Genomic DNA, 60,948 nt, shown 5'->3' on the forward strand with positions numbered 1-60,948 from the left:
TGCCCCAGGGTCCCCTCCATCTGCAAATCAGCAACAGCACAGCACTTTTCTCCTGCCTCCAAACTCTGACATCTGTGTCTGGCTTACACCTGGATTTAAGAGACTCATGGTTATGTAAGGCCCACCCATGTGGTCTCCCTTTGTTAAGGGACTTTAAGTATATGTACAGAAAACCTTTGACATAGAAGGGGTAGCATAATTGTGGGTGTGATGTTTCCTCAGCGGCACGGGGCCATGCACACGTGGGAAGGGGCCATTGGGGGTCATCTTAGAATTGTGCCTACTCGAAGCCTCAACATTGAATTCTAACAGTGATTCCTCAGATCTGCTCTAATTCCTTTTCCATTGTTATTCTGCTGAAATCTCTTTTCCCTCCAATGTCTTCATTTCTTTCCTGCTCCCTTAGGCTCCCTCGAACATCTCTCCCTTGGTTCTGCCAACATCACCCCAGTTTAGGACACTGTTAATCATGCCTGTTACTGCGCATTTACTGACCTCCTGAGCACCCTCCTCCACCCACCCCACCCCCACGCTGCTTCTGTCCAGCACAGATGTGTGGAGAGGCTCATGAAATGCCACAGCAATCTCGTAAGGGTGATTTTTGAGGGAAACACATCTATCTCTGAATTTTTTAGGCCTAGCTTCTAAAAGAACTCTAGTATTTTTTATTAGCCTCTGGTTTCCATGAACCAAGGCAATCTGGGAATCTCTGCCATGTGACCCTCAACTAGTCACTTCGCTCAGAGTCCCAAGTTCCTACATGTATGAGAGAGGTGGTTGGAGATTATCCCTTCTTTTTATGCACGTGTATATACACAGGGTCAGACTCTGGCCTCCACCTCCACGCAAGGCTGACCCGGCCTATGGCCTGTTTTTCCCTGTCTCTCTCAGATCACACCACCTCCAGCCTCTGTCCATGTCCTCCCCTTGGTTAGCTATCCTGTTCCCTCCATGGAACCATTCCTTACCACACAACACATGCTGAACGCTTGTCCTTGCCATTCATATGGTACTTGTTCACTTGTAAAAGATGTGTCTGTCTAGACAAGAGGAGTTACAGTTTGCTGGGTACCTGCTGTGTGGGAGGCTGCGTGCAGAGGGACCATGTCTTTGCTGTTTTAGAGGTGACAGTCTTACCTGGGATCTACCTGCGGACTAACCTACTTCCCAAGTCAAGCCCACAAGGGAGTTCCTTCTCTGCTGGAGGAGGTCCCAGGCCTCGGGCAGGAGGAGCCCCCCTTCACTCTTGTGCTGGGATTGCCTTCCACAGCACTGTAACGGCGTTGACTGGCGTCAGAAGCTGGACTCTCAGCGAGGGGCTGTCATTGCCACTGAGCTGAAAAACAACAGCTACAAGTTGGCCCGATGGACCTGCTGTGCTCTGCTGGCCGGATCTGAGTATCTCAAGCTTGGGTGAGTTTTGTGTCCAGGGGTCATGAATGCATCTGCCACAAGGAGGGGTCTGTGGGCAGGGAGAGCAGGGCTTGCCTCTCCCCTCTCCTTTGGGAAGAACTGATTATTTGGCCTTGGGTGTTGCTGTGGCTCTGTGCGGGCCTGCCCCCACCACCAACACCCCTTTCTTCCCGCTAGTTATGTGTCCCGGTACCATGTGAAAGATTCCTCACGCCATGTCATCCTGGGCACCCAGCAGTTCAAGCCCAATGAGTTTGCCAGCCAGATCAACCTGAGTGTGGAGAACGCCTGGGGCATCCTGCGCTGTGTCATTGACATCTGCATGAAACTCGAGGAGGGCAAGTACCTCATCCTCAAGGACCCCAACAAGCAGGTCATCCGTGTCTACAGCCTGCCTGATGGCACATTCAGCTCCGATGAGGATGACGAGGATGAAGAGGAGGAGGAGGAAGAGGAGGAAGGTGTGTGTAGCAGGCCTCTTTCTGAGGTCCAGGGTGGCTATAGGCTAACTAGGGACTGAGCTCTGTAGCCCTGGTATAGAACTGCCGGAGAGCTCCCTGAGACTAGACTTTGGAGAAGCCTTCACTCTATAGAGCCAGAAGCTGTTTTAAGAGCCTTTAGATCACCTGAGGGGCTCAGGGGGAGAGTGGCCTTTGAGAGGCTAGAGTGAGGAAGAAGCATCTAGAGAAAGGCAGTGGAATGGTTAGCCAGTGGTCTGAAGGAGAAAAGATGCTCTGTGCTAGTTACACAGGCTCAAAGCTGCCTCGTGCCTGCTATTCCAGCTGGTGACTGAAGGAAATTCCCCTTAGCCCCACAACAGTCCAAAAGGCTTAACTTCCAAGTGGAGGTGGTAAAAAAAAAAAAAAAAAAAAAAATCATAAGCAGGGCACCAGTAGGACATGGCTCATTTCTCTGACATTTTGTGTCTTTCAGAGGAAGAAACTTAAACCAGATGGTGACGTGGAGCTGGAGTTTGTGATTCCACTGAGCTTAGAAGGCTTTGGATGCCCAGTGGAATGCTTGTCTGATTATTGTTGAGGTTTGAAGGTGGAATAAAGTCTAACCATTTAGTCTCCTACCTTCGTCACATGCTTACATCGTGATTGACAGCCCTTGTGCCTTCCCCCAGGAGCTCTTGGGAGAGGGAGGGTTTGCAACAGCAGTTTACTATCTGGAGTTCATAATCAGAGCTCCTTAGTTTGTTCCTGAGCATCATTCATCGTATAGTCCTGTTAGAGGGTGAATGTCCTTGATATTTTTGTTCTTAGAACCACTTGACATGATCCTCTCCTGGGGGTTTTGTCCTGGGGATGTGTCAGCGCGTGATGGAGGTCCCAATAAGATGTCCATTTGTACAGGCATGGGTGCCTGCTGGCTGTGTGCCAGACCCAGCTGTTGCCCTTAGAGACACAAATCCCTCATAAAAGGCAGAGCAGGGGCATGGTCTTTGAAGGCCAGAGTGGGTTTGCTATTCATGAGGGCCATGCCCCAGGAGATTCTGACAGATATTCCACTGGGTGGTGATTGCTGTTTGTAAATTGTTTTGGTTTGGGCGATGACAGTCCCAAGCTGGCGTCCTCATAGAATGTGTCATAAATCAATTATACATCTTCAGTTATATAAACTTTTTATAAGTGAATAATGTTCTAATCTTGATGGTCTGAAGTAATTACCTTGCCAGGTATTATACTAAGTTTTCCATAAATATCTCATGAGCCTGACCCAGAACTGGAATATTGGTCGAAATGATGCCACTGTACTGATGAGGAAACAGGCTCAGCTTTTGAGTAACATTCTTGAAGTTACTATTTTAATCAAAATAATTGAGCCTCAGGGGCGCTCAAGTGGCTCAGTTGGTTAAGTGTCTGCCTTCGGCATGGATCATGATCCTGGGGTCCTGGGATTGAGCCCCACACTGGGCTCCCTGCTCAGTGGGGAGTCTCTCAGTCTCCCTCTGCTCCTCCCCCTGCTTAAGTGCGTGTACGCACTCTCTCAAATAAGTAAAAATCTTTAAAATAACTGAGCCTAAGAAAGCAACCAAACATTTACTGGTTTTGCTAAACAACTAGGACATGAAACATGCTGCTGCTTTTTTTTTTTTTTTTAAGATTTTATCTATTCATGAGAGAGACAGAGAGAGGCTGAGACACGGCCAGAGGGAGAAACAGGCTCCCCCCATGGGAACCTGATGTGGGACTTGACCCCAGGACCATGACCTGAGCCAAAGGCAGACACTCAACCACTGAGCCGCCAAGGTGCCCCTGAAACATGCTTATTGTAGAGCCTTTGAGATAGGTAGATTGTTAAAAAGTACACATTAAAGTGATGTAACAAGTGCCATGAGGTTTCAGAACTGGGCCTGGTCGTCACCAGACTGCCTCTCGCAGACCCATGATGCAGTCCAGCAGGATTAGCTGGGATGAGTGGGCAGGTGGAAGTCAGTTTCAGCCCTGGGCCCTAAAAACTTTGCACCAGCTTCCACATGCTTCATTTATTCAGTTTATCCCCAACTTGTATGTGTCCTGCTTGGGGCCATCAAGCTGATGCTTCAGTGTTGACTCAAACTGCCCACTGTATTCCTGCTGCTTTTCAGCCCAGTTTTCAGACGCTGCCATATTTTATCAGTCCTGCCTTCCCTTTACTCACAAGATGAGCATCTAGTTTCAGGTACTTGATTATTTGCCAGCACCCAATCTCACATCTTCACAACCACCAAGAAGTAGGCCTTCCTACCTTATTTTTGGTATTTTGCATAGCCTGTCTGGTTTCAGTGTTGATTGAACAGATGCTTACTGGTGGCCTGTAAGCCAGGTGCTGGAGGAAGTACTGAGGTCATGAGAGAATACAATAATTTCTGCTCTATGGGCCTTTTCTCTGATATGGATACAGGCTATAAACAGATGAAGTGGCACTCCTTAATGGGTATTTTGTTCTGAGAGGTCAGAGAAGACTTCTTCCCTAGGGAAAATTTTTAATAAGAAGCTCCAGCCATGCAAAGCTAGACCATCACGTTCTTTCCACAGCAGGCATGGCTGCTTTCCCGTGAGAACCCTCAGCCCCATCTCACTGGACTATTTAATGACCCTTGAAGGTTTCTGTACTCCTCTCAAAACAGCCTAGGTTCTGCCCCTGTAACTCCAGCCAGGGTCCACATTCCACCCGTGCAAAGCCAGCCTTGATCACCCAGTTTACCTCAATGGCTCAGGATCATCTTCCTGCTGTTCACATTCCCTCCATTTCAGCTCCACTCGTACCTGTGTATGAGCAGTGGATTGGTGTCTACACTGGCCTATCGTAGGCCACTTTGTTTACATTACCGAGAATGCAAAGCATGATTCATGAATAAAAAACTTAGGAAAGAGCTCGTAATTTGGAGTAAAGCGGGGGTTGGGGAATTAATTCCAGGTTCCGCTGAACTGGTTGGTCTCTTCTGCAAATCGCCGCTAAACCTCCATTTGGCCGGTGACCACAGAATGCGGGAAACAATCGCCTACCTCTCCTGGCTGGTGGGACACCCCGCCAGTCACGCCTGTTAGTCAGCAAGCACCTGCTAGTTGCTTTTCTCTGTGCCAACCTCGGCCTGGCCTCCGGACCCCCAGAGGTGGGTAGCCAGCAGGTGTTTGGCTACGTTAACGGTGGGTGGAAGCACTGCATTGATCTCCAAAAGCCATCTGCCCCCGCGCTTCCCCCGCACGTGGAGAGGCTGAGCCTGAACGCCCGCGCCCGCCCGCAGCCCCCCGCGGCCAGCACGTGCGCGCCCGTCCCGCGCCGCCGGGAGCCCGCGCCCGCCCCGCCCCGCCCCGCCCCTCCCGGCGTGCCGCGCGCCGCGCACGTGACCCCCGCCCCTGCGATTGGCCGCGCGGGAGGGGAGGGGAGGGGAGGGGAGGGGCGGCCGCGGCGCCTGCGGGGAGCGCGGCCTCAGTCCTCCGCGGGCTGTGTCCCGCGGGCTCGGTCCGCGCTCCGTGCGGCGAGGCGGGCGCTGCGGGCGCTGCGGGCGAGGACGGCGCGCACGCGCGGAGAGCAGCCCCGGAGAGCGCGCGCGGCGGCAGGTGTGCCGGGCCGTCCCCGTCACGTGGTCAGCGGTCGGGCGCGCCGGCCACCTGCAGGGGGCGGGTCCCTGCGGGCCACACCTCCTTCGGGCTGGAGCCCGGCCGAAGAGACTTGCCCCTCGAGAGTGAGCCGCGAGGACCCGGGAAAGGTGTTGGGCACCCCTCAAATTAGGGGGAGGATGGCGGAGCACCTACCCTCGTGCCACCGTGGCGATGAGTAGGGGCATGGCTCCCCTGGCAACCGAGGCCCCGGAGGCGATGGAGGCGTTCGGATTCCCTGGGGGGAGCCCCAGTTTCGAGCTTGAAAGGAAGGAGGCAGGCAGATGAGCTCGGAGGCCCCTGGGTTGTGGTCCCGGCTCGACCGCGCCTGGCGCTGAGCGCCCAGGCCAGCCCCTGCCCCCCCCCCCCCGCCCCGGGCCTCGAGGGGCCACCCCGCGAGCGAGGCCTCACGTCCCGGGCTGCTGCAGGATGCGCCTCGCGGCCGCGGCCCGGCTGTGGGGCCCGCCGGGGCTGCTCCTGACCTTCGCCCTGCACCCGGCGCTGTGCCTGCGGCCGGCCCGGACCGCGGCGCCCCCGCACCGGGACTACTGCGTGCTGGGCGCCGGGCCCGCGGGGCTGCAGATGGCCTACTTCTTGCAGCGGGCCGGGAGGGACTACGCGGTGTTCGAGCGCGCCCCGCGGCCCGGCAGCTTCTTCGCGCGCTACCCGCGCCACCGCAGGCTCATCAGCATCAACAAGCGGCACACGGGCAAGGCCAACGCCGAGTTCAACCTGCGCCACGACTGGAACTCTCTGCTCAGCCACGACCCGCAGCTGCTCTTCAGACACTACTCCCGCGCCTACTTCCCCGACGCGGGCGACATGGTGCGCTACCTGGGCGACTTCGCAGACCGGCTGCGGCTGCGCGTGCTCTACAACACCACCATTGCCCACGTCACTCTGGACAAGGACCGGCAGGCCTGGAATGGCCACTACTTCATCCTGACCGACCAGACGGGCCAGGCACACCGGTGCAGGTAAGGAACCGGCCCCAGAGCCCACCTGCTGGCACCCCTTGATCAGCCGGTAGGTGTGGAAAAAAATGAGAGAACAAGGCCATTCCTTGGGTTTTGGGGGTTTTTTAGAATTGTATTCATTTAGAGAGAGCACGGGCACGCTAGCGTGCAGGCGGGGGGAGGGCAGAGGAGAGAGACTCTCAAGCAGACTCTGGGCTGAGTGCGAGCCAGACTCCAGGCTCCATCTCATGACCCTGAGATCATGACCTGAGCCGAAATGAAGAGTCCACCGCCCAACCGACTGAGCCACCCAGGCGCTCCAAGGGAATGTCATTTCTGCTATTCTTTGCTCCCACTGAAATCCAGTGCTGAGAGGATTCAGCTCAGCCATCATTGCCCAAATGCGTCCTAAAGAAAATTGTGATCAAATGTGCTTGGAAAATACGACCCAGCTCCTCCTCCAGGATTTGTCAGCGTTTAATAACACGTTCACTGTGACATCAACATTGGATGTTCCACATCATGTGGCTTATGTACGCACAAAGCCCTTTCTGAAGAGCATCTCCTAGACCTAGTGTTCCTCAAAAGACATTCTGGGAAAAATGTCCTGCAAGTGTTAGATGGGCTCGGTGGGATTTCAGAATTGGGCTAGAGTGGGAGGCCCCACAGGCAGTGATGCCAGCCAGCATTCGGCTTTAGCTTGATTCGGCTTGGGAGAAAGCTTAACGTTGTATAGACAATCCAAACTCAGAGCCACACATTCTACTGCCCTGATTCAGGCCTCACAAGGACCCTGGGGAAAGGTCACTAATCCTCGTTTTACAGATGAACAGCTGAGACCCAGAGAAGTTGAGTCACTGATGCTATGTCAACAGTTAGTAAGTGGCACTGGCGCTATCCGAGCTCATGTGTTCCTGACCCCAAAGCCTCTGTTCTTTCTGTTACACACGACTGCCTCTCCCTTCCTAGCCATTAGTTAGGCACCTGGCTCCAAGCAGGTGCCCAGAGTTCATCTTCTCATGCCCTTCGTGGGAGGCCCAGCCTTGCTCCCAGCTCATGACAGCCGAGGGAAAGAAGGACTGTGCCGGCTTGGGACTTGCAAGCATTTTAGAGAGCCCGGCGACAACGTAGGGGAGTCAGATCTGAGCTGGGTGGATGAGGGTCCAAAAACAAGGACCCACGGGGGCTTCATATGTCTTCTACAGGCCACACAGTTCTGTTTTCAAAACCACCCGTAATCAGACCATTCTGCAGGCAGCAGGGTCTGGCTCCCAGCTGCCCCCGTACAGGACTGTAATGCCCACTAGTTGAAGTGCAAGAGTCGGGAGTCAGGCTGATCCGCTTTCGGGTTCCGGCTCTGCTGTCGCAGGAGCTTTGGAGGCAGTGGGCCTGCAGGGCCTGTGTCTCCTCACCCATAAAGCAGGCCAAGTAACACCAACTCAGGGCTGCTTTAGGCAGTGAGATGATGCTCGAAACACCTGGTAGGGAGCCTGGGGCAGAATTTCTACTGGGCAGTCCTCTGCATCAGCCCGGCCATCAGAAAAGGCAAAATGGACCACCAAGTTTCATTTTCCCCACTGACGGCGATACTTGGCCTCGCTGTTATGTGTCAAAATTAGGTGAATTATTTGATTTTGTCATGTGTCACCTTCCTCGGTCAGAGAACTGGAATAGTTCTCGTGTTTGACATCATCCCACTAAGGCGAAAGGGAAACTGTCCCCTGGAGCAAGTTCAGTCAGGGGCAGGGGTGCAGTGTCTCAGGTGCTGTGGGAGAAGTCAGTAAACAGGTGAATGAATGGACCTTCCTCTGTGGGTTTTTTTAGGAACCGGCAGTCTGGGTGAGGTGAGTGAGCCAGGCAGCAGGTCCAGGGAGTGATTTTCATGTCACAGTCTTACAGCTACGAAACTAAGCCGTCTTCCCTCTGTCCCCTCCCCGCAGTGTGCTTCTGGTAGCCACTGGTTTGTGGGTCCCCAACCAGGTTGACTTTCCTGGCTCTGAACATGTGGAGGGTTATGAGTCTGTGTCCGTGGACCCCAAGGACTTCGAGGGTCAAAATGTGCTGATCCTGGGGCGTGGGAACTCTGCCTTTGAGACGGCAGAGAACATCTTGGGTGTCACCAACTTCATCCACATGCTGAGCCGCTCCCGGGTCCGGCTATCCTGGGCCACCCACTACGTTGGAGACCTCAGGTATGCCAGGGGCTGCTCGGGGATTCTCTCCTGCCAGCCCCCTCCAAAGCCATTACTGACCCCACTGGCACAACCACCCCTTCTTCGGAGTCTCCCTGGTACCCTGTTCAGACTTCTCTCTCTCTCTTTCTCTTTCTCCTTCTCTTTCTCTTCTCTCTCTCTCCTGGCATTTCCCTTGGGCCCCAGGGCCATCAACAATGGCCTGCTGGACACCTACCAGCTGAAGTCCTTGGATGGGTTGCTTGAGTCCGACCTGACGGATCTGGCCGTCGTGAAAGATCACGAGGGCAAGTTCCGCATCACCCTGAAGTTCTTCCTGGAGAAAGCAACCAGAGTGCCGATGCCATCACCCTCCCCCAGGATGACAACGACAACTTTGCCATGCGTGTGGCTTATGACCGGGTCATCCGCTGCCTGGGCTGGAAGTTCGACTTCTCCATTTTCAACAAGTGAGTCCAAACTGGGGTGGAGCTGAGATCACTTTGCAAACCCCTCCTAATACCTCTCTGGGGGTGGGGAGGGGAGAGTCACCGTCCAGTGGGCCCACGGCAGGGCTTTCAGGACTCCACTGTCAGAGTCCCGCCTGGGACCTGAGCTCTCTGTCTTCACGAGGACAGGTGGCCCTGAGCCCCTCCGTCCTGGAGCAGCAGCAGGACCTGGACAGTGGACTTCACTTGCGTTGTGATCTTCCACTCAAGGAAGGGCAGAGTGAGCTCAGTCAGAATGAGGAGGTGAACTTGCCAAAAGACAGTGTAGCCTAGTGGCAAAGGGGACAGGCACTGGGGTGAGTCTAAGATTCTCAACTGACCATGTCTGCAGGCTCTGGGAAAGCCACTTAACCATGCTGTGCCCCCTTTGTCCATCACTAAAATGAGGATCATAGTTTCTCTTTCCTACAGTTATCATGAGGATTAACATAGGAAAGCAGTCAGCATGTATCTTACACTTAATAAAACGGTTGCTGCCAACATCGCTTATAATTGTTTTCAACTGCTTTGCTGTGGATGTTGCTGCCACAGTCCCTTGGCAAGGCTTGGTATCAAAAAATCCATCCAGTGCCTCACTCTCCTCTGGCCAGGACACAGGCAGACAAGGAGAAACTGAGAGCCTGAGGCAAACCCATGTCCCAGCAGGTCACACGGGACCCAGTTGGAGCCCAGAGCCCAGCCTCACGTGTGGCTCAAATCCTAGTTCTGTCCCTGACCCACCACATCTTCAGCCTGAGCCTCAGCTATTCCATCTGTGAAACAGAGATCACAGCTCCTATGGTCCCAGTGTGGTTTCGGTACAATAAGCAATATAAAGCACGTTTACTTAGCTCAGTGCTGAGCGTGTAAGTTAGTGATTTGTACACAGCAGTGATTTGTATTTTTTTTATTTTTATTTATTCATGAGAGACATAGAGAGAGAGGCAGAGAAACAGGCAGAGGGAGAAGCAGGCTTCCTACGGGGAGCCAGATGCAGGACTCAATCCCAGGACCCTGGGATCACACCCTGAGCTGAAGGCAGACACCACTGAGCCACCCAGGTGCCCCCAGCAGTTTTTATTAACCACCCTTTCCACCCAATAGGTCCCTCAGATTGTCCTCCAGTGGTGAGTTCAGCAAGAAGTACCCACTGGTCAGAGCTAGCTATGAATCCAAAGGAAGCCGGGGTCTCTTTGTCCTGGGCACCGCCAGCCACTCTGTGGATTACCGGAAATCTGCCGGGGGCTTCATCCATGGATTCCGATACACAGGTGAGCCTGACAGAGAGAAACATCCCCAGATTTTGTAACCATACTCCTGATTTGCAGCAGTCTTAATGGGAGGGTTCGTTGGGTCGTCGATTGCCTTAAATTCCCCGTCTGGGACAGATGGCCACAGGTTTTCGTGGTCTGAGGCTAGATCTAGAAAAGTGTCAGGTAAGGCATGAAAGTAAGTACATCTGGGGGTGGCCAGTTACATGCTTCAGCCATGTGCCAGTGAAGCACCAGGTATTGGCAAGAAGACAGAGCTTGAGGAGTGCTCGTGGGGGTTCCTCCCTAGCTGGGTGGTCTGAGAGGTGAGGCTTCGTGACCTCTGTAAGCCTCCCTTGGACAGCCTGATGTCAGAGATGTAAATAAGATGAACTCTCCGACCTCGAGGAGCTGTTGTACGAACTAAGGCAACAACCAGGGACCCTGCAGCTACAAGACATCATGCACAGATTCTCTGGGTATCAACAAATTCCAATAAAAACTACAGTTGGATCACCTGAGTCCTGAGGGTATAAGTGTTCTGTGCTCCAGGCAGGCTGCAGGGTGGATGCTCTGGTGCGTAGCGAGTGTTCCACGGGCCTGTTAATTTTGTCACAAACACCACAAGGGTCCTGCGTCCTGCATCTTGGCTTTTCTGTGTTTAATTTGAGGACTTCTGTGAGCTTTGCCTTTTACCATCCTTCCAGTTTAACAGGAAAAAATAACCGTGTTTGGTTTCCAGACGATATATTTTACGTCCCATGCATATTAGAGAAGGAAACCAGAGAGTGTTAGCTGTCTGTAAGCCAAAATACTTGCAGATTACACCCAACCCCACAACCCGAAGTGGAAGAGTCTGTCCCTTGAGCACAGAGAACCTAAGTAACTTCCCCAAAGTCACCCAGCCAGGGGACGGCAGAAGGGTCATTTAAATCCACCGGTGGCTGATCTTTAGGCTCACAGCCGTCCACTGTGCTCCAGGCACATAGGAAACCACCCCACGTGTCCAGCGAGCCACTACTGTGTGGCCACTACTACCTGCGAGGACCCTGCGGTGGGAGGGCTGATGTGGCTGTGCACATCCTGCTCAAACCTGAGAAACCAGTCCCAGGGGAGACCAGGAGCCTTCAGTAAGGCAGAGGAAAGCCAACAGAAGATAAAATATGGACAGCACGGACCATAACCGTGTGGAAGGACACGCCAGACACCCAGCCTGTCTGTCCTCCTGCTATATCTCTGTCAGCCCTCCCACCCCCATCTGACACGTATCCCCTTTGTCTCTCCTGACTGGTATTCCTGTGTCTTCAGGGTCTCTCTGGCTTCCATCCAGCTGCATGGTCCCCGCCATGACACCCTTTTAAAAAAAATCTTACCTTTCCTCTACTTAGGCCTTAAGCCTCTCTCAGCAGCTCCCCACCTCCCGCTTCCCCACCAGCTGTGTTGTGTTGTTCCTCGACCCCTGTGCAGAATTCAGCTTAGCTATTGTTTCCTCCAGAGCCAGATGTCTGGTGGGGCCGAACGGCTCTCCTGGGACCGTTGGCCTGCGGAGTCTCCCGTCATGTGCACTGTCTGTGTCCTTGCCTCTCTTGGACTGGGGCCTTGTGTTGATCTGCTTGGGAAGAGCAGGCCCGATTTCCAATTGTGTACGGCAGCACCAGACATGCAGCAGTACATGTCTCCGTCATTTCAGACAGCTGTTGCTCTTCTGGCCTTACACCAGTAGGATTTAGTGATGGTTTGGATATAGATGTGAAAGGGAGGGGGCACTGAAAGGGTCTCCAGCAGGAGAAACGGGAGCCGTGGAAGGGGAGCAGGGTGAGAGGAAGGTGCAGGGTCCAGTGCTGGCAGACCCAGGAAGGCTTGTGCGGGGACTTCATGGGGCCCTGGAGCCTGCACCAGCCACGCCCATCCCTGCAGCTCCTGTCCAGGGCCGCCTTCACACTGGAAGCAAAGCCCGGACCATGGCCCGTCCAGCCTTGGTAGGAAGCCTGTGCTGACCTTGCTCCAAAGGCATCCTCTTGGAGCCATGCTTACAAGCGTGTCTTGAGCTCTAAGGAGGCGATGGGGACCGTGCATCCCTCCACGTGGTGAAAGATCAAATCTCAAGTGCGGTGTGCTGTTCCTCCCTCCGGCCTTTCCAGTGCGTGCTGTTCACCGCCTGCTGGAGCACCGCCACCACCGCGTCCCCTGGCCTTCCACCGAGCACCCCATCTCACAGCTGACCAACTCCATCGTCCGGCGTGTGAACGAGGCTTCTGGGCTCTACCAGATGTTCAGCGTGCTGGCCGACGTCATCCTGTTGAAGGAGTAAGTAGCCCAGCCTCATTGTTCACCCTGTCCTAGCTCTTCTCTGCCTGCTCCATGTGTGGAGTGGCCCCGGGCTCCCCTCCTAAGGTGAAGCCTGTGGAGGGCAGGGGAGATCTGCTCTGCAGGAAAACATCCCATGACATCAATGCCACGAGCTCTGCAGGCAGACAGACAGACCTGGGTGTGCATCTGAGCTCTGCCTGTGTGACCTGGGGCAAGTCAGTCTGCCTCTCTGAGCCTTCCTCTCATCTGCAAAATGGGGATAATATCACCTCGCAGGCAGGAGGAAAGGGAATTGATAGAGCATTTGGCACCGAGCAGGTGAGCAGTAAACCGCAATGATGCGTAGCACCAGGGTGGCCCAAAGGGACTCCCTCGGGCCAGGACCATGTTGGCTTCTTATCAGTTAAGTGATGGTAGCAGATCACAGATGACCCCCGGCAGAGCTGGGAGGGAGAAGGGCTGCAGGTGAGGGCACTCAGAGGACAGGTGGCAGGTGAGAAGTGGGGGAGGGAGTCCCACAGTAAGAGGGGAGCAGCCTGACCCAGCACCTAGTGCAGGGACCGCAAGGAAGTCCCAGTGCACAGCGCAGGACCTCCCGTCACCCTGACTCCTCCTGCCATGCCCGACCTCCACGTTCAGGCTCTCCACAAACCCCGTAAGCTCTCCCTTCAAATTGTGTCACGAATCTGACTGCCTCTCCCCAGCCCCAGCATCTCACCTGAACTAACCATCCTTCCACCTCTGCCCCATGGCTGGCTCAACACAGCGGCCTGGTGGGCCTCTAAGACACAAGTCACACACACTCGTCTCTGTTCAGTACTCTCCAGGGGCCGGGGTTTCCCTTCTCAGGCCACATGAATCCCAAAGTTCCTGCCGCTGCACACATGAGCTCTCCTCTACCTGTTTCTCCACCAGACCACTCTGGCCTTGCTGGCCGCCTTCCTGCCCCTCAGAGACACCAAGGCACTCACCCCCTCCCAGGGCTTTTCTGTGAGAGTTCTCTCAGCCTGGGTCCTCCTTCCCCCAGGTACATCTCGGGTTACTCAGAGTTTTCTGGAGTCTGTCCCAGGTGTAAGCCAGGGCTTGGCTGCTACAGTAATTGTAAAATGAGATGCGTGGGGATGACCAGAGCTTGTATGCTGTTGGATTGTACAGGAGACACACACGCACACGCATGTGCACGCAGGCCCCTCTCTCCTCTGCTGCAGCACTGAGGCTCTGGCCCTCCCGCACTGCTCTTATCACCAGGAACGCCACAGCCTTTGAGTACCTGGAGGAGTTTCCCATGCAGATGCTGGCACAGCTGGAGACCATCACAGGAAGGAAGGCCCAGCACGGGCTCTTCGTCATCAACATGGAGTATGGCAGAAACTTCTCTGGGCCCGACAAGGACGTCTTCTTTTATGACCGGTCTGTGGGGCACACAGAAGACGCCTGGCAGTCTAACTTCCTCCATCCCGTCATCTACTACTACCGGCACCTCCCCACCGGTGAGCCAGGCCTCTGCTGTCCCCCAAGCACGGGCTTTTAGGACCAGGCACTGCTCGGACCCCACGGTCTATCACCTGCCATCACTAAGCCCTCACACAACTCTCCCAGCTGACAGAGGACACTGGGGGACACCACCCAGAAACCAAATGGGGCAGAAGGCCTAGGAATAAGACACGGTGTCCCCAGATTCTGGCGCATACCGTGTGACTTAGGCAGGCCACACAGTGCTGTGACCTCCTCCAGGCGCCACATAGTAAGAGGAACACTGTCTTGGGGCATGGAGGCTGGGCATGGAGCAGGAGGGGACCTGGAGACTGACTCCCAGAGAGAACAGGGATAGAAGCTGGGGGTGGTTAACAGGAGTATGCAGCCTAAAAGCACACGAGCTGGGCAGTGTCCTCAGGATGTGCTTTCTCAGGTGTCCTCAGGTTGTGCTGTGTGGCCTTGGACCATTACTTAATCTCTCTGAGCCTCCGCTTCCTCACTTGCAAAATGGGAATAACCATAGGATTGTGTGAGGATAAATGAGATGAAAAATGCAGAATGCAGGGCATCTAGGTGGCTCAGTCAGTGGGGCATGCGACTCTTATCTCAAGGTTGTGAGTTCAAGCCCCACAGGGAGTATAGAGCTTACTTTAAAAAAAAAAAAAAAAAAAGGTGTGTTTTTTTTTTTTTTTTAAAGAAGCACAGCATACAAGCCCAGCCCCTGGCCCAGAGTAGCTAGCAGCAGGTGAACCCCCCCTACAGAACACACCCCCTGCTTCAGAAACTGAGGAGCTATCACTTGGAAGATGATGCTCTACAAACAGCCAGAGATAGTATCAGCTGGAAGAAGTGACAGGAACACAGGCTTAGTAGTCAAAGCTGTCCGACATGGAATGGGTTGCCCCTAAAGCCAAGTTTCCCGATACAAGGGTGGTCGAGTCATGGCTTAGTGGCCGTGTGCCTGGGACACCACAGGAGTGAGGCCCCACCAGATCGGGAGCTGGACTAGGTGAGCTCTCAGACCCCTTCTGATGCAGGGCTTTTGAGTCTCCTTGCAGAAAGTGCAGTTCTGAGACAGGCTCAGTGCACCTGAGTCTGCATGCATCTTAGAAAAATACTAAGTGCAAGTGATTACTCTTGGTTCTGCTTTCTGATACCACAAAGAACAAATGTAGCCTCTTCCTCATGCCGAGCTTATAGACACAAGAGATGACCCTTGAAGAGGCTGGCCACTACCCGCAGGGAGTGTGTCAGGAAAGCCGAGCACAAGGGGGCAAGGGAAGTGCCTGGAATGTGTGGGGATCCCATGGTCAGCTCCAGGATGGGAAGCCCAGCCTCAGGGCTCTGACACTCTGACAGGGCTCCCCATCTCCTCCCCACAGAGCAGGAGGTAAGGTTCCGCCCTGCTGACTGGGCCCTGCCTCGGCCCACGGCCATCCACCACATTGTGGAAGATTTCCTGACCGACTGGACCGCCCCAGTGGGGCACATCCTACCTCTGAGGCGCTTCCTGGAGAACTGTCTGGACACTGATTTGCGAAGCTTCTATGCAGGTAACCTAAGTTCCTAGAGGGGCCAAGGAACTGTGCAGGGGGATTGATAAAAGACCAAATAGACCAATGCCCTGTGGAGTTTCAGGATTCATATCTAGAAACCCAAAACCAAGAATTCTGTTATCCACAAGGTAGATCAGATATTCACAGAAACCCTTCCTGGTGCCGCACACTTGACGTCGCTGAATAGGATGTCATTTTTAAAGAATTGGCAGGAGAAAAGGGGAACTCTTAGGAAAAGCATAAAGCTACCACTAGATGTGGCATATCTGCCAAAAATCAGTAGCCTAGAGTCTGGGTAACTGACCAGCGCTTGGGGGTGGGAAGGTGAGGCTGGAACAGGATAGGAGGTCTGTTTAGAGACCTTCTCTTAAGCTTGGATCTCAGTGGATCAACTAGAAAACACAAAACACTCTCAAGAGGAAGATGGTGGAGACTCATCCTTTTGGCCCTGGGTAGATAAAGGGAAAATCTCCCCTGAGAATTTTTTTTTTTTAAGATTTTATTTATTCATGAGAGACCAAGGCAGAGACATAGGCAGAGGGAGAAGCAGGCCCCTGCAGAGAACCTGATGTGTGGGCCTCAATCCCAGGACCCTGGGATCATGACCTGAGCCAAAGGCAGACACTCAACCAGTGAGCCACCCAGGTATCCCTCCCCTGAGAATTTCTAACTGCCTCACTCATGTGAGTTTGGGGCCAAACCTCATACTATCATCATGGTGCAAAAACCACAGAAGTAAATGCAAGTCTTCTGTGAAGAAACCAACTTTAAAACTAAAGAAATACATATGTACATACATACAAAACAGGGGTCAAAAAATTCCCACAGATAAAGTTCCAAGTAAGTTGAACCTATACCACCACCCACCCCCCCAAGGAAAAAGCACATAACACATAAGGATACAAACTGCCATGAGGGAGGGTCAGTAGAAACAACAAATTTCTCTATTAAACCTAAAAGACTACAGGAATTGGAATAGTAACAAACAAAGGATACAAAGTCTAAAATATGTAAAGGAATGAAAAAAGTTATCAGAAACATGGAAGGGGCAGCATTCAGAAAGATCCAAATAAAACTTCTGGAAAATGAAAAAAAAAATGTAATAACTCAGCCTAGGGGCACCGGGGTAGCTCAGTCAGTTAAACATCCGACTCGTAATTTCAGCTCAGGTCGTGATCTTGGGGTCCTTGGGATCAAGCCCCATTGGGGCCCCACACTCAGCGGGGAGTCTGTTTGGGATTCTCCCTCTCCTTCTGCCCCTTCCCCCTGCTCACGTGCTCACTCGCTCTCTCTCTCTCAAATAAATCTTTAAAAAGGCGGGGGGGGGAGGAATAAATAAAATTAAATTAAAATAAAATAAAATAAAATAAAAATGTGGACGGGGAACCTCAAAGATAAAGTAGCACATTAGACAGAGATGGAGAGAGAATTGGTGAACTAGAAAGTAGCTGACAGAGAAATCTGATGATCCAGAGGGAGAACCAACTAAAACAAGCCAAATTTTTGCCTTTTATTTTTTTTTACACCCTGAATGCCTAGGTTACCTACTCTTCTCTATCATACAACACTAGCTGTGTATCAGGCACTACTCAAATCAGACCAGCGTACAGATGGTCAGTCTCTGGCCTGCAGGTCAGAGAGCAAGTGTCTTTGTTTCAGATCCAGTCAACTTTGAAATAAAAAAATGTGTACATGAAGAGAGATGACATAAAACAGTAGTGCAGGCCCATAGTCTAAATACACCTAGAGGTGATTCATAGCACAGGGCTAAGCAGCTCTGAAGTGCTGGCTTTCTGCAGACTGTCAGCTGTGACCACACGCTCACCCAGGGTGGTACATGACGCAGCTCTAGAGATCTCCGTACAAAACCTCCCCCTGTAAACAAACAAACAAAAAAACCTCTGCCTGTTTCTCAAGGTGTCAGGAGCACACAAAGCAGTGCTGGTCAGGGGCGTATCCTGCCCTGGGTTCTGGCTGCATCATCCAGGCCCTTGAGCCTCCTGGCTCCCGCTCCCTAGATATTGCTCAACACTACAAACCTCTGAGCATCACTGTGTCCAGCTTGGAAGAATTCTCCTGACTTGGGGCCAGCTGGCAGAGAGTGGGCTTTTCTCTACCCCCTTAGCTGACATGCAGCAGCTAGCTCTGGCCCTGGATTCTGCAGGGCTCCTCTGCCCCCGGCCCCTGCAAAAGGGGCAACATAGGTCATCAGAAGGTGGTACTTGCCCTCCCATCTTCCCCCTGCATCTGCAGTCCTCCCTGCTCAGAGAGGACTGGCCTTGCCTGTTCTGCCGGGGGCCGTCGGTGCCAGAGGTCAGAAAGTCGGAAGTACCATTTGTGTGGCTTTCTGCAGCCTGTTCACCCATGTGAGCCTCACAACATCCTTTGTAAGGTGCCCATTTCTTTTGAAACAAACGAGTCAGAATAATTTTTGGACGTTCGCTCCTTCCCATCCTGTCTCTAAATCCCCAAGAAGACTGTTTCATCTTTTCTGTTGTTGAAGTCAAAAGTTATATAAGCAAGCACTCAGCTAAAAGACTGTTTCTCACTTCCGCCCTCAGTCCCAGAAGGAACTACTTCTAGCTTCTCTGGTGGTTTCTTCATGTGTCTGAATGATAAACATCCACAGCTGTTTCCCAGTAGAGCTGCCTGGACCCCTGGACCAGCTTCCCACCATGGCACAGACCAGGGCTCACACGTTTTCTCTTTCCATGCCCCACCATGCTCACAACAACACTTTACACGCAGTATTTGCAACCCAGAGATTGCTGAGGGAATAATTCCTTGCAGGCAGCTCTGAGCTCAGAATACCACTGAGCCCCAAGCTCCCGGCCGAGCCAGGCCAGCTTCCAGAAGAAGAGGCTGAGGGTTTGCTCCTGAGTGGCTGAGCTCCCAGCCGGTGCCCGTTCCCTGCAGAGCAGCCTGTTGGGCCCTGATCTCTGGAAGCTGAGTAATTTTTGTGATTTGCTTTCCATTTGGAGCCTCGTCCTTCCAGAATGTCAGGGCAGCCTCCTATTCTTGGGACTTTGGGGAGAGTCGGGATCCGTGGCTGATCAGGTCAGAGATGAGATACCTACAGAAGTCAGCTCCCCAGCTCAAGGGGTGGAGGGCACTGGGTGAGGCCCCGGGGCACCAGCACCCACACCTCCTGCACCTCTCCCCATATCTCTTTATCTTACTCTTTCATCTCCTTTTGCTTTTGTGTAGAATCCTGCTTCCTGTTTGCCCTAACACACCAGAAGCTGCCACCCTTCTGCCAGCAAGGGTACCTGAGAATGCAGGGGCTCATGGGTACCGAGAGCCTCCGGCGGCATGGAGTAGAGAGCGGGCTCCTGCAGGACTATGCCACCATGGGCAGGCCCCGGGAGGATGGGGGCCAGCGGCCAGTGGGTAGCTCCCCAGCCCCAGGGCTTCCGGTCCAGCCCCTCGACGGCAACAAGGAGGAGCTCTGACAGCCATGCTACTCCCACCCAGGCCCACAGCCAGCCCCTCTGTCTCACCGACACGTGGTTGCCAAAGACCACTCAGGTCTTCACAGTGACCAGACCACACGGAGAGCGTGTCGAGGTGGAGGGGTGGCCATGCAGCAGTCTCCCCTCTGGTCCGGTCCTTCAGTGCCTAGGAGGCGGGGTCCAGGGAAGGGCATCACCTGCCAGGTAGAGCCGCCTTCCACAAGCCAGGCTTGTCTGCAAGTAAACTGTCACTGAGCACCCGGCTCTCACTCTGGCTCGGTTCTGTCCCCATCATGTGCCCAGCAGTCCCATTTCCTTCTGGTCCACTCGTCAGATGAACCAGGATCCCGCCTGCCCGTGGGCCATGGCACAGGTGGAGCTGTCCTCATCTTCATAAGGGTTTGTGGCAGGCACTTCAAACAGAAGTTCTAATACCCTCCACCACCTGGGGTGGTTGGGACTGTCACCCCTGATGAAGACATCAGCTCAGAGAAGTTAGGCAACTCCCGGGGTCCGGCCAGGCGTCCCTAGCCCCATCCCATAGCCCCGAGGCCTGTGCCACTCTGCTCACCTGACCAGTCTGCCTTTCCCCGCCCCCACTTCTGTTTCCAGAAGTCATGAAGGTGGGGGCAGCCCCACTTATCATCACAGGCCTGGCTGCTGTCACCAGACAGAAATAGGACCGCTCCCGCAAGGCTGCCTTATCTAAGGTTTCTGCCTCAGCAGCAGCACCGAGGGGCGCCCGCCCCACAACTGCACTCCCTGGCTTCGATCTTCAACATCTGCATTTTCTCTCTCCTACTGGGCACCTTGCCCTGCCCCTGCCCTCCGGCTTCCTGCACAACGCCGTGCCCCTGGTCTGCCCAAGCAAGTTTTGTAAGACTGTCACCATGCCGTCCTTTCGGAATCCTTTCCGAGGTGGTTCGCTGGCTGTTTGTACAGAGCCCGGCTCAGCGTGGGCAAGGAGACGTTTCTAACTGCATTTCCTGGTTACTCCAGCCCTTCTCGCTCTCTCCCTTGCCAGGACTCTGCTGCCTTCCTACACACTCCCATCAGGCACTCTTGACCCATTTAGGAGTAGGCTGCGGAAAGCATTCATACATGAAATAACTGATGATCGCTTTCTCACCGGTTCTGTGGGGCCCTGTATCCACTCAGAATTCAAGGGATGTAGCTCTCTGGATCCACGTTTCTGGAAACGTCCTCTTCCTCCTGGCCTCAACCACCGGGCCCCATGACCTATGTGCAAGCACCTCTCCCTCCAACCACGTGCAGTTGTAGCAGTGACGCTCGGCAGCCTGAGCCTGTCCAGAGGTGCTTACCCTGTAACAGTACTTGGCATAGTTTCCTGAGGGCCGAAACATGTAAAGATGTCTCCCTAAATCCAGAAAGCTGGATTCACCATATTCATAAAGATGATACATAAACCAGATTCGGGCCCCTTCAGCCCCCCACCCTTCCTTTCCCAAGACCTTTTTCAAAACAAATCTCTTCACTAGGACTGTTCCCATAATGTCAAGCCCTGTGCTACGCACATCACACCTCCCAACCACTGAAGGCAGCTGAGCGCCCTGTGCCAATCAAAGTTGGAGGTCCTGCAACAAATAATTCACGAATGCCCAACTGTGACATCTGCTGCTTCTCCCATCATCTGCCATGTGGTTAATTGTACCTACATTTCAGCCAGCCTTCTTTGTGTTTCCTTAGACATGGTTCCATGGTTCAGCTGATCAGAGATGCCTTCCCTGGTTCTCCTTGTACAACCAGGCAGCAATTTGGAAAAGAAAATAAACCTCATTTTGCATCCCTATTTCATACTGCACTTCAAAATTAATTCCAGAGCAGTTTTTAAAAGCCATTTAGAAACTGGAAGTGACAGGGTGTTATAATAAAGGACTGTCCAACTTCAGAAGCAATGGGATAATTCACCAAAGGAGAAGGCTTAACAGTTCCAGCCCGTACTTAATTTTTTTCATTTTTATTTAAATTCCAGTTAACATACAGTGCAGTATTAGTTTCAGGTGAAATATCTTTCTTTTTAAGTACTCTTTACACCCAATGTGGGCCTCGAACTCCCAACCACAAGATCAAGTGTCATGCTCTCCACTGACCAAGCCAGGCATGTGCCCTTGCACCACCCCCTATACTTAAGTGATGTGACTAATGTGACCATTTAAAGAAAAAGATAAAAATTAAAAGGCAAATAGCATGGGTAAAAATAGTGACAGCATAATAACACATAAAAATAAATATCTTTAATACATAACTGAATGGGGTTAGTGAGAAAAAAAAAAAAGAATGAGCAAATTATGGGACAGTCACCTAAGAAAATACAACACAGCTCTCAAAAACTCAGAGATGGTGAAAGACCATGCCACAAAGCTACATGTGTGACAAAGTCAAGTAAAAAGCAAGCTATGAGATTATAGTTGTGAGCTACTTATTACTATAAAACTAGAAAGCCACAGGCGGGGGAGACTCTGGAAAGGACATACCAGAAGATGTCAACAGTAGTTGTATTAGATTTATGGAGGCATTTTTCTTTTTCTTCTTTTGTCAAAATTTGTGGTTACACTCTATAGTGAAATAAATATTTTTTTAAAAAATCATCTCCTTTTGGGATTTTAAATTGCTAGGGGCAAGAGGAGCAGGGAGCTCCAAGAAATATGCTTTGCCCCAGTCCTGGTCATGCCCATGGTTTTGTCCTTCTCCCAGGCTGGGAAGACACACCCAGTGTTGAGGGGGAAGATATACGCCCTCTAGAGAAGGGAATTTTTTTATAAAGATCTTATTTATTCATGAGAGACACAGAGAAAGAGACATAGCAGAGGGAGAAGCAGGCTCCCCATGGGGAGCCAAATGCGGGACTCGATCCCAGGACCCCGGGATGACGACCTGAGCCAGAGGCAGATACTCAACCACTGAGCCACCCAGGTGTCCCCCAAAATTAGGTCATAAAAAAACTAGCATTCACTCACCAAGAGACTGTCTCCCCCCACCCTCCCCCCCCCCCCATCACTTGCTTGGGTCATGTTGCAAAGGCATCCAGGCATCCAAGTATTGTTAGGTCCATGTGGCAAAGAGCTAAGGCCTGCCAAGAGCCGTGTGCATAAGCCTAGAAACAGATCCTACTCCCACCCAGCCTGTAGATGACCAGAGTGCTGGCCACCACCTTGAACACAGCCTCATGAGAGACCCCGAGCCAGGACCACCCAGCTCAGCCTCTCCCTGATTCCTGCCGCACAGAACTTTGAAATAATGTGTGTTGTTCTAAGCTGCTAAGTTTTGGGGTGCAGAGTAGGGGGTGTTTCATTACACAGCAATAGACAACTAATATATGCACTGAAGAGCCACCTGCATTAATTTGTCACCACAACCCTAAAAGATAGATAATCCTATCCCCTATTCCTACCCTATTCCCCATTCTTATGCTGAGCACAATTACACAGCAGGTCAGTGGCCAGGTGCTTCCAGAATCCACTTCCTTCCAGCCATTATCTAAATATTAAATCATTAAAGCAGCCATGTCACCTATGAGTTTCCTTCTCTTGAACACTGGCTAACAAGAAATTAAGGGACTAAGCAATTCTCAAACCTAAGAAACAGTAAATAAAGTGTGTGTGGTCCCACAGGGTGGCAGGGAAGTATTGAAAAGCTGATTACGCCAAAAGTTACCCTCAAAGAGTGTTCATCCACAACGCCAACCAGATCTCCTGTGATTCAGGTGGGGCAGGATGACTCAGATGGGATGAGGAAAGCTCTGGAGTCTGAAGCAACCACCTCCTCCAGGCTCCAGCCTCATTTAGGATCCTCAGTTCTCTGACCAATTACAACATCATCCCCCAAAAGCTAAATTGGATTCTTCCCTAGAAAAGAAACTGTAGGCTGCATCATTTCCCTGCAGATGCTAATTTTTTTAATACAGTAAAAATGCTGACTGGGGAAAGGTTTTTGTCAGGCTGCAGGCTTTAAAGAAGCATTTAATTCAATCTGGCATCCAGACGGAATGTAAATCTGCCACCAAGTGAAGCTGATGGGCAAATATACGAGAGGCTTAGCCCAAGTATTTAATCCAAGTACATCATGCGACGAATCCATCAATCCTGAAATAAAAAATAGCAGATGTATTTAAGCACGGAAAAAAAGACCAGCAGAATATCCTGTCTCGCTCCTTTCTCAATTCTGCAGAAGTAAAACCGATTTGCCGGCACTTCTGGAGAGCCCCAAGTTTCCTGCTCATTGCAAAATGTTTCAAAAGTCTGTCACCTGTTTGGGGTTTTTTTATTCTTTTTGAGATATTACTGTCTCAGCCCAATCTCTCAAGTCATTCCAAATCATTGTAAATCAATTAGATGCAGAAAAGTCTCACCACCAGGAAAAAAAAAAAAAAGACAATACAACAATCTATCATAAAATGTTCACAGTGTATTATAATCCGTCATTGTAGTTTAGAAATAAAGCAACTACGAAAATGTATGCGATGAGCCCTCTTAACACCAGCTATGTCTAAGTTTTATTTTTTTTTAAGCTTTATTTATTTGTGAGAGACACAGAGAGAGAGACAGAGACACAGGCCAAGGGAGAAGCAGGCTCCTCCCAGTAAGCCTGATGCGGAACTCAGTCCCAGGCCCCCGGGATCATGACCTGAGCCAAAGGCAGAGACTCAACCACTGAGCCACCCAGGTGCCCCTATGTTTAAGTTTTGGGTTTTTTTTTTTTAAGATTTTATTTATTTATTCATGAGAGACACAGAGAGAGAGGCAGAAGCAGGCTCCATGCAGGAAGCCTGATGTGGGACTTGATCCCGGGTCTCCAGGATCATGCCCTGTGCCAAAGGCAGGCGCTAAACTGTTGAGCCACCCAGGGATCCCCCTGTTTAAGTATTAAATAAGTCTACCAGGAAAAGAAGAAGAGTCCAGAAGCCTGCACTATGAAGCACTGTGGTACATTAAAGATGGTCAAAAATGTTGACAATTCCTGTCAAGATGTGAGATCTATGTCCCCTCCTCTTTATTTTTTTTTAACTTTTTTTTTATTTATTTATGATAGTCACAGAGAGAGAAAGAGAGAGAGGCAGAGACATAGGCAAAGGGAGAAGCAGGCTCCATGCACCGGGAGCCCGATGTGGGATTCGATCCTGGGTCTCCAGGATCGCGCCCTGGGCCAAAGGCAGGCGCCAAACCGCTGTACCACCCAGGGACCCCATATGTCCCCTCCTCTTGAACTAAGGTGTCTCCTGGGACTATGCCGCACCAGCCTCTGGGCACAGGCCCTAGAAGACTGGCAACTTCCACTACTTCTCTGGGAACCCAGCCACCACATTGAGAAAGGCCCATATAGAGAGGAAGTGAGGCACCTGGCTGAGCTTCCAGCTAATAGCCCAGACCAACTTGTAGCCACGTGGATGTGCCATCTTAGAAAGAGCTCCGCCAGTCCCAGCTGAGTCCCCATGTGGAGCAGAGATGAGCTATCCCTGCCACGCCATGCCCACATTTCATATTCGTAAAGAAAATGATTATTGTCCTAAGCCACTAAGTTTTGGGGTGGCTTGTTACACAGCAGTAGATAACCCGGACAGACACCATGGAGAGGCTAGAAGGTGGCTGCAGTGAAGGTACACCTGTAAAAGCAGGTCCACTATCTGCATTAGCATTGTTTCTTGTTTCTGTTTTTGCTTTTTTAGAGAGGGTAGGAGCAAAGGGAGAGGTAGAATTTTAAACAGGCTCCACACCCAGCACAAAAATCATGACCTGAGCCGAAATCAAGAGTCCGACATTTAACTGACTGAGCCACTCTGGTGCCCCTGTGCTGACAATTGCTAATAAGTGTATCACAAAGGTAATTGCAAAGCACACTCATGGAAAAACTCTTGGTAAAATATAGCTGTGGTATTGCGCCATTTAGTGTACATACACTGAGGGATCAGTTATAAAGAAAAGTGAGGGGCGCCTGACTGGCTCAGTCGGAAAAGCGAGCGACTGTTGATCTCGGGGTTGAGTTTAAGCCCCACGTTGTATATAGAGAGTACTCCAATTGATCCATCAATTAATCAATACTTTCTAAAAATTTAAGGAAAAAAAGAAAAATGAAGGAAAGAGAAGCATGAGCAAGTTAAAAGAAGGGAGCACACGGAGACTCAGCAGTTGTTAGGAAGTTGCCTGAAATAAAGTGGAAAACTCTGGAGTCTGATGTCCACCTTTGCCTCAAGACAACCACAAGTAGCCTGCCGAGTCCTGTACACGTGTGTGCATGTCAACAAGACAAACCAGTATTTCACTGAGATCAAACACTCTACCCTTGAAAGGGATTTTCACCTCAACTGGCCCAACACAACTGGTTTTGATCAAGGGGCCGTCCTCCAGCATCAAAGACTCCCCAACTTTGTCAGACACAAACAGATCAAGGAGTCATATGGCAAATGGAAGGATTGTTATTGGACCTGAAGCAAAAGCTCCTTAGTACAAGTATGTTTGTGATCTGCACGCCTTCCCCGGGAGAACCCACTTGGCATCCACCCAGTGCTCTGGGACCACCCATCCTGGGGTAGACCCCATCATGCAGACTGGCCAATCAGAGCCAATCAGAATGAGCCACGGCTGGACAAGGGACCCACACAGGGCCAATCAGAGCCTTGCCTGGGACTTGACACTGGGAGGGAGAGTTACTTTCCTGTTCTCAGACTGTGCACCCAGAGTCAGACTTCTTGTGACTGATGATGACCATCTTTCCCACCACATAGAGAATGAAACCAACATGCTGAGAAAACCAAAACATGTGAAGAAAAGCCCTCGGAGCCCTGCAGCTCCTGTTACTGGGGCCCTGATCCTCCTGTGCCCAAGCCAGCTGGCTGCATCCTGAGCATGCCAGTTGTATGAGCTAACAAGACCCTTTCCATGAGCAGGTTTGAGTTGCTTCTCAAAGGAGTCACCAAAGGATCTCTGTCTTGTCTTGAGAAGAATCAAGGACAAACACTCAGGGCAGCGGACCAGCAACACAAGCAGAAAAGTTCATTACAGGGAAAGCACACTAGTGAGATGTGTGCATGGGCAGGTTCAAGACAGAGAGCTGTGTTCCCCATGAATAAATAAAAAAAATCTTTTTTCTTTTTTTTTAATTTTTATTTATTTATGATAGTCACACAGAGAGAGAGGCAGAGACACAGGCAGAGGGAGAAGCAGGCTCCATGCACCGGAAGCCCGATGTGGGATTCGATCCCGGGTCTCCAGGATCGCGCCCTGGGCCAAAGGCAGGCGCCAAACCACTGCGCCACCCAGGGATCCCTAAATAAAAAAAATCTTAAAAAAAAAAAAAGATTGCCTTTAAAAAAAGAAAAGAAAGTTCTATCAAAACTCTTGAACAGGGACACCTGGGTGGCTCAGTCAGTTAAGCATCTTCCTCCACTTCAGGTGATAGTCCTGGAGGTCCTGGAATGTAGCCCCCACCTCACATCGGGCTCCTTGCTCAGCAGAGAGTCTGCTTCTCCCTCTCCTACTGCCCCCCCCACACCCCACCCCACCGGTTGCATTCTCTATCTCAAATAAATAAATAAAATCTTAAATTAAAACACACACACACACACCTCTTGAACAAAGAGATGCAATGAGTTTCCTGGTTGGTGAACACATGGAGAGATATGGGAAGAGTGGCAATCCAGAGAGCATGGAAACTCTGTGCCTTTTCCCATATACTTCACCCTATGTCCCTCTTCATCTAGTCGTTCATCTGTATCCTTTACAAAATCCTTTATAATGAACTGGTAAATGTAAGGAAATGTTTCCCTGAGTTGAGTGAGCTACTCTAGCAAATTAACTGAAACCAAGGATGGGAGTTATGGGAACTTCCAATTTATAGCCAGTTGTCAGAAGCACAGATGATAACCTGGATTTGTGATTGGTGTCTGAAGGGGTGGGGGCTGGGATTATAGGACTAAGTCGTTCACCTGTGGGGTCCCACACTACCTTCAGGTAGATAATGTCAGATTTAATTGTTTGAAGTTGGAAAAAAACACATGAGACCACCCATGTTACTGCAGTTCTTGGACTGTAAAATATGCCTTTTTCACACTAGATTCAACTCTCAAACTAGGAATGGGTTTTACAATTATGGCCAATGAGGTGGCAATGATGATGTAGTTGTTATTGCTAGAGGAAGACTGAACAGCCTCAGCCCTCATTCAATTAATGTATTTGGTCAATACACCATTTAGGGTCTATTTAATGCTAGAACACAAATTCTGGTTATTGCTAAAAACCTGCTATTGACACTTCGGTAAGATGAAAATGCTAACATCAAAACTTTTAGAAGTAATATCAATAACTGGGAAAAACTCTGGAGTCAATAATGGAACACTCAAGAGAACTATTATATCACCCTCTTTTTGGCACAGAGGATGGTATTTTTTAGGAGAAAATATGGATATTGATGTCAATGAATCAAGAATTATTCAGAAGAACTGGATCCTGAATGTGTGAAGTTTAGAAATTTCTTACCAAACATATTCACTAGTGTTTTCTTTTTTATATAGGCACAAGACATATATTAAGTTTTCTTTAGATAAGTCAAAAAGAAGGGCATCTGGCTGGATCAGTCAGTAGAGCATGTGACTCTTGATCTCAGGATTATAAATCTGAGCTCCACATTGGGGATAGAGATTACTTAAAAATAAAATCTTTAAAAAATCAATCAGTTGGGGGCACATAGGAGGTGCAGTCAGTTAAGCCTTGGAGTCTTGGTTTTGGCTCAGGTCATGATCTCAGGGTCATAAGATCAAGCCCTGAGTGGGGCTCTGCACTCAGTGAGGAGTCTGCTTAAAACTCTCTCCCTCTCTCCCTCCCCCCTTGTGCAACCACATGCATGCACGGTCTCTCTTTCTCTCTCTCTCTATCCTCTTTCTAAAATAAATATTTTTTAAAATTCAATCAGGCCACCTGGGTGGCTCAGTCAATCCAGCATCTGCGTTCGGCTCAGGTATGATCCCAGAGTTCTGGGATTAGTCCTACATCAGGCTCCCTGCTCAGCTGGTGGCCTGCTTCTCCCTCTGCCTGCTACTTCCCCTGCTTGTGCTCTCTCTCTCTGCCAAATAAACAAAATCTTAAGTAAATAAATAAAATTTTAAAAATTCAATCAAAAAGAGCTCTTCCAATAAGCGTAGAATAAGAACTCTAATGAGAAACATTGTGTCTAGTGTAATAACTGACAGTTTTATTATGATTGGTTCAATCAGAAAAACAGGAGCCACACAACACATTTCAAGTGAGGAAAATTAGAGAATTTGTTATACAGGCACTGAAGACCGAAAAGGCAAAGGGAATGCAGAGATAACTCAGGAATACTAAGTGTAAAACCAGCACCACCACTTCCTTGGGATGTGCTAACTGTTGGGAGTAGCTGGGACTCAAACCTCTGAAAAGGAGGCGCTGCTTACCTAGTGGAGGGGTACGATGAATCTGGTTCTGAGGTCCTGAAGAAAACCAGAGGCTGGAGCTGATGGCTGCTGCCTGTGTGGGGGTCAAGCGCTCTGGACAGTGGTAAGAATGGGAAGCAAGGGACATCTGGGTGGCTCGGTCAGTTGAGCATCTGACTTTTGGTTTAGGCTCAGGTCATGATCTCTGGGTGGGAAGATCAAGCCCTGCATTGCCTCGGGGCTCCTCGCTCAGAAGAGTCTGCCTCCCTTCCCCATCTGCCCTTCCCCCCACTCATGCACACCGTCTCTAAAATAAAGTAATTAATTAAAAAAAAAAAAGGGGGATCCCTGGGTGGCGCAGCGGTTTGGCGCCTGCCTTTGGCCCAGGGCGTGATTCTGGAGACCCGGAATCGAATCCCACGTCGGGCTCCCGGTGCATGGAGCCTGCTTCTCCCTCTGCCTGTGTCTCTGCCTCTCTCTGTGTGTGACTATCATAAATAAAAAATATTTTTAAAAAACATTAAAAAAAAAAAGAATGGGAAGTAAATAGGTAGGAACAAGTCCCTTCTCCATCCTCCTGCCTTCTAGTCTCCTTCAAATGATCCTTAGCAGCAGAAGCTGGCCAGCAGGCAGAGGCACCATGGTTCACAGGTTTCTAGCGCTGTCATCACAAAACAGATGTAAGAGTGGATCTGGAGTTGAGAAACAAAGCTTAATAATGGGCACAGAAGTGTTTTTATTCCTTAGTGATACCTGAAATAGTTGCACAATTTACATCTCTCAGGTTCTATGAAGTAAGATAGCTGTGGTGGCCACTGCATGGCCCAAAATTCAAGTGATATAAATAAGATATGTTTAGTCCTCCCCAAGTGACAGTCGGCATGAACAGTGCAGAGAAGATATGTGGCTCTGCAGGGTCAGGGACTCCAACTCCTACCTTTTTTCTCCACCATTTTCAACACATGACTTAAAGCCTGTGGTCCAAAGTAGTTACTCCGGTTCCAGCTAATGCACCCACCTTCTAATCAGGAGAAAAGGATGGCATGCCCCATCTTTTTTTTTTTTTTTTTTTTTTTTTTAGGATTTTATTTATTTATTCATGAGAGACACAGAGAGAGAGGCAGAGACACAGGCAGAGAGAGAAGCAGGCTCCCTGCAGGGAACCTGACAGTGGGTTGATCCCGGGACTCCAGGATCATGCCCTGGGCTGCCCTAGGCAGATGCTCAACGGTTGAGCCACTCAGGCATCCCTGCTCCATCCTTTTAGAGCAGAATTTAGTAAACTACTACCCACGGGCCAAATCTGGCCTTCTGCCTATCTGTGTAAATAAAGTTTTATTGAGACACAGACATGTCTATTCATCTATGCATTGTCTATTTCTGCTTTTGCACTTAACAACAACAGAGCTGAGTAGTTGCAGCAGAGACTTTAGGCCCTGCAAAGCTTAAGGTATTTATCACCTGGACCTTTAAAAAAAGTTTGCTGGCCCTGACTTTAAAAGAACAGCCTGGAAGTTGAACAAATGACTTCCATTCTCACAACCTCGTTACACAGCCAGGGGAAACCACAAGGGAGGCTGGGAGATACAGTCTTTAGCTAAAGAACCTAGGCTCAACTTGAAATTCTGTTACTCTGGAAGACAACAGTCTCCACCACACAACCTTTCCATAAGTTCTGCCTCTGGCTTTTCTCTCTCCTGATCTCTGCATCACCAGAATCACTGAGTTGTCTGAACCCCTCATTTGCTGAGACTAGGTGTACTTTATTTTACTGTTTTCTATAAATTTCCAGCATTTTATTATATAAATTATAATTTCTATAATTTATTATATAATTAATATGTATTATTATAATTATTAAATAATGTAATTATTAGCTACCTACCCAGTAGCCTTTCCCTCATTCCTTCCTTGCTAGCAGCTTCCTGATTTTGTTTAGAATGGGTATGGCTGGAGGAGCTCAGGACAAGTGGGCCAGCTCCAGAGAATGAGCCCTGCAATTGGTCTAATCCATCCCCATTTGCCAGTTATTGGTTTATTTATTTTTTAAGATTTTATTTATTTATTCATGAGAGACACACAGAGAGAGGCAGAGACATAGGCAGAGGGAGAAGCAAATTCCCTGCAGGGAGCCTGATGTGGGACTTGATCCCAGGACCCCAGGATCACACCCTGAACCAAAGGCAGACGCTCAACCACTGAGTCATCCAGCTGTCCCTAGTTATTGGTTTAGAAGTGACCATGTCACCCAGTTCTGGTCACGGAAAAGTAAAGGAAGGTCTCAGGGAAAGACTGTGCTGCCAGAATTGCACTATTGAGGATTTACCACAAAGATTCAGATGCAATGAAACGCTGGGACACCTACACCCCGATGTTTCTAGCAGCAATGTCCACAATAGCCAAACTGTGGAAGGAGCCTTGGTGTCCATCGAAAGATGAATGGATAAAGAAGATGTGGTTTATGTATACAATGGAATATTACTCAGCCATTAGAAACGACAAATACAAAAAAAAAAAAAAAAAAACAAACGACAAATACCCACCATTTGCTTCAACGTGGATGGAACTGGAGGGTATTATGCTGAGTGAAATAAGTCAATAGGAGAGGGACAAACATTTTATGTTCTCATTCATTTGGGGAATATAAATAATAGTGAAAGGGAATATAAGGGAAGGGAGAAGAAATGTGTGGGAAATATCAGAAAGGGAGACAGAACATAAAGACTCCTAACTCTGGGAAACGAACTAGGGGTGGTGGAAGGGGAGGAGGGCGGGGGGTGGGGGTGAGTGGGTGACGGGCACTGAGGGGGACACTTGACGGGATGAGCACTGGGTGTTATTCTGTATGTTGGTAAATTGAACACCAATAAAAAATTATTTTATTAAAAAAAAAAAAAGACTGTGGGATCCCTGGGTGGCGCAGCGGTTTGGCGCCTGCCTTTGGCCCAGGGCGCGATCCTGGAGACCCAGGATCGAATCCCACATCGGGCTCCCAGTGCATGGAGCCTGCTTCTCCCTCTGCCTGTGTCTCTGCCTCTCTCTCTCTCTGTGTGACTATCATAAATAAAATAAAAATTTAAAAAAAAAAAAGACTGTGCTGCCAGATTCTTTTTTATTTTTTATTTTTATTTTTTTCAGATTCTTTTTTTAAAGATTTATTTATTTTAGGGAGAGAGAGTGCAAGCACGCATGCACACATTCACATGCATGAGTAGGGGCAGGGGCAGAAGGAGAGAATCTTCAAGCTGACTCCCCCCAACCTTGGAGCACAGAGCCTGACTGGAGGCTCAATCCCACAACCTATGAGATCATGAGCTGAGCCAAAACCAAGAGTCAGACACCCAATTGACTGAGCCACCCAGGCGCCCTTGTCCTGCCTGATTTTTATTTTTATTTTTTTTTCACTGTATCATTATTTTTAATGTCCAATGTTTATAATATGAGGGCCGGGGCTGCTTTCTCCTCAACTCAAGTTTATAAATTTTCAATTGACTTGTGAGGCCAATAGGGATACTTCTTCTTGTCTAATTTGGTTTCTGGGAAGACTTCATTCAGGTCCTCAATGGTCATCTGATCAAATGGAATTATGTTCTTCATCTTCTCCAGCTTTTTCATATTCTTCAATCCTGGCCTTTGAGAGGGACAAAAACTCAGCACAGCTTTTCACATCTTCTTTTTCCTCAGCATCCACCTGGACAGTGTATTTATCCTCTGGCACAGGAACTTCAGGGCATTAAACTTCTTCTCAAAGTCATCTACCAAGCCAGCCTCTGCCACATTGGCCTTGTAGTAAGCCCAGTCGATAGCAGGTGGTTTCTCAGGAAGAGTAGCCGACCTGGAGGTAAGCATCTCATTCCAGGATTTCAGGGAGTTGGCAATGGCCTTCTGGTTTCGGGGTATGATCTCCCCAAAAGCTACCCATTCAATGGTTTTTAGAGCAAGTTTTCGCCCAGCCATCTTGAGATCCTTCACCGACCCCGGCAGCCCCCTGCCTGATTTTTAAAAGACACATAATGTGGGACGAGAAAATCTACTTGCTTTGGGAGGATCTGATGGGAAGATATGATGCTTGCAGCCATGAAACCCATCCAGTGATCGTGGAGGTGGGAGGAGCCAAGAAAGTTGCAGAAAAGCAGACCTAGAGCCCTAACATCACTGAACCCTGAATTAATCACCCTGAAACTACCTACCTTCAGACTACTCATTTTATAAGGTCCTAAACCTCAAATATAAGCCACTTTTGGGTAGGCATTCTGTTTCTCATAGACAAAAGCATCCTTTAGTGTATGCCTACTACGTGCCAAGAATGTTTGCATTTTAATGCTTACAATTGTATAAGATTTCAACTTTATACTCATTCTACATATCTAAAGAAACAAGGTTTAGAAAGGTTAAATAACCTACTTGAAAATCTTCTGGTCAAAAACATGGTTAGAGTTAGGATTTTTACTAACTCCAGCTACTATTTTTGTTTCTGCTTTTGTTTTTTCTTTACAGGGGGAGGTGCAGAGGGAGAGGGAGAGAAAGAATCTTTCTTTTATTTTCAAGATTTTTTTCATTTATCTGAGAGACAAAGAGAGCGTGAGTGGGGGGGAGAAGCAAAGGGAGAAGGAGAAGCAGACTCCCTGATGACGTGGAGCACAATGCAGGGCTCCATCCTAGGACTCTGGGATCATGACCTGAGCTGAAGTCAGACCTCAACCAACTGAGCCACCCAGGCACCCCTCCAACAGCTATTTTTATAGCACTGTATCCTGGCTCAAAAAAATATTTATTTATTTATTTGTTTCTTTATTTAATATATAATAACATATATTTGTAATATGTATACATATATATTGTGTGTATATATATGTATGTGCATATATATATATATATTTTTTTTAACTCTTGGTAAGTGTCTTAGCTCAGGACACTGTAACAAAATATCACAGACTGAGTAGCTTAAACAAAAGATATTTAGGTTTCATACTTATAGAGATTGGAAAGTCCAAGGTCAAAAAGCTGACAGCGGATCCCTGGGTGGCGCAGCGGTTTAGCGCCTGCCTTTGGCCCAGGGCGCGATCCTGGAGACCCGGGATCGAATCCCACATCGGGCTCCCGGTGCATGGAGCCTGCTTCTCCCTCTGCCTATATCTCTGCCTCTCTCTCTCTCTCTGTGTGACTATCATAAATAAATAAAAATTAAAAAAAAAAAGCTGACAGCTTCAGTTCCTGGGGAGAGCTCTCTTTCTGGCTTGCAGATGGACACCTTTTTGCTACCTTCTCATAACCTCACACGGCTAATAGACTGCACTTCCTCTTCTTGTAAGGACATCAGTCCCATCATGGGGGCCCTACCCTCAAGATTCATCTAAATTTAATTATTCTTCAAAGGCCTCACCTCCAAACACCATCACATTGGGGATCAAGGCTTCAACATACAAATTTGGGGAGACAACATTTAACCCATAACAGTGGGCTCTTTCCCTTACATATACCTCAGTGAATCTTTGTGTTGGATAAGAACAGCTGGACCAAGCCCTGGCCTCTAGAATAGAAACAAAATGACTTCCTTAGAAGCTGTTACTGATTCCTTTGAGAATAATCTGAGTCATCTTTACAGACAGGTAACCCGTTCCTTGGGGGAAGCTATGTATGCCAACTGTGTAGGCTCCTAAACGTCTTAACTCACCCAGAACAGCTGTTTCTTCCTACTTTTTTTTTTAGATGTTATTTATTTATTTATTTATTTATTTATTTATTTATTTATTTGAGAGAGAGTGAGAGCAAGGTGAGAGGCAGGGAGAAAGAGAGAGAGAATCTCAAGCAGACTCCAGGCTGAGCATGGAACCTGAGGCAAGGGTCGATCTCACAGCCCTGAGATCATGACCTGAGTGGAAATCAAGAGTTGGACATTTAGCCAACTTAGCCACCTTGGGTGCCCCTGTTTCTTCTTAGCTTATGACTCCTAGACTTGGGGTCAGCTTTCCAAGGCCAATTTCAACTTGGATCTAGTTGGAAAGCTTAAGGAAAGCTCTAAACAAAGAAAACCATTTTTCTAAACATAAAAATAGTTCGAACCATGTTCCAAGAAAGAAATAACTGTGCTCCAGGAATTTTGAGTTTCAGAAAACATAAAATAGTGGTGATATAGATCATGTGTGTAAAAGTGAACGGAAAATAAAAATAAGGGACATGAAACCTGACCTGACCCCAACTTCTGCTTCTTGTGTCACAGAGCTGAATAATTACTGTCTCATAGAACAACTGAGTACATTCTTCATGTGGTAAGTTTCTGGGCTACTCAGAAAATATTGAAAAATTATGTTAATAGGGGCACCTGGGTGGCTCAGTTAAGCATCTGCCTTTGACTCAGGAGACGATCCCAGGGTTCTGAGATCAAGCCCTGTGTTGGGCTCCCTGCTCAGCAGGGAGTCTGCTTCTCCCTCTGCCCCTCCCTGGCTCTCTCCCTCTCTCTCTCAAATAAATAAATAAATAAATAAATAAATAAATAAATAAATAAATAAAATCTTTAAAGAAAAAAAGCATTATGTTCATAATAATAGCAAACATTTCTAAGCACTTATGCTTCACTTCTGATAATGGTGAAATATCCCTGATTGGACCAAATCCTCTCACAGACAACAACTCTGGATAATATATGAATATTTTCTTTTATTTTTTTTTTTATTTTTATTTACTTAGGATAGTCACAGAGAGAGAGAGAGAGGCAGAGACACAGGCAGAGGGAGAAGCAGGCTCCATGCACCGGGAGCCCGATGTGGGATTTGATCCCGGATCTCCAGGATCGCGCCCTGGGCCAAAGGCAGGCGCCAAACCGCTGCGCCACCCAGGGATCCCTATTTTCTTTTATTTTTTAAGGTTTTACTTTTTAAGCAATCTCTACACCCAGTGTGGATGTAGATGCCCCAACATATGGATGTTTGTTTGTTTGTTTGTTTGGGTTTTTTTTTTTAAGATTTTATTTATTTATTTATTCATGAGAGACACACAGGAGAGAGGCAGAGACATAGGCAGAGGGAGAAGCAGGGAGCCTGCAGGGAGCCCAATCTGAGATCATGCCCTGAGCCAAAGGCAGACGCTCAACCACTGAGTCACCAGGTGCGGTCACCCAGGTGCGGTCACCCAGGTGCCCCTGTTTGTTTGTTTATTTTTTTTTATAAATTTTTATTTATTTATGATAGAGAGAGAGAGAGAGAGAGAGAGAGAGAGAGAGAGAGAGGCAAAGACACAGGCAGAGGGAGAAGCAGGCTCCATGCACCGGGAGCCCGACGTGGGATTCGATCCCTGGTCTCCAGGATCGCGCCCTGGGCCAAAGGCAGGCGCCAAACCGCTGCGCCACCCAGGGATCCCCCCTGTTTGTTTGTTTAAAGAGAGAGAGAGTATGAACAGGGAGGGGAAGCAGATGAAGGAGGCTTTGGGTATACTGATGCAGATAAAAACCTGATGCAGGGGATCCCTGGGTGGCGCAGCGGCTGGGCGCCCGCCTTTGGCCCGGGGCGCGATCCTGGAGACCCGGAATCGAATCCCACGTCGGGCTCCCAGTGCATGGAGCCTGCTTCTCCCTCTGCCTGTGTCTCTGCCTCTCTCACTCTCTCTCTCTCTCTGTGTGACTATCATAAATAAAAGTTTAAAAAAATTTAAAAAAAAAACCTGATGCAGGGTTTTATCTCACCATCCTGAGATCATGACCTGAGCTGAAATCAAGAGTCAGATGCTTAACTGACTGAGCCACCCAGGGATCCCAGTATATGCATATTACCTGAAGGGGTCTCCTGGCTGGTTCAGTCAGTAGAGCATGTGACTCTTGATCCCAGGGTCATGAGTTTGAGCCTCACATTGGGTGTAGAGTTTACTAAAAGAAAAAAATAAAAAATAAAAATTACCTGAAGACACAGAAAAGGGGCCCAAATTCTGCATGTAAACCCTGTACAAATCTCTGGCTAACCCCTAAACTAACCATGTGTAGGGTGAATTATAAATAGCTCAGGTAAAAAAAATATATAAATAAATAAATAAATAAATAAATAAATAAATAAATAGCTCAGCTAAGGCAGAAAAATGAACAGGGTTCAGTGCTGCACACCACAAAAGAAACAGAGCTGGGAGTTGGGAGTTTAAATTGAGCCAAGTTAACTTTCCACTAAAACAAAACAAAAAAAAATCAACATTCTTTGGAGAAATGTACAGAATCCAGAGTATCTGCAATGAATATTTCAATCACAATGTGATATGATCCAAAATTATTAGACATATAAAGAAATAGGAATATATGACCTATACTGAAGAGGAAAAGCAACTAATGAAGAATGACATGGGGTTGACCCAGATGCTGGGTATATCAGAAAAGATTTTAAAGCAATTAATATAAATATCCTCAAGGAAATAAGAGAATGCTCACAATGAGTAAATAAATAGAAAATCTCAATAGAGAAATAAAAAATATTTTTTAAAACATTTTATTTATTTATTCATGAGACACACAGAGAGAGTCAGAGATACAGGAAGAGGGAGAAGCAGGCTCCATGCAGAGAGCCTGATGTGGAACTCGATCCCGGGACCCTGGGATCAAGACCTGAGAAGAAGGCAGACACTCAACCACTGAGCCACCCAGGCATTCCAATAAAAACTATTTTTAAAAAATGGAAATTCTAGAACTAAAAAGATATAATACCTGAAATCAGAAGTTCACTTGACAGTTTTTTTTAATTTTTTATTTATTTATTTATGATAGTCACAGAGAGAGAGAGAGAGAGGCAGAGACACAGGCAGAGGGAGAAGCAGGCTCCATGCACCGGGAGCCCGACGTGGGACTCGATCCCGGGTCTCCAGGATCGCGCCCTGGGCCAAAGGCAGGCGCCAAACTGCTGCGCAACCCAGGGATCCCTCACTTGACAGTTTTAATGGCATATTGTAGATGACAGAAGAAATTATCAATGAATGTAAAGATAGATCAATAGAAATAATCCAATCTAGGGGCACCTGGCTGGCTCACTTGGAAAAGTGTGTGACTCTTCATCTCGGGGTCATGAGTTAAGCCCCAGGTTGGGTGTAGAACTTACTTAAATAAATATTTAAAAGGAAAAGAAATAATCCAATCTGATGAACACAGAGTAAGAGAATTGGGAAATCAAGTTTAAGTAATCAAAGGACAAAATAAAACGCTCTAATATGTATGTAATCAGAGTTTCAGAAGGAGAGAAAAGAGAAAATGGAATGAAAACTTTTTTTAATAAATGATGTTCTGAATTTTCCCCAAATTTGATGAAATGCATAAATTTAGATTCCAGAATCTCAGTGACCCCAAGCAAGATAAACACAAAGAAAACTGTACTCCAGCATATTACATAAATGCTGAAAACCAAAGACAAACAAACAAAAGATTTTAAAAACAGCTAAAGAAAAACAACACATTATACACATGGGAACTGGTGACATTTCATTGGAAACTATGGAAGCCAGAAGACAGTGAAGGGCATTTTTTAAATGCTAATAAGAGGGACACTGAGTGGCTCACTGGGTTAAGCATCTGCCTTCGGCTCAGGTCATGATGCTCAGGTCATGATCCCGAGGTCCTGGAACCGAGCCCCATATCAGGTTCCCTGCTCAGTGGGGAGCCTACTTCTCCCTCTCCCTCCGCTGCTCCCCTGCCTGTGCTCTGTCAAATAAATAAATAAAGTCTTAAAAAAAATAAATGCTAACAGGAAGGGAAGAAAATACATCAACCAGAATTCCATAGCCAATAAAAATATTCTCCAAGAATTAAAGCAAATTAAAGACATTTTTAGATAAACTAAAATGAAGAGAACCAATTTCCAGCAGGCCTGAACTATAAGAAATACTAAATCAAGTTCTTTGGGTTGAAAGGAAATGATATCAGATGAAAACCTGGATCTCCTCAAGAAGAACTGAAGAGCACCGGAAAGGACAGATATATGAGTAAATATTAGGGGTGCCCAGCTGGCTCAACTGGTGTAGCATGCAACTCTTGATCTCAGTGTTGTGAATTTGAGCTCCACACTGGGTGTAGAGATTACTTTTTAAAAAATTTTAATTAAAAAAATAAAAAAGAGTAAATATGAAAGATTGCATTTTCCTCTTAATATCATCTGTAAGTAATAATTTAAAGCAAAAATATCAACACTGAATTATAGGATTCTTAGTGTAGAGATATAGTGCATATGACAACATGGCATAAAAGATGGGAAGAGATGGCAAATGGACGTACCCACTTACAAGATTCTTACATTATTTTGCATGCACAATATTAATATTAATTCTAAGTTGAGTGATGCCTGGGTGGCTCAGCAGTTGAGTGTCTGCTTTTGACTCAGAGTGTGATCCCGGAGTCCTGGGATTGAGTCCCGCATCGGGCTCCCTACAGGTAGCTTGTTTCTCCCTCTGCCTATGTCTCTGCTTCTCTCCTCTGTGTCTCTCATGAATAAATAAATAAAAATATCTTTTAAAAATTCTGTTTGATTGTGGAAAGCAAAGGATTTGTACTGCAATCCCTAGCGTAGCAACTTAAAAAAAAAAGCAAATAGATTTATCAGTAAATAGATTAAAATTGAATTCTTTTTTTAAAAAAGATTTCATTTATTTATTCATGAGAGACACAGAAAGAGAGAGAGAGAGGCAGAGACACAGGCAGAGGGAGAAGCATGCTCCATGCAGGGAGCCTGATGCAGGACTCAATCCCCGGACTCCAAGATCATGCCCTGGGCTGAAGGCAGGCACTAAACCGCTGAGACACCCAGGGATCCCCTAAATGAATTCTAAGACATGTATGTTTAGTTAACCCAAAGAAAATCTGGAAAGGGAGATCAGAAGAACAAGACATATGGAACAAACAGAAAACAAATAGTCACATAATAGATCTAAATCCAAACATATCAATAATTATGTTCATTGTAAATGAACTAAATACTCCAATTAAAAGGCAGAGATTGTAAAAATGTATTAAAAAGTGACACCCAGGGGCACCTGGCTGGTTCAATCAGTCCAGCATGCGACTCTTGATTGCAAGGTTGTAAGTTCAAGCCCCACGTTGGGTGTGGAGTCTCCTTAAAAAGTAAAAGCAAAAAATTAAAAATTTTTAAAATTTTTAAAAAGCAAGACTCAACAATATGCCACTATAAGAGATGCACTTATATATAAATTCACAGATAAGCTGACAGTGCATCAAATAAGATATATTAAACAACCAGTAATCCTAAGAATGTTGGAGTGGTTCTTTAAATAGCAGATAAAGGGGCAGCCCTGGTGGCGCAGTGGTTTGGCACCCGGGATCGAGTCCCACGTCGGGCTCCCTGTGTGGAGCCTGCTTCTCCCTCTCCCTCTGCCTGTGTCTCTGCCTCTCTCTCTGTGTCTATGAATAAATAAATAAAAATCTTTTTAAAAAAATAAATAAATAGCAGATAAAGTAAACTTCAACACATAGAGCATAGCTGGCATTAAGGAGAGACATTCCATAATAGTGAAACAGTCAATATATCAGAAAGACACAACAATCCTAAATCTGCAGGAGCCTAATAACAAAGCTTCAAAATAAATGAAGAGAAAGTAGACAGATTTAAAGGGAGAAATGGGTAAATTCACAATCATACCTGACTTTAACATCCTGTTCTTGACAATTAATAGAACAGCTAGCAGAACACTCAGTAAAGACATAGAGAAGCTAACCAACACTCTATCAGCCACCTTGACCTAATTGACATTTATAGAACACACCACTCAGCAGCTATAGAATAGATAGTTTTTCTGGGTACACATTCACAAAGACAGACCATAGGCTGGACCTTAATGCAACCCTCCATAAATTTCAAGATTGAAATCTAAGAGCACTTACTATGAGCCCTTTACTTGCATTATCCTGTTTAATACTTCACAATAACCTGAAGACATTGGTGAGTATTATTATTGGTCCAATTTTACATGTAAAGCAAAGGCTCAAGGGGCGTCCCGGTGGCTCAGTTGGTTAGGTGTCTGACTTTTGGCTCCGGTCACAACCTCAGGGTAGCAGGATCAGGCCCCACATTGGGCTCAGCACTCAGTGTGAAGTCGGCTTGTCCCTCTTTCTCTGCTCCTCCCCTCACTCTCTCTTTCTCTCTAAAATAAAACGATGAATAAAATCTTTAAAAAAAAAACAAACAAAGGTTCAGGAAGCGAAAGTCATTCTTATTCACTGGACCTTGTTATAATTCTTGTCAGTGACACTTTCACAAGCTAAAGACAAATATACTTACCCTAAGACCTAGCTTCACCACATCCTTGCAATCAGCAGCAAGAACTCAGGACACACGGTCAGAAGATCTGGATGTGAGCCTGCCCTCACCTGTAACTACCTGTGTGCCTTTGGTAAGTCACAAGACCTCTCTAAGACTTGATTTGCCATCCATAAACAGTGCCTAAGGTACATACTGCTGACCCCATTTTACAGATGAGGAAACCAAGCCTTACATGGGTTACATCACAATGCGTGTAAGGGGCAGAGCCAGGATTTCTATCCAGGTCCATCTGACTCCAAGCTCACGTGTGTTCACCAACCTGGGCTCCACCGATCTAATGCCAGCACACCTGGGGCCCACATTTCCAGCTTGGGTCTGTGATTGGCACCTCCAAGAAAAGTCCATGACAGGGCCAAAGGCTGATTCTAAAGGATACCTTTCCAGAGTTTTGTACATGTTAACTCTTATTTATAGATAGAGGCACAGCAGAGCTGAGTTGTTTAACACACACCAGCAGAATCTGAGCCACCAGACCTGCCTGGGCAAGAGCACGTGAGGAGCCTCACCCCAACAGCGGGCGGGATCTGGAATAAGCCCTGGCACCCCAGCCCGCAAGTGTCCACAGGGGGGCACCCGGGTGGGCATGTGGGGACGACAGTGTACACCCACCTACACGAGAGTCCCCGCACCCCAGACCCGCCATCCCAGGAAGGCGCAGTGGCCAGTCTGGGAGTTAAGGGTTTCGTTGCTGCCCTGGTGTCAAGTTTTCACCTTCAGAAAGGAGTGAGGAGACATTTTGTGATTGCTGGAAACACGACAGAACATGAATCACAACGGAACAGGAAACCGGCTTCTTGAACTGCAAAATGTACATTACAGTTCTAATTGTTCTGCAAAAGCATAAAAACAATTTTTTTTTATTTTATTTATTCATTCATGAGAGACACAGGCAGAGGGAGAAGCAAGCTCCCTGCAGGGAGCCCAACGTGGGACTCGATCCCAGGTCTCCAGGATCACACCCTGGGCCAAAGGCAAGCGCTAAACCGCTGAACCACCCAGACTGCCCACATAAAAACAATTTTTTAAAAATAGAAATTATCGGGTAGCCCGGGTGGCTCAGCGGTTTAGCGCTGCCTTCAGCCCAGGGCCTGATCCTGGAGACCCAGGATTGAGTCCTGCATCAGGCTCCCTGCATGGAGCCTGCTTCTTCCTCTGCCTCTCTCTCTCTCTCTCTGTCTCTGTGCGTGTCTCTCATAAATAAATAAATAAAATGTAAAAAAAATTACCATCAAAATGGAAACTGAAAGCACATACTCTAGGAGAGACACCTCTTGGAAACACTCTGAGCTTAGACTGTGGCCCACTACCTCTCTTTGCGGTGTTTTTTTTCTAAAGTGCCTCCCTCCGGCTATGAGATCCTCGGACACGAGGTCACTGAGACGCATCTGCCTCCCACACCCGTCCCTGCCCTGTGGACCCGAGGCAGCTGGCACCCCAGGGCTGGGCCCAGCTTGCCTGGCCCGCTGGGGACACTGTGAGAGCCACACTGCCACCGTGTGGACACCGATGCTGACGCCCGCTGCTGAAAACCACGGCTGCCCACCGCCCACCCTGCCGGGGGTCCAAGCCCCACAGTTGCAGTCGGATGGCCTAGACTGGCTGGCTGGTCCGGGGGGCGGAGCGGGGGGAGCACCTGTCTAGAATCCAATCAGCCCCTTGCTAGGGGCTATAGAGCACTTCTAAGCTTCTACCTCCTACTATTTGGGTGACCCTGGACAAGCTACTTCACCTCTCTATGCCTCATTTTCCCCATCTGCGAAATGGAGATTCACAGGATTGTAGGATTAAATAAATTGGTACCTGTAGGGTGCTTATCACAGTGTCAGGTGTTTGGTAACTCTCCAGTATATCAGTAGCTTTCAAACCCTCTGACCACGACCCACAGTAAGAAACACGCTCTACATCACAACCCAGGACACACAGATATAGACCTAACACTGACAACTGCTCCACAAAATAATACTTATAATATACAACGTACTCTGACATTTTCAATTCCATTTGTTTATTTTAAAGCTGATCACAGGGACGCCTGGGTGGCTCAGTGGTTGAGCATCTGCCTATGGCTCAGGGTCCTGGGGTCCTGGGATCGAGTCTCACATCGAGCTCCCTGCAGGGACCCTGCTTCTCCCTCTGCCTGTGTCTCTGCCTCTCTCGTCTCTCATAAATGAATAAATTCTTTAAAAAAAAAAAAAGCTGATTACAATGCACTAAATGGATTTCACAAACCCACCAATGGCTCACATCCCACAGTCTGAAAAGCACTGCAATAAATCTCTGCAAGAGACAGCAGGAGAAGCTTTACCCCGTAGCTCAGGCAGCAGCCCTGGCTCCCTTCCCTTCCTCTAACACCTGTGCCCTGAGCCTGCGTGGTGCCGGAGCTGGACCCACTCCAGGTTGGCTCTGGATGGGCAGCCACACCAGCCTGGAGCTGAGGAGCCCCTTTGTGGCTTACTGTGAGTGCAGCCTTGTCAGAGGCTCTCTCCCTGCAGAAAGAGAGAGGAAGAGATTTCATCATTCCTCGGGCACTGACAATATGCTGGGCCCTGTTCTCAGTTCTTCCCACAACCTCACAGCGCCCTAGGAGGAAGGCATCATTCTTCCCATTTCTCAGATGAGAAGACAGAGGCCAAAGAGGCCACGTGACTGTGGAACAAGGATAAACAGGACTTGTCCCCCTTTGGAGTTTGGACTGTGAATTACGCAGGGAACTTGGCCTTCCAGAAAATGCAGTGGACATTGATGAATAGGATGAATAGGTGACTGGAAGAAAAAGTGCAGGAGATACAGGGAAATGGAAATAATGGGCAAAGGGGAAGCAAGCACCCCGACCAGATGGCATCTGTATTAGCAGAAACAGCTGCACACAAGGGGCGCTGACGTCAGAGGGGCCAGAAGAACTGGGGCTCCCGCTGTGGATTACCACAACTGGCTCCAGTCCTAGGCCAGGGGGAAGCAGAGCAAGACAGAGTGGAGAGGGCCAGGCCTGCCCACGTACTCCCCTGGTCTCCTGCCCATGAGGGACACTCAGAAAAGTGAAAGGCTGACACAGCTGATGACCAGAGGGGGGATAGGCCTGTTCAAAGAGTTCCTTGCCCATCCCAGGGGAGGAGGCCTACACCCTGTGGCTGTGCACACCAGGGGAGTGAGGGCATGAACCTGCCAACTGTACAGAGAACAAGTATGGCCAAGACAAAGTGGGGAAAAAAAACAAAACAAAACCGACTATGGCAGCGATTTTGGAAGGGTCTAATGGAGCCCTGTAATATGGCGGGGAAAATGGGATTTGGGATAAGGAGATGTGATTCATGCTCCTGCTCTCTGCTTGTGGTACAAATAATTGCCGAGCACCTACTACGGCACCAGGCCCTGAGATAAGCAGGGGAGGGACCCAGTGAACAGGTTCAGTTATGAACTGGCCCTGAGAAAACAGGTCAGGAGTTGTGTGTGCCAGAGGGAAGGATGAGAGCTGTTGGAAAACTGAGAATGAGTTAGGTTTCTTTGTTTTTTAGAGTTTTCATTTTTTTAAAAGATTTTATTTGAGAAAGAGAGAGAGTATGAGCATGAGTGGGGGGAGAAGCAGAGGGACAAGCAGACTCCCTGCTGAGCAGAGAGCCCCACACGGGGCTCAATCCAGACCCTGAGATCATGACCTGAGGCAAAGGCAGACAGTAAACCGACTGGGCCACCCCAGGACCCCTAGATTTTTCATTTTTATGTTAATCTCTACACCCAACACGAAGCTTGAGTTCACAACCCTGAGATCAAGAGTCACATACTCTTCAGATCAAGAGTCACATGCTCCTCCAACTGAGCCAGCCAGATACCCCATTTTTTTTCTTTTTTTAACATTTTTTAAAAATATTAGTAATAAAGGCAGTGGAAACAAAGAAAGAGACAGTAACAGCAGCATGTTGAGTGTGGTGATTGATAAGATGCACAGGGGCTAGGGAAGCTTGGAGAAGAGCATCTCTCCCGCTCAAGGAGGCTCAGGGAAGGGTCTCCAAAGATGATGCTCGTCTGGTATCTGGTGGCATTTTCTCCCATGGAGAGTACAGGGAATCCCCTTCCAGCCGTCGCAGCAACGGCAACATTCAGGGACAGGAGAGACATTTAAGCAAACCCTGGAGCTCTAAGGGGTTCCCACTGGAGGTGTGAGACGGGGCTCTGCCAATTCTCCTGCCCCGACTTGGGACAAGTCCGTAACCTTTCTGTAAACCTTTCCCTGAGATTCTATTTACTAAGCTTCTCGGGAACATCCCCTGTGAGCCAGGCACTGTATCAGATTGCTGGGCACGCGGAGTCAAATAGGAGCCAAGAACTCCGGGGATCCCTGGGTGGCGCAGCGGTTTGGCGCCTGCCTTTGGCCCAGGGCGCGATCCTGGAGACCCGGGATCGAATCCCACGTCGGGCTCCCGGTGCGTGGAGCCTGCTTCTCCCTCTGCCTGTGTCTCTGCCTCTCTCTCTCTCTCTCTCTCTGTGACTATCATAAATAAATAAAAATTTAAAAAAAAAAAAAGAGCCAAGAACTCCTACTGTCAGGAAGCCTGTGGTCTGGGGGAAGAGATGGCACCAAGGACTGTTATGCGAGAGTTAGGAACAAAGCCCTAAAACGAGGAGGCAATTAACGCTGCTCAAAGAAGTGATGATGAGTAGGTGTTCCACCAAGTGGAGAGAGAAAAAAAGCATTTCTTCTTCCTCTTTTTAAAGTTTTTATTTCTTTATTTGGCAGAGCACAAGCAGGGAAGCGGACTGGACTCCGGGCCGGGCGGGAAGCCGGAGGCGGGACTCGACCCCAGGGCCCTGAGATCAGGCCCCGAGCCCCAGGCCGACCTTAGCCGCCTGAGCCAACCGGGCGCCCCCGCAAAGGCATTTCGGGTCAAGCAGTCAGGGAAGGAAAAGGCGGTGATGGATCCTAGATCCGCGAGGCCTCGAGGGGTGGTGATGTCGGGGTCCGGCCGGGTCCCCGCAGCGACGGCGGGTGCGGGGGAAGGCCGGGCCGCATGGCCCTCCCGGCACTCCCGGCACCACCGCCACCGCCTGGCCCCCCGGACAGCCCCGGGCCCCTGCGACTCCCCAGAGACCGGCTGGAGGCAAGCCCAGCTGGCCAGGTCACCGACTGGGCACAGCGGCCCCCGCCAGGGTCCCCGCCAGGGCCCCCGCCAGGGCGGCTGCCCGAAACCTCGGGGTCGTGCCGGAGCATCCTCCCTACTCGGGGTCTTTAGCCCCCAGCCAGCACTCCGCCTCCGGGGAGCCTGGCTTCCCCGGAACGGGGGGAAGGGGTCTTCGGCACCCTTTTCGGTTTTCGGAGGACACGGAGGCAGAGCGGGGCGGTTCAGGAGGTTGCCGCGCCCGGAGCCACGCCCCCTCCCGCCCTTTCCTCTCGTGGACTCCTCCCCCGCCCCTTCTTCTTCCGGACCCTCCTCTAGGACCCGCCCGCCTTTTCCGGCCCCGCCCCCCGATGGCCACACCTCTTCCGGGAGCCCGAGGGCCCGCCCCTTCTTCCGGTCCTTCCCCCTGCGAACCCGCCTCCTCTTCCGTTTTCTCTTCCCCTCCCCCACCAGAAGCCCGTCTTCCGGTCTCTAACTGAGGCTCCACGTCTCCCGCCATCCCCATTGGTGGGAAATCCAAGCCGCCCCTCAAGCTGCGGAGAGAAGCGTTCCGGGTTGCCTGTCCCCGGAAGTGATGTTCGAAAGGCCCTCCCCCCGGAAGTGACGAAGGGAGTGCCCTTGACTGGCGGGGAGGGCCGGGCAGTGCATCCCTCCGCTCTGGCTGCAGGGAGGTAGGAGGCTCGTGAGGGTGGCTCGAGGCGGTGTCGCGGCGGAGACACGCTCCGGGCCTTCTCCTCCGCCGGCCGGCGGCCGAGCGGGCGGAGGCCCCGGGCGGCGGGGGGGACCTGCCCCCCGCGGAGCCGGGATCCCCGGTGGCGTCGGACTCCTCAGTCCGTCAGACACGTCCCTTGGTTTTTAGAACCCCCACACTCCCTCCTGTTCCCGAGCCCCTTCGTTCCCCTCGAGCTGTTGCGATTCCTCTTCTCCTGATCCTTGCATAACCCCCTTTCCCCTTAATTTCCCGTTAGAAGGCCTCCTAAGCGAGTAATAAAGAGTTGCAGACGGCCTTGGGTCCCAGTGTTGACTCTCCTTTAGTAGTTGGCTTGGTTGCGCGCGCAGCCCGGGCTCGTCGCCGGGGTAGCGCCGTGGGGCCCGGCTGCCCGCGGGTGACCCCGGAGGACCAGGCGCGCGGGCGCGGGAGGGCGCGGCTGCCCTCGCCCCGGCAGGGGCTCCACCGGCGGAGCTCCCGCCCTCCCTTCTGATCCAGTCCCGCCCATATCCCGACTGCTTTTTTTTTTTTTTTTAATTTTATTTATTTATTTATTTATGATAGTCACAGAGAGAGAGAGAGGCAGAGACACAGGCAGAGGGAGAAGCAGGCTCCATGCACCGGGAGCCCGATGTGGGATTCGATCCCGGGTCTCCACGATCGCGCCCTGGGCCAAAGGCAGGCGCCAAACCGCTGCGCCACCCAGGGATCCCCCGACTGCTCTTTGATTGCCAGCCCAGTTTTCCTGTCCTGGTGTATGATTGCTTCTGCTTTCTGATTCTGATTCTTGGCTTAACCTCTACTCTCAAAATCTTATATGTCATTTCTTGGCATCTTTGTTCAGGCCCGGAAATCTTAAGGCGCCCCTCTCCCCCCAGGACCACCTAAATAACCTTTCTTTTCCTGGTGAATTGACTTCCCGAACTTTCTGCCTTTCCCCCTCACAGATGGCTCAGCGACTTCTCCTGAGGAGGTTCCTGGCCTCCGTCATCTCCAGGAAGCCCCCTCAGGGTCGATGGGCACCTCTCACCTGCAGGGCCCTGCAGTGCAGCCCTGGTCACCTGACAGCAACACCCACCCAAGCCCGGTCAATATACACCACCAGAGTCTGCACGACAACCTTCAACATCCAGGATGGACCTGACTTTCAAGACCGAGTTGTCAACAGTGAAACACCAGTGGTTGTGGACTTCCATGCACAGTGAGTCCTGGGGGTCAGCAGAAGAACGTGGTGCTACTTGTTCAGGAATTTGAGTAGGGACACCTGGGTGGCTCAGTGGTTGAGCATCCGCCTTCGGCTCAGGTTGTGATCCCAGGTCCTGGGATGGAGTCTCCCTGTGAGGAGCCTGCTTCTCCCTCTGCCTGTGTCTCTGCTTCTGTCTTTGTCTCTCATGAATAAATAATTAAATCTTAAAAAAAAAAAGTGATTTATTGAATAGCTGTCATGTCTCAGTCCCACGTCTGATGCTTCACGTGCATAGTCTCATTACAAAGACGGGTAAGACCCAGTCCTGGCTCTCAGAGATGGAGTGTAGTCTGATAGGACACAGACCAGTCAACAGTCTTTAGAGCTCACTGTCACTGGAGCAAGCTGAGAAACACTCATGTTCTGTGTCTTGCTGCCCAAATGGCTGAGAGTCCCCCTTCAGCTTGGACCAAAGCAAGAAAAATAGGACTAACTATCGCATTTTCTGGCTTTGGGTGTTCCTGACCCTGCGGATGAGTTGATTTTTAACATCTTGCCACCAAAACTGGGAAGGGCTGGCAAAGAGTTATCAGTGGCACCACAGTGGTGCCCAAGCACGCAGGGGATGGGCAGGGTTTTCTTTTCAGTGCTATATGTAAGTTTGTCGTAGGGGTAGTTCAGTGCTTATAGCCACCTGATTGTTAGCTTGGCCTTTTTCATTTCTGGACTTTGGGTCCCGACTAGCCACCTAGCTACAAAAGAACTTGGACAAACCCCTCAGATTGAGGCATCCTGGTGTAGCCTGGGTTAGACATTGGGAGGCCTTCTGGGCAAATCTCTGACAGATTGTTTTGCTTTCTTTCCTGTTCTTTCTCTCTGACTCACCATGTTGCCTTGGGCTGGCCATTTGATGTCCTCATGCCTCCCTTTCCTCACTTATAATAGGAGATGAGGTGTTGCAAACTTGTGAGTTCATTAATTGAAATCTCTGAATGTAAAGGGTTTTAAAGGCTGAGACTAAAATAACCATCATGGGCCAGGGGTTCATGGCAAGCAGAGCCTTCTCCCATCCTGGTATAGTGAGCACTCCAGAGAGGACTTCCAAAATGAATGATAAATGGGATTATGCCTCATTTTCTTCTCTGACAAAGTAAGATGTGAGTTTGTTCATTCAGTGCCCGGCACTGTCCATACCACCTGTCCTCACAGGGCTCACCACCCAGAGGGGAGCACCTGTGATCAGTGCAGTGCTAACAGCGGACCCAGGGCCTGGGAGAGGTCACAGGATAACCCAGTGATGAAAGAAGACATTTGGAACGCAACACCAGCCTCTAACCAGCTCTGGGACCTTGCCATGAGTTCCTTAACTTGTAGGATCCTTCATTTCTTAGGAAGGTGTTTTCCTTTGTGGGGTTGAGGGTTCTGGGCAGTAAAAGGTGAGAAGGTCCCAGCATAGCGACGAGCATGTTGTAGACTCCCCCTGGCACTGGCTTCTCCCTGTAGTTCTGGGTCCATGAGGTTGTCTGAAATAACTCCACAGCCTGTAGAATATGTTGAGCCACATGGCCTTAGTGGATTTCTCATCACTGCTTTGAGAGACATAATCTCATTTATTCAAAAGAGGAAACTGAGGCTCTAGAACAGTCAGCTGGTTGATGAGGAGTCCCTTTCGGAACCCAAACCTATTAACTTCAACTTTCATATTTTTCTGTGCGGTGGTGTATTTCTCTTACGCGTGCTGAAATAACCTTTATCAGCGTCTTCCAATGAGGACTTGTGTTTTAGAAGCCTGGGACCTTTGAAAATCCCCCTGCTGCAGAGTTCTGGCTTTATCATTGGGCATGTCAACGTTACAGGTTAATATTCAAACGTTGTAAACAGAGCTGACAAGGACAAAATGCCCCTCAGAAAGATGTGGGTCAGGGAAGGTTCTAGGGAGACAGAAGATGGATTGCTGAGCACTCTTGTGACTAGATGCTTCCTTTCTCCCCTTCTGAGGTGGTGTGGCCCATGCAAGATCCTGGGGCCCAGGTTAGAGAAGGTGGTGGCCAAGCAGCATGGGAAAGTGGTGATGGCCAAGGTGGATATTGATGACCACACAGACCTCGCCCTGGAATATGAGGTATGAATCAGCGGGGGACTGCCGCTGTGCAGCTGGTGTGGGGGGTGCTTGTGACCCTGGGATAGCTGGTGCGGGACATGTCTTGGGGACCACCAGGTAGCCAATAAGGGATGTCTCAGTTTTTTTCTGGAGCTTTCAGGAGTTCAGAGCACTTTGCAGGTGTGACTATATTGGTCCTCTGAGCTGCTTATGTCTCTTCACTACCTTTAGGAAGTGGAATGTATGATCCAAAACACCAGCTTATTCTCTGAGGCTTGGGACATTGATGCATTCCTTCGTTCGTATATTCATCCATGCACATATTCAGTTAGCAGTTATGTGGGAGCCCTGCCATGTGCCAGGCATTCATGATTCTGGCACAACAAAGATGAACTCCTTGTGTCAGGCACTCTCAGTCTAGCAAGAGAACAACAGGTAGATCATTTCACTGTATGGTGAGAAGTGCTGAGAGCAGAGGTGCACAAAGGAAGAAGACACTGATTGTTGGGGTGCAAGGGAAATGCTTCCCATTAGGGGGACCTCTGAGTGGGGCCACGGAGGATGCATGGAGAAGCAACGCCAAGAGCACGGCACACACTGAGACAGGAGGGAGTCTCGTGTGTTTGGTTGGGGGGTGTGTTCATTCAGCAGGTGTGTTTTCTCTTAAATGCCAGGTGCTGTTACTTGGTTGTTGATAAGGCACTGAACGAGGCTGAGAAAATCCCTGCCTTCATGGAGCCTGCATTCTAGTATTTTTGATGGGTGGTCGGCACACTGTTTCTCTAAAGGACCAGGTGGAACATACTTGAGGCTTTACAGGGCATTGGTCTCCACTGCACATACTCAGCTGCCATTGAAAATAGCTAGAGACCAAGGTGCCTGGGTGGCTCAGTTGGTTGAATGTCTGTCTGCCTTTGGCTCGGGTCATGATCCCAGGGTCTTGGGATTGAGCCCTGCATTGGGCGGGGAGTCTGCTCCTCCCTCCCCATCTCCCTGATCTGCTTACTTGTGCACGCTCTCTCTTTCTCTCTTTCAAATAAATAAGTAAAGATCTTTTAAAAAAAAAAAAAAAAAGGAAGGGGCAGCCCTGGTGCCACAGCAGTTTAGCACCGCCTTCAGCCCAGGGCCTGATCCTGGGGTCCCCGGATTGAGTCCCACGTCGGGCTCCCTGCATGGAGCCTGCTTCTCCCTCTGCCTGTGTCTGCCTCTCTCTTTGTCTCTCATGAATAAATAAATAAAAATTTTTAAAAATAAAAATAAATAAAGAATGAGGGAGAGAGGGACGGAAGAAAGGGGGGAAGGGAGAGAAGGAAGGAAGAAACAGCCAGAGACAGTATATAAACAAAGGGGCATAGTTGTATGCAAATAAAACTTTATTCACACAAATAGGCAGCAGGCTCAGTTTGGCCCATGGGCCATGGTTCACTGATGCCTGCTTTAGATAACAAGAATGATGGGAAAGGAGCACCTGGGTGGCTCAGTGGCTGAGCGTCTGCCTTCTGCTCAGGTCATGATCCCAGGGTCCTGGAATCTAGTCCCGCAGGGAACCTGCTTCTGCCCCTCTCTGTGTGTCTCTCATGAATAAATAAATAAAATCTTAAGAAAAAAAAAAAAAACTATGGGGAAAAAATAAGTCAGGAAAAGGAGATGGGGCTAAGCATGGGGCTGGGGAGGGTTTCATTTTTAAAAGGGTGGGTGTGGCAGGGGCACCTAGCTGGTTCAGTGGAGCATGTGACCGTTGATCTCGGGGTTGTGAGTTCACATGCCATGTTGAATGTAGAGCTTTAGTTTAAAAATACATAAATAAAAATAAGTAAATTAAAAAAAAAAGCGGGCTTGGGAAGGCCTCCTTGAGAAGCCTGACATCTGAGCAAAAACATGAAGGGAGTAAGGAAATGACCCAGGCAGCACTTTGGAAGAACAGTCCATCTCCCTCTGTCTGTGTCTCTGCCTCTGTTTCTCTGTGTCTATGAATAAATAAGTAAAATCTTTAAAAAAGGGGGGGGGGGGGCGGGGCAGCCCTGGTGGTGCAGCGGTTTGGCACCGCCTGCAGCCTGGGGTGTGATCCTGGAGACCCGGGATTGAGTCCCGCATCAGGTTCCCTGTGTGGAGCCTGCTTCTCCCTCTGTCTGTGTCTCTGCTTCTCTCTCTGTGTGTCTATGAATAAATAAATAAAATCTTTTTTTAAAAAAAAAGAACAATCCAGGCAGAGCAGATACCAATGCAAAGGCCCTGTGGTCAGGGTGAGCCCGATTTGCTCACAGAATAGCAGTGCGTGTGTGCCTGGAGCAGGGGATGCATGGAGTGTTGGGGATACCCTCCAGCCTTGGAGAACAGGACAGCTAGAGAAAGGGGAGAAGTGCACTGTGGCCAGTAGCCAGCGTGGAGAGCTGAGGAGGGATTAAGAGCACAGGGGGTGACAGTCGGCCACAGACCGAGGGGAAGGGGTCTGGACAGCCATGCTGAGGATACTGTTATTACAGAGCCGGGGTCATGCCTAGTGCCACGTCGCCAGATCTGGCTCCCTGGCACATTTGATCTAACTTGGGTTCTTTTTTAAATACTGAACCAGCTGTTAATGTTTATAACAGAGATTTCATGCCAAAATCCAGATTTCTGGTTCTCTTGAGGTACTTGGACCCGGCCAGTGTGACCCTTCATCCCTCCTTCCTTCCAGTGACCGAAAGAGGGGGCCTGTTCCCTTGTCAGGATTTATAAGTCCAGGCTCGGCTCTCATGAGACCAGCTCAAGTGGAGGTGCCACCTCCAGCCAGCCCCCGAGGGGCGAGGATGAGAATAGGCAGGCTGCCTGTTGCACTGGAGTGGGAGTGATCACCCACCCGAACATCAGGCTGCCCCAGCCAGAGGCAAAGCCGCTGGTGACCACTGCATTTGGGAGAGGGGTGTTGCCGAAAGAAGACTGTCGGTGGCACTGAGTGACTCAGGGCTGCTTACAAGGACTTGTGGGGGAAGGATCACTTGATGTTGTTGTGTTAAGTAAACTATACCCCCAATGTGGGGCTCAAACTCACAGCCCCAGGATCAAGAACTGTATGCCCTACAGACTGAGCCAGCCGGGTGTCCCGAGGTGCTTTTTTAAAGCTCTCCTGCCGATCTTTCGGGGAGTGGGGGCAATTACTGGCCACTCAGATGCTCCTCCCTTTGTCCTACTTGTCCAAGGCCCACGGGGCCACGAGGCGGAGCTTAGGGCTGGAGCGGCTAGGACATCCCCGGGGTAACTGGCAGGCATAAGGTGTATTAGGCCAATTCCTGCCAGCACAGCAGTCAGCCCCAGCCATATTCCAGGATCTGTGGTTAGCCGGTGCAGATGGCAAGAAGAACCCAGTTCCCTCCAACAGTGGTCACACTGGTGATAAGGTTCCCAAGATCATCCCCACCTGCATTCTAGGGAGCCTGGTGACGTTGGGCTGGCCACCGAGGTCCTGTGATGAGGCCTGGAGAGCGTGTGTTACAGGATTGGCTCCCTCCTTCCGCGCTCTGCAGTCCAGATAGTGTGTCGGTCACACAGGACCTCAGGACAGCTGGGCCCACGTCACCTGGTCCCAGCCCCCTTGTTTTGCCAAGCCCCGGGCGGATGTCACTGCTGTGCTTAAGGACCTCCAGCAAGGGTTTTCCTGACCCCCTCCCCCAGCCCTTTCCTTCCTTCACACCTGTTCTTTTGGAAGAGAGCCTGAAGGAGATGTTTGAGTTGAGAGATCCCTAGTATCTCCTGAGACAGCTTCCTCCTTTTCCAAGTGTTGGGTGAACATGTGGGAGAAACTGCTTTAAGTTGTATTCAGGGAATTTGGTGCCCCTACCTGAGCTTTCCAGAACACCTCCCCTAAGCCAAGCACACACCATCTGGGTGAGTCTCCCTCCTCACACACATTCCCCTTGTACCACACTTCTGCTTTGACCCTAGAACTCCACTGTCTCCCAAAGGAGAAGGAAGGGAAAGGCTGGGGGCCTCAGGGTTTCAGTGTCCCCCACCCCACCCCCCTTTGCACACTGCCTTGGCTTGGCCAAATGAAAAGCTCTCTCCTCTCTCATCTGTTCGTCCCCACTGAATGGCCAGGCATTCCCTGATCATTCAGACCCTGCCAGCTACTGGGGGCAAAGAGCAGATCCAGATGTGGACCTTTGAGCCTTTATGCTTTCCTCTGGGGCTTTTTCGGACTTGACACTTTTAGCTGTTATGCTTTTACTTTTTCCTCATATATAGAAGGCCTTTAAAAAACATTAGAAAAACAGCCAGGTAATAAGTAATAAGGGGGAAACGTCACCTGTCATCTTGCCATCCCAACACAATCACTGTCAGGATTTGGGGGAAGTGGTTTAAACTTTTATTTGAATTTTTTCCCTCTTAGTGTTTCATCTAACCTCATAGACATTTCATTGAATACTTATATTTTGGTGCTAGAAAGTATCGTATTCAATCATTACCATATCCCCCTATTTTGAAAGTATTCTAAATCAGTGCTTCACAATCATGCATATGATCTGGGATGTTGCTTAAAAACAGATGATGGATGATTCACTAGGTCTAGGAAGAGCCCAGGATTCTGCTTCTCTACAATCTTCTCTGTGACTACTGCCAGCGGTTTGGAACCAAACATCAAGATGCAAAAGTTTCAAAGTCCTATGCTAGCCTTCTGGGGGCATGCAAGGGTTCACACCTGCTGGTGTCCATCTCGTGGGTTTAGACAAACGTACAGTGACATGCATCCACCGTTACGGTTTTGTACAGAAGAGTTTCACCATCTTAAAAATCCCCTGTGCCCCACCTTTTCCCTCCCTCCTCCCCTTGGGCCCCTGGCAACCACTGATCTTCCTACTGTCTCCATAGTTTTGCCTTTTCCAGAATGTCATATAGTTGGATTTGATTTTTTTGTTTATTTAAGTAGACTCTGTGCCAAGCACGGAACCCAGCATGGGACTTGAACTCCTGACCCTGAGATCGAGATCTGAGCAGAGATCAAGAGTCACTTAACTAACCAAGCCACCCAGGTGCCCCAGGATTTGATTTTTTTAAATAATTATTTCCTGGGGTGCCTGGCTGGTTCAGTTAGTGGCACATGCAACTCTTGATTTTGGGGTTGTGAGTTCAAGCCCCTCATTGGGTGTGGAGATTACTTCAAAAGAGAAAATCCTATAAAAAGTAATAATCATACTCATAACTTTCTCCAAGAATCCTCCTGTGTCCAGAGGCTTCTCATTAGAAGCGTGGAGTCAGCCTTCCTGTGTTTCCCTACGTGGGCTTCCTCGCCCTGCTGGGACTCAGTAGCTCTGAGGCCAGCGTGTGGCAGTTAGACATCACGGACAGCCGGGCCAGACGGATCCTGTGTCAGACCACAGCTCTGTCACTTAGTCACTCAGCTTTTGTGCCTCCGTCTTCTCATGTTGAAAGCCCCACCTTGAGGTGAGAATTCATGAAGTAGAGGATGCAAGTGGTTAGTGTCACCCCTGACACTTGAGGAACCCCTGGTCTAGCAGCCTGGCTGACAGTGATCTTTTCCTTCGCATCAGCTCTGCACTTAGCTAAGGAGGTTGCCAGCCTGCTGTGACAACTGTCACTGTGTCTGTCCCTCGGTAGGCCCTCACAGAAGGGGAGGACTGAGCAGGACCATCGAGCTCAGTGGCAGTGCGGCCCGTGAGCTGCCAGTTAGTGGGAACCAACCACACACACACACTCATCCCGCCCTGAATTCTCAGGGTCTCAGGTTCAGCCTCGAAGGCTCCAGGTGGCATCACAGAGCAGGAGAAGCAGCGCATCCTAACATGTCTGTTCACCTTTCCTCCAGCCGCTCTGTCCCCTCAGTGCTGCTGGAGTTCAGAGGGAAGCGGCATTCTTGCTCCATCACGGCCCCTCTCACACTCAGATCACATTCCAGAGGAATGCTCCAGGGACCTGTGCACTTCCATTTAAGGCAGTGTTTACAAGCACCAGCCCCTCCAGATTTGTGAGCCAAACTCAGGATCGGCAAAGCCACATCCTCCTCCTTGCCGGGAGGGAGGTCCAGTCCCACCCCGGGTACTATAGCAGTGGCCTGGAAAACCAGCTTCTGGCCAGCCTGTTGATGTGTGTACTCGTCTGATTTAGACTGACACTTCAAAGAATGCCCTTGGTCAGTCATGACTAGACCTTGGAGAGTTTGCTGTACGTCTGACTGCAGCGTGGCCGTGTGTGTGTGTCTGTGCACGCGCGCGTGTGTGCGCACGCCTACACACACGAGTTTACACAAATGTGATCCTGGCAGAGCTGGTCTGGAGTCTGAAAATGGAGTCCGCTGCGAGCATAGTCCTACTTAGAGGACACGCAAAAACAGACCGCTTCTCATATATACGACATAGTTTTTATATCAGTTGAAGAAACTGGGTGAGATCCAGTTAGTGATTGCACCTTGTCCCCGAGTTGAGGGGCTGGATTTGAGGTGCCCTAGCTGCCATCACAGGCCACTAGAGGGCGCATAAGAACACAGCTGGGGAGCTGGGCTGGCCCATTCCGAGTGCGTGACTCTTATTTTAAAAGATTTTATTTATTTATATGAGAGAGAAAGAGCACAAGTAGGGAGGAGAGGTAGATGCCGAGCAGGGAGCTGGACACGGGGCTCAATCCCAGGACCCAGGATCATGACCCGAGCCAAAGGCAGACGCCCCAGCCAACTGAGCCACCCAGGCACACCCCCAGTGTGTGACCCTTGATCTCAGGTTGTAGCCCCAGGTTGGGTGTAGAGATTACTTGGGAAAAAGATCTTTTTTTTTTTTTTTAGGATTTTATTTATTTATTTGTTCATTCATTCATTCATTCATTCATTCATGAGGGATACAGAGAGAGCCAGAGACACAGGCAGAGGGAGAAACGGGCTCCATTTAGAGAGCCTGATGTGGGACCCTGAGCCGAAGGCAGACACTCAACCACTGAGCCACCCAGGCGTCCCCCCCCAAAAAATCTTCAAAAAACAAATAAATACACAACTCTGGGTCCTGGCCTGTGCCTGGAGACAGGGTGAGCCACATGCTGGACCTTTGCAGTTCCTGCCACCTCTTGTGTTACAGCCATGGACAACGAGGGTAGGAGCCAGTGGTAGGGCCACAAGCAGCAGCACCCACGGTCAGGCCGCTGCCAGATGGGTCTGCCTGCGTCTTCCCTCCGAGAAGTGTGTCAGCTACCACCTGCATCAGCCCCAGGACACTCCCTGCAAGAGCCTGAGAACACCCAGAGCCCGTGAGGGGAGGAGGGCAGGGCCTGCCACCTGGTGGGTGGCACCCAGCTGAGGTGTGAGAGCTGCCTGTCAGGCCCACAGCTCCTTTTGTAACTGACCTGGGTACAGTTTGAACATCCTGACTCCTAGGTCTGGCTTCCCAGGATGACTCATGGGCAGGACAGTACTCAGAATTGGTGAAGACTTGAGATGTTTGTGTAAATTGCTGTTGTTACTTTGTAGTTAACATGTGTAAGAAAAGAATGTTTATCTTGTTCTGTTTACCCATTTTTTTTAAAAAAAAAATGTCTACAAATGTCAGGGAGGGAGCCCAGGGTGCAGAAAATGCTTGATGCCAGAGTGGGCAGTGGGCCTCATTACATGCCGTGGAATCCGTACAGGTCCCCTGAGGGAACTTGAAAACATGCTTCATAGGCCAAGAATTTTGCCTCCATCCCCCTAATAAATAAACCTCAGCTCCTATACGGCCGAGGCCTTCGTCCCACACCGTCCAGCATGAGTCACTGAGTTTCTGGACCCTGCTGGCCATTCAACGGCCGCGAGCTCATGTGGCTCACATGGGGCCTGTGTTAGAAGCTCCTGACGTGCTCCCCGTAGCCACCACTTGCCGGGGGCTCCTGCACACTGGGCCCTCTGCCAGGTCCTGACACTTGAGGGCCCTGCCAGGTTCAGGGCACATGCTAGACTCTGCTCGCCGTGCTCATGCAGCCCCAGACCTGGTGTAAGTGCTGCCAGCAGCTCCATTTTGCTGATGGGAACACAGAGACCATGCTGACGGGGCCTGCCCGGAGCAGCTCAGCATGGGGTCATCCACTGCCAGAGCCTGGGCTCCTCGCTGCTCAGCTCTACATACGAATCTTTCATCTCTGTCCTAAACCTTCAAGGATGTCCTCAGGGGAGATCCTGTCACCCCCATTTTACAGAAGAGGGTGCCGAGGCCGGGAGCAGAGCCAGGACTCAGGCTCTCATGTCTCTGGGCTACCCCCCTATCCCCACCCAGGCTGGGCTGCCCCTTGGGGAGCTTCTCCTGGCCCCGTAGCCGCTCCCTGCCCCCAGCCCTGGCCTGCAGCTGTGTGGGCTATTTTCATCCCTCCTGTCACTGCAGCCAAACCACTGGGCCAGTGAGTCAGTCCTGTGGTTCGGGGAGGAAGGGGACCGCCGGGAGCCCACAGTGGAAAAGTCTTTCCAGTGGGCGGGCCTCCAGGCCCTGCAGCACCCCTGCACCAAGGGAACAGGCCCCGCCTTCCGCTCGGCCTGTCATTGCCTTGCAGAAACCACCAGCCTTCCCCACGACGGCTGGGGAATGGCCGATGAGACCAGTTCGCCTCCAGGTAACGCGGTCTACCTCCATCTGCTCCTCCAGGTGTCCGCTGTGCCCACTGTGCTGGCCATCAAGAATGGGGACGTGGTGGACAAATTCGTGGGTATCAAGGACGAGGACCAGCTGGAGGCCTTCCTGAAGAAGCTGATTGGCTGACAAGCAGGAAAGAGGCCTGGCTGCCCTTGCCCACCAGGGCCCCTGCAGTTCGAGGAGGGGCCCCGCGAGAACTCTGAGCCCTTCCGTGTTGGCCCTTCCTGCCTCCTCCCTTTTGCCCGGCCCCCATGGGCCCGTGCTTTGGAGACCAGGCCCCCAAACATGGGTGCCCAGCTAACCTCCAGGGTGGCTACCCGGGGAATGGTGCTGCCACTGACCTGGGGACAGCCATCTCCTACCCACTGTCTTGTCTGCTCCCACTAGGGCTTGTCTCTGTCCTCCCAGGATGCTGGAGAGAGCCCCAGGCCAGCCCACAGTGCCCCGTGCCGGGTGACAGCTCGGTCCACGTCACCCTGGTCCCTTCTGATCTGCACCCTGGTGCCTGGCCCGTCTGTCTCCTGCGTTTTTCTTTCCTGCTGCTGTTTTGTAAAAAGGAAGAAGGAAAAAGAAACCCAAACAAGGGAGAGTAATATATAATTCTCTCATTTTTTGTAGGTCTGTAATAAAGAACTTTATGTGATCCCTTCTACCTCCTGCTCTGAAGAACAGACCCTGGGCCCCACGCTAAATTACCCTGTAGCCACCCCCCCCAGAGCCACGTCCCTTCCTTCTTCCCAGGCGCCAGGGCAGAGAACACATGGGCAGGGGGAGGGGGGGGTCCCAGACCCCTGTCCCTGGGAAGCCTCACTGTGAACAACCTGGACCAATAAAGCTAGGGTTTGCACTGTTGGGGGCTTCCGTTCTGTCTGGGCTCTGGAAGCACGAGGGGCGACCCCTCTCCAGGCTGCTGGGCTGCTGGCCCTTTGTCCTCTGGCTCTGCCACCCTCTTGCCCTTGACCAGCCACTCCTGTTACTTATACTGTTGTCACTGGTCGCCACTGTCTGGGCACCGCCTTCATGTGCAAGCAGGGCAAGAGGATGCTTGTCCCCTTTATGCAGATAGGGACATTGAGACTTGTGCGGTGCAGAGCCAGGGCTTGTACCCAGGTATGGTTGCCTCTGAAGCCTGGGCTCCTCCAGCTGATCCCTCTGGTGCCTCTGGGGCTTCCTTCTCCACCAGCCAGTAGGCACATGGCCACTCCTGTGGGAGCCAGGCCCCCTAGGGAGCTGGGCTGTGTTTCCTGTGTGTGCCCTAGGAACCCTCAGCCTCGGAGCCAGGCTCTGTCCCACCTTGTTCTCAGCTCTCCCGGGGCCCAAGGAGGAAGATACCAGGCCTGCCAGCCAAGAGAGCCTACCCCCATCTCCCTCGTGGGGCCGAGGTGCCAGCTTCCTAGGGACCACAGGTGTTTGACAGCAGGGGTATCCTGGCACCCTTGCCCTCAGCCTTGGGGTGCCATGTCTACTCCCGGGTGCGTTGGCCTCAGTCGCTCTCATGTTCCTATTATAAGTGCCTGTGTCATATCTGGGTCTTTGAGGGGTCCACCCCAGCACCACCTTGGGAAGGCTGCTGTGGGGAGTGGGGCTGCCTCAGAGCAGCCCCTGAAAGACCTCTGACCCAGGACCCGTCACAGGCATACGGAGGGGAGATGAACCAGCAGCTGGCATTAGATGGAGGCCGAGAGCTCTGGGAGGATGGGCAACAGCAGCCAGCTCTCAGAGGGCACTAAGTGGGTGCCAGGCCTCTCTCGAGGCACCCGACCCCACAGCAGCCACACAAGGTCAGCATCCTCACCATCCTTCCCTTTTATACGTGAGACCCTCTCAGAGGTTGAGGACCTCGCGCAAGATCACGGAGCCCACAGGCGGCTGGGCGGGGATCCGAGGCCAGGCAGGCTGGCCGTCCCTGCACCTCTTCCTCGTGGTACAAAACATACTGTGCGATCTTAGGCCAACAGCTGGCCAGCACAGCAGGCGGTGGCGGCTCGCCTGACCGAAGAGACGCTGATGCGGACGTTGAGTATCTTCCAGAGACGCCCTGCAAGTAAGGGGTGGGCCAGAGTTCAGGGTCACGGTGCTGTGACGCCGAGCCCGGGTCCTGCCAAGGTACCCGCCGCCGCCGCTCCTTAAAAGGTGCCCTTTGCCAAGCACTTTCTACACAAAATTACCTCATTTAATTCCTCTCTTGTGAGGCAAGTCTTATTTCCATATGACAAGTGAAAAAACCGGTTCAGAGAAATTGACTTACCCAAGGTCATGTCTCAAAAGTGATGATGCCAGATTTAAACCCAGGTGGGGGGTCTGGCCTCGCCAGTGAAGGGCTGCCAAAGGGCCCTGGGGCCAGAGGCGGGGCCTCTGCGCTGCCCCGAGCTCCCTGTCCTTAAAAGGTGTGCTGTGGGGTGAGGTAAGCTGGTG

General features: G+C 50.0%; 3 protein-coding genes across 3 annotated transcripts in view; all 3 read left to right on the forward strand.

Annotated features, from left to right (window-relative positions):
- The window catches only part of EIF3D (eukaryotic translation initiation factor 3 subunit D), a 14,204-nt gene extending 11,713 nt beyond the window's left edge, over positions 1–2,491 (forward strand). Inside the window, exons 13-15 of the mRNA XM_055329118.1 lie at positions 1,271–1,413; positions 1,591–1,874; positions 2,347–2,491. Coding sequence (XP_055185093.1) covers positions 1,271–1,413; positions 1,591–1,874; positions 2,347–2,360 — 441 coding nt within the window. The 3' untranslated portion in view covers positions 2,361–2,491. The remainder of the gene's footprint in view (positions 1–1,270; positions 1,414–1,590; positions 1,875–2,346) is intronic.
- A 2,828-nt stretch (positions 2,492–5,319) lies between these two features.
- On the forward strand, positions 5,320–20,970 carry FOXRED2 (FAD dependent oxidoreductase domain containing 2). The gene is given in 9 exon segments (XM_055329130.1): positions 5,320–6,478; positions 8,398–8,649; positions 8,836–8,972; positions 8,975–9,098; positions 10,221–10,387; positions 12,508–12,673; positions 13,925–14,166; positions 15,535–15,705; positions 18,916–20,970. Coding segments are annotated over 9 exon segments (2,052 nt in total). The 5' UTR covers positions 5,320–5,930; the 3' UTR covers positions 19,161–20,970.
- A 25,507-nt stretch (positions 20,971–46,477) lies between these two features.
- TXN2 (thioredoxin 2) lies at positions 46,478–59,385 on the forward strand. The gene is made up of 4 exons (XM_055329380.1): positions 46,478–46,635; positions 47,621–47,874; positions 49,858–49,981; positions 58,546–59,385. The coding sequence occupies exons 2-4, from the start codon at positions 47,621–47,623 to the stop codon at positions 58,657–58,659; spliced, it is 492 nt and encodes a 163-aa protein (XP_055185355.1). The 5' UTR covers positions 46,478–46,635; the 3' UTR covers positions 58,660–59,385.
- Positions 59,386–60,948: the final 1,563 nt, after the last annotated feature.

Source organism: Nyctereutes procyonoides, unplaced genomic scaffold (genome assembly GCF_905146905.1).
Source record: "Nyctereutes procyonoides isolate TBG_1078 unplaced genomic scaffold, NYPRO_anot_genome, whole genome shotgun sequence".
Taxonomy (NCBI): Eukaryota; Metazoa; Chordata; class Mammalia; order Carnivora; family Canidae; genus Nyctereutes; species Nyctereutes procyonoides.

Coding starts and splice junctions, on each gene's coding strand:
- TXN2 (XM_055329380.1), top strand. CDS start 47,621: ATGGCTCAGCGACTTCTCCTGAGGAGGTTCCTGGCCTCCGTCATCTCC. Junction 47,875..49,857: donor GTTGTGGACTTCCATGCACA/GTGAGTCCTGGG, acceptor TCCCCTTCTGAG/GTGGTGTGGCCCATGCAAGA. Junction 49,982..58,545: donor ACCTCGCCCTGGAATATGAG/GTATGAATCAGC, acceptor CTGCTCCTCCAG/GTGTCCGCTGTGCCCACTGT.